We start from the raw sequence: 68,379 nt of genomic DNA, 5'->3' as shown, positions 1-68,379 counted from the left end.
GAATGAGTTTCCCAGGCTCCTCTTCTCCCAGGGGTGAAGCAACTGAGATGTTCAGAGGACCCTGGAGGGCCAGGAAGCAGTGAGCCAGAATTCCCGCTCCTCCCAGGCTTCCTGTGAGGGTGTCAAGCCTTCCGCAAATTATTTTACTCCCCGCCCCCGACACCCCCCCACCCCAAAGTCCAGGTTGCTGGACAGTCGCTCCTTCCAGCAACTTTTCCCTCTTTCACTGCAACCTGCCCCCACTCCACCCAGGACCACTGAGATGGCACCTGTGCCTGTGTCAGCTGCACACCTGCCTACCACAGGGAAGGAGACAAGTACTCAGGCCTCTGCAGATGGCATTCTGCTGCCCTGCTGTGTGGGTCTAAAGATAGAAAAAGAGAGGCCTAGGAAACCAGCCCAGGCCCTGTGCCTGTCCGTGCTCAGCACAGCTGGAAGCCACATAGAGGGGACCTCTCAGCCTGCCGCTGGGAGACATCCTCTCTCTGTGTCCACAAACTTGGGCCTCGTGCCATCTGATGTGCTATCTATAAACAGGATGGGATGGGACTTCCCTGGCGGTCCAGTGGTAAAGAATCCGCCTTGCAATGCAGGGGACGCAGGTTTGATCCCTGGGCAGGGAAATAAGATCCCACATGCCACGGGGCAACTAAGCCCACACATCACAACTACTGAGCTCGCGCGCCTCAACGAGAGAGCCTGCATGCTGCAAACTACAGAGCCCACGAGCACTGGAGCCTACGCACCACAACTAGAGAAGAGAAAACCCGCACACCACAACTAGAGAGAAGCCCGCGCACCACAAGGAAGAGCCCGCGCACCACAACGAAAGATCCCGCATGCCTCAACGAAGATCCTGCGTGCTGCAGCTAAGACCTGACGCAGCCAAAAATAAATTAAATTAATAAATAAATAATAAATCTTTTAAAAAAAAAAAAGACTCCGCGCTCCCAATGCAGGGGGCCCCGGGTTCTATCCCTGGTCAGGAAACTAGATCCCACGTGCCGCAACTAAGAGTTCACACACCGCAACGAAGATCCCATGTGCCGCAACTAAGACCCGGTGCAGCCAAATAAATAAATATTTTCTTAAAAACATATTTAGAAAATAAATACATAAACAGGATGGGCAGATCTGCAGGGAGCAGGACAGAGCCTGAGGGCCACAGCACGGTCCCTGCAAACCAGTGGTCTCCAAAGCGGAGATTTGGGGGCAGGGGGAGAGGGGTACTGACAAAAAGTATCGTGAGAAGCTGGGATGGAGGAAAGAGTAGGAACTAGGTATGTTCCCTAGAAAAAGAGGAGCAGGGGCTGGGAACAGGACAGAAATGGAGGGACACTACGAGGAACTTGGATCTGGCATTCACTGACCTCACAAAAGAGAAAACACTATTTGACCTACTCGCCCTGAACCCAGCTTCTATCTACTCTTCCCGCCCTGAATCTGCCCACAGGGCTGGATTTGACGAGATGAATGAAAAGCAGTGAATGGAAGCCCTTTCCTTTCCCTCCATCCCTGGAGATGCCGCCTGTTGGAGGTGGTACCCTGCTGCCTTGGCCTGGTGGACAGACATTTCGAATCCTGAGATCTTTATGTCTTGAAATTTCACCCTTCTTCCTCCAGCTGAGACCACCTGGAGTCTGACCTCTTCTCAAAGAATTACCCTCTTTCTGGCCTCTCTGTCATGTCATTCATGGTCTCTGCCCTCTGTGAAAATGGAATCCGCTGGGCTCCTTCTCCCTTAAATCTTCATTCCATTCCTCAGAAAGTTTTTCTTCTAAATTCCACCCCTTCATGCTGTCAGGTCAATAATTTTCATTCTATCCTTCAAAGAGATGAGGTTTAGCAAGGTTTCCTCAACCCCCTCCCAGAGATAGTCCCTCCGCCTCTTTCTGAAATTCAAGCTGGAGCCCCTGTGGTTGTGTTCCTTTCCTTGCCCCTCCTTCCATCAGTTCTCTCCCAGCCCCCTCCCATCTTTCACTAGGCTCCTGAGCTCAGGAAATGGTGCAAGGGAGCAACCAGGGCTGGGTCTCACACAATGGCTTTATTTAGCCCCAGAATGAGATCACATCGTGTCACATCACTGCTTCCGCTGAGCACAGATAGGAGATTCTGAAATAGGTCTGAGATCAGATGCTTGAGATGGGGGCAGGGGAGGAAAGCAAGAAGGGGCTCTAAGTCACTTTACTTTTCTTCCTGCCTCTGGACCAGATGGTTTTCCCATCGACACAGACCATCAGCGTCTCGTGATTCCTCCTCTGAGTGTGTGACCTCCACCAATTGCCCTAGTCATCAGTGATTCATTAGACACTCTACCGTGTGCTGAGATGGGAGCATACAATATTTTAACAGAGAGAAATCTCTCTCTCTCTCTCTTTTTTGGGTTGCACCACACGGCATGCGGGATCTTAGTTCCCCAACCAGGGATTGAACCCGTGCCCACTGCAGTGGAAGCTCAGAGTCTTAACTGCTGGACCGCCAGGGAAATACTGAGAGAAATCTCTCTTATTCAAAACTCTGAGACCATAATTTCTTCAGGGTGCTTTGAAGTTCATCAGATTTGCTAGCTCTGCCACCTTCATAAGCCGCATGACCTTGGGAACTTGCTTATTTAATGTTTTTGAGCTTCAGGATCATCTGTAAAATGGGAATGGTAATACTACCTTGTAAGGATATTGAAAGACTTGATAATGTATGTAATACAACTAACAATGTGCTTGGCACATATTGGGTACTTAGTAAATGCTACTATTATTTTTGTTGTTACTATTATTATTTAGAAGCAGAGAGAAGGCAGAGCATAGAGAAATGGAGAGCTGGAGAGAGGAATGCCCAAGACAGAAGCAGAAATAGGCATTATATGACGGTTAAAGAAGAGAGAGAGAGAATAGATAACCCACAGGCTGACACTAAAACAACTGTGATGGGGACTCATTAACATAAACAACTTCTGATAGAAAAGAGCACATAACAACCAGAGCAAGGAGGAGCCTGATGAACCCTGATGAACCTGCACTCTTCAAAGAGAAGGGATGGGGCTTCCCTGGTGGCGCAGTGGTTGAGAGTCCACCTGCCGATGCAGGGGACAGGGGTTTGTGCCCCGGTCCGGGAGGATCCCACATGCCGCGGAGCGGCTGGGCCCGTGAGCCATGGCCGCTGAGCCTGCGCTTCCGGAGCCTGTGCTCCGCAACGGGAGAGGCCACAACAGTGAGAGGCCCACGTCCCGCAAAAAAAAAAAAAAAAAAAAAAAAAAAAAGAGAGAGAAGGGATGGACCATGGCCTCTGGTAGTTTAGAGAAGAGGTTGGCAAACTATACCCTGTGGGCCAAATCTGTCCTATTTTCTTTTTTAAATGGTTGGAAAAAAATCAAAAGAAGAATACTACTTTGTGACACATAAAAATTATATGAAATTCAATTTTCAGTGCTCATAAATAAAGGGCTTTTTCTGGGGAACACAGCCATGCTCATTCATTTACATATGGTCTATGGCTGTTTTTGCATTATGACAGCAAAGTTGGTAGTTGCGACAGAGACCATATGGCCCATAAAGCCTAAAATATTTATTATCTGGGTCTCTACAGAAGAAGTTTGCAGACTCTTGATTTAGAGAAGCTGGGTCTCAAAATCTCAGGAAGGAGGAAAAAGAGATCAAAGAGAGACATTAAGGCTCACTGCCCACCAACCAGGTGTCTGCAACCAGCTTGGGGGAGGAGGGACATTGAAGACCCCAGCACACCCATTTCCTAAATAGCACCTGAGCCTACAGGGGGAAGAGGCTTAACCCATGAGTGCCTACAGCACCCTGTGGGATCCTCACAACCATTTCTTGAAATAGATATTATCCCTATTTTACATAGGAAGAAACAGGCAGCACAGAGAGGGAAAGTAACTTGCTCAAGGTCACAGGGCTGTAGGAGGTGGAGCTGAGTTTTCAAAGCAGATGCATCCCAGTGTACAGCCTGAGTTCTCTGAAACAAGAAGGCAACCAATGAGAGCAAGTGGCTAGCTTTGAAAGAAAGCTGGCAATATTGTTATTCACTTCCTCATTCCTGCCCCCTCCACCCCAGCCAAAGAAAGGAAGCAGTTTCCAGAAGAAATTAGATGGGGATTCCAAAAAATTAAATTTGTCCTTTCTACTCCCTCTGCATCTTAGAAATCTGAATGAGGTGATGGGGGGGGCAGGCAGGGCCCTGCTTCTGTTTGCTGCCAGCGAACACTGGGGATAGGAACTGCTGATAGCAACCACACAGCTAGGCACAGGGGACAGTGGGCAAGGCTAGTGGGCCCCTTCGCAGCCTAGGGGGCTCCCTGGGTCTGGCTCTGGGGTCCTAAATTTCCCAAAGGGGGCAATAATGTGGAAGACCCGAAAGAACCAGATAATAAAGAACAGGGAGGAAGGGAGAGGCCAGATGGCATGGTCTGCTGGCTTCTCTCCAGGTCTCCTAGCCCTGGGGGAACAGGGTCGTAGAAAACCCTTTGATGGTTCAAAATTTAACCTACCTGCTTCCTCTCCCATAGAAAGTAAACCATTAATCCAACAGTGTCCTGCAAAGAAGACTAAAGCAGGGCTTCAGATGAAGAAGGCCCTGGTAACCACAGTTCCTTCCCACCCCTCCCTGCTCACGAACACACCATTCTACAGCAAGTCATATAGCACCCAAGTCTCTAATTCCTCCTCACCTCACCCTGACCTGGCTACGTCATCGCTCTATTTCTCAGTGTGAGACATATGAGATTTTGCTTGCGTTCAACACTGTATCCTGGAACTCACCCTCCTTCCCTGGCTTTCCTGTCAACTGCCAGAGAGTGGTATCACAATTCCAAAAATCAAAGAAAAGGTAAAGGGTACATAGAGAGGATTCCTTCATTCAGCAAATATTTCTTTAGCACCTACCAGGTGTCAGGCACCAAGACGAGGACCCAGAAGGGTCTATGCACAAACACAGTGGTGAGGCAAGTGTACCACCCCTCTGTGGGACAGGGGCTAGTTCAGGCAAAAGCCATCTGCCCACGTCAGCTTTTGGGTTGACTCCTGCTTCCACCTGCTTCCAGGGCCCATAGGGCAGAGTTGTCGATTTTATTGTTAGTACTTAATTCTGGAAGTTCAAAGCTAGAGAGCCAGGCATCCTCAGTCCTCTAATCTAACCATGTCTCCTTATTTTTATTTTTTAAATTTTTACTTATTTATTTTTTTGGCCACACCACACAGCATGTGGGATCTTAGTTCCCTGACCAGGGATCGAACCCATGCCCCCTGCAGTGGAAGTGCAGACTCTAAACCACTGGGCCGCCAGGGAAGTCCCATCATATCTCCTTAAAAGTCAGCCATCGGGAGGGAGACGCAAGAGGGAAGAGATATGGGAACATATGTATATGTATAGCTGATTCACTTTGTTATAGAGCAGAAACTAACACACCATTGTAAAGCAATTATACTCCAATAAAGATGTAAAAAAAAAAAAAAAAGTCAGCCATCAAGCATCTCAAACACTCACCCTAAATCACCCCCACCTCTTTGATATATTAGGCTCACAAACCAGTCAGGATTTTTGCTGCTTTGGGCTTCCAAGTGTGAGCATCTTTTCTCTTTTTTTAAAAAAAATTTGTTTGCAAACTGAACCTAGGGATCCTATTCTCTTTCTTTCTGCTGGGCCTGTGTGCTTATTCTACCAGAGGCTTGTTGGGACCCAGACTAGCCCATGATGTGTTGGGGCTAGAGAATAAAAGGGGGAAGACCGATCAGTCCACTTCTACCTCCTGTCAGTTTCTTGGCATGCGTTCTGGGTGCCATGCCAGCAGGGTGGGGCAAGAGAGGGGCTGAGGTTCAGAGGGACACACCTGAGAAGACTTTGGCCACTGAGTCCCAAGGAGTTAACCCATCAGATCCCAGGGAACAGCTAAAGGTAGTGGGTGAACTAAGGAGCCCCTAATCTGAATGGGTGGGGTAATCTGGAATCTGGAAGCCCCTGGCTCTCAGGTATGAGTTTGTGGCCCTTTAAATCTCACAATTAACCACCAGGGATAAAGGGAATAATGTCAGGGCCTAGAGGAAGGGGACCCAGGGTGAATTAGGATTTAAAGTTTTAAAATTCTAGCCATCCTGTTTGTCCATACCTCCTGTCTTAATGGTGCCAGATAAACTTGAGTCTGAATCCCAGTCCTATAATCTACCTCTTAATCGATGAGTGTTAGTTATTTAACTCCTCTAAACCTCAACTTTAATATGGGGATTATGATATGCTAACTCCATAGGACTGTGAGGATTAAGAATGTATATAAAGGGGGCCTCCCTGGTGGCTCAGTAGTTAAGAATCTGCCTGCCAATGCAGGGGACATGGGCTCGAGCCCTGCTCCGGGAAGATCCCACATGCCACGGAGCAACTAAGCCTGTGCACCACAACTACTGAGCCTGTGCTCTAGAGCCCACGTGCCACAACTACCGAGCCCGCGCACCTACAGCCCGTGCCCCGCAACAAGAGAAGCCGCCACAATGAGAAGGCTGCACACGAAGAGTAGCCCCCGCTTGACACCACTAAAGAAAGCCCTCGCGCAGCAACAAAGACCCAACGCAGCCAAAAAAAAAAAGGAATGTATATCAGGGAATTCCCTGGCGGTTCAGTGGTTAGGACTCCGTGCTTTCACTGCTGAGGGCCCGGGCTCAATCCCTGGTCAGGGAACTAGTGACACGGCCAAAGAAAGAAAAAAAAGTATATATAAAATCTTTGGCATCACTTGTCCCACAAGTAGTGTTAATTAACTGTTGGCCATTATGGTGATTTCCTATTTGCACACTTGTGCGCACACACACAGAGACACACACACTCTCAATGCACCCTAGTTAAAAATGGGAGCTGAGGGCTTCCCTGGTGGCTCAGTGGTTGAGAATCCGCCTGCCAATGAAGGGGACACGGGTTCAAGCCCTGGTATGGAAAGATCCCACATGCCACGGAGCAACTAAGCCCGTGCGCCACAACTACTAAGCCTGCGCTCTACAGCCCACGTGCCACAACTACTGAGCCTGCGTGCCACAGCTACTGAAGCCCACGGGCCTAGAGCCCATGCTCTGCAACAAGAAGCCACCGCAATGAGAAGCCCGCACACCGCAGTGAAGAGTACCCCCGCTCGCAGCAACCAAAGAAAGCCCGCGCACAGCAACGAAGACCCAATGCAGCCCAAAATAAAAATTAATAAAATTTTTTTAAAAAAGGGAGCTGATGGGACTTCCGTGGTGGCGCAGTGGTTAAGAATCTGCCTGCCAATGCAGGGGACACGGGTTCAAGCCTTGGTCTGGGAAGATCCCACATGTCACAGAGCCACTAAGCCCGTGCGCCACAACTACTGAGCCTGCGCTCTAGAGCCTGCGAACCAAAACTACTGAGCCCGTGTGCCACAACTACTGAAGCCCAAGCACCTAGAACCTGTGCTTCGCAACAAGAGAAGCCACTGCAATGAGAAGCCTGCTCACTGTAATGAAGAGTAGCCCCCACTCGCTGCAACTAGAGAAAGCCCACGCGCATCAACGAAGGCCCAATGCAGCCAAAAATTAATTAATTTTTTTTTTTTTTTTAAAAAAGGCAGCTGAATGCAGGAGACTGGTGGAGAATTGTTCTGTCACTTCCTGGGGGTGCTGAGGGGTTCCTGAAGATCTCTGCTTCTGGGAAATGCCCATTGATGCGGTAAGGACTCAGGGAAAGGGAGAGGGAAACTCACCAGACTTGGGAGATATCCCAAAGATGGGAGACCTGTTCTTGCCTTCAGTTGGTGACTGCAGTATAGGAAGAAGTCCCACTTCAGACAGCCCCTCTAAGAATCCAGTCCAGGACCTTAATGGGGGTGCCTCTTTCTTGGTCCTTTTAAGGGAATTGCTCATGGTCCAGAAGTTTGCATAGGAGACAGGGGGGACTCATTCCAGTCCAGATCAGCTGCCTCTCCAACTACTCTAGCCCTTCCCTTCCCCGCCCTACTTCAAACACCCTAGACAGTGCTGTGCCCAGACCTTTAACCCCTTGGGTGCCGTTGCTGGTCCCGAGGATTCCTGGGTTCCCCATCTTCAGCATCCCCCATAGGGCAGCCCCCGGATTCAGGCACACGTAGGAACAGATACAGGAAACCAAGCTGGGGTCACCCTGAAGGGAGAGTATGTGGGAACCTGACATCCCAGGGAAACTTCACCCGCCCTCCAGCTGAGACAGGGTGGAACTGAGGGGAAAAAGAAGACAACTCAGGGAAAGGCCCACAGCTGGAACCCTACTTAACAGCGAGGTCCTACTAGGGTCAGGGAGGTCCTTTGCTCTCTCTCAAATTTGGTTTCAAAATGCTTGTCGTTCCCTTTAAGAGGCAGGTTACAGTAGGGGGAGGAGGACAGACTGTATTTTCTGTGATGAAAGTACAGGGAGGAGCGATGACAAGGGCAGCTACATCAGAGGAGGACCCTCCTTCAGCCAACAGGAACAGGGTGAGCAGGCAGCTTGGCACACACCCGGCTCCCAACTCCCGGCGTGTTGTGGATACCAGGCACAGGATATCTGACTGGCTCTCCACCCCCTTCCCTGATAACAGCTTCTAGGGGCACTGACTCACCCTCACCGCTTCCCTGGGGCAGAGGATGGAGTGGGCAGATGTTGGACTTCCTGCGGTACTGGGGAGCCTCCTCCCTGATGGGCCTCGTGGTCCAGGGGAAAGGACATGTTGGAATTGGAAGAGCTTGGCTGCCTCTGCCAACTCACAAGTTAAGGGGCCTTGGAGAAGTTCCCTAGTAGCCTCATTTCTTCCTCTGTAAAATGGGGATAGTAAATGAGATATGTACAAATAGTGGAACATAAACGCTGGGCCCATAACTGTTACTCAATAGATATGCTAGCTGCCACTTGCTGTGTCCTTGGATAAACCACTCCACTCCGCCTTTCCTGATCTATTAAATGAGATTAAATTAGGTGATCTACGGTCTAGCCTTGCTCTAAAACTCTCCCTCTGCGTGAGAGGAAGAGGGCAGTTGTTGCCAGATGTGGAAACTGTGTGCCCTTTCCTACCTGACTGGGCTCCAAATCACATGAGTGACAGTGGTTGTTTCTCACTTCACAAGAATACAGGGGAAACAGCTGCCTGTTTTACTGGTGTAGGGTCCTCAGAAATTCTCTAATTTAACAATCCTGGGATTGTCCAAATGAGGACACAGGCTCCGAGCGGGGGTGGGTGTGTGTGATTTACCTGAGGTCTGCCAGCCAGTGAGTGGCAGAACTGGGGCTGGGATCCAGCACTGCTGCCTCTGTGGTCAGTGCTGCTTAAACCACCCTGAGCCGCTCTCTCGAGGGATCCAGCCCAGATAACTTCCCACCCTGTCACCAAGCCTCTGCTTTATCCACAGCTTCTTGGGAATCCTTATACCCGTTTCCAATTAACTTTTGTCAGGTGAAGTCCCAAAGCCTAGTATGTGAAAGGGGTGGTAATCTGGGCCCTGGATCCTCCTGGTACCAGGGCTGGGTGTGGGTGAGCGGGTGCCAGCTAAAAGTTTGGACGACGTGGGAGGGATAGAGGGCTAGTTTCCAGCGGGAGGAGGGGATCTGGAACACGCTGAGAGCTGGGTTGCTATCTGTTTTGCCTTTTAGGGAGGAAGCCCTCAGTTTGGGTACTCAATCTCCAGGAAGGATGTAGGGCCAGTGCTTGCTTTCCCTCTCCCTTGCAGACCTGCATGAAATCTGGAGATCAGGGGTCACATGTCCCTAGGGCAGTTTCCATTAGAGTGAAGTACCGTCTGCTACTCATCCTCCATTAAGTTACCTCAAGAAGAGGGCTCAATCCTAAAGCAACTACTCCAGCTGAGTCTTGCCATCTATAGATTTGAGAGACTTATATTCTTCAATGCTACTACTTAAGGGAGGCTCAAATTCCATCCTGACTCCAAGGAATTTGATCTCTCGAGAGATGGAAGTATCTAGTTTTGGCCTTTTTTCAAGGTGCCGGTGACACTGCCTTCACAATGCTTCTCTTGTCATCTGGGTCAGACCTGGGTTCCCCCCTAGTCTCCTCTGTAACAAGGGCCAGGACACAAAATGCTGAGTCTGCAAGGAAAGGTAAAGACTGCCCCAGCTTTCAGAAAAGGAGTATCTCCCAGAGCTCAGACTGAGGGAGAAATCTCTTATGTTACCTTCCCAAGTTATGAAGTTTATCCTACCCTTTAAACCAGAGCCCCCCCTCCTATAGGTTAACTCCTCACTGTGTTTTCAGTGGACACTACACAGATGGCAAATAGTGTGTTGGTCCAAAGACCAACAGTTCATAGTCCTAGAGGAAGACGATACATTATCAAACTAGCTCCCTCTTCCTTCCCTATGCTTGCTCTCAACCCCAAGCTTCTGACCCACTGTCTTTCTCCCCATTCTCTTGAGCAAGTCCCAGGTCTCCACCAGGAACACAATGAACCAAAGCAAATATATCCTTCTTGCCCTCTGACCTGGCCAGTCCTGGGGTGTCCGAGCCGTAGGCCCTGAAAGAGGGATGTGAGCTGGTGGAGGGCTACTCCATTTGGAGCCTCCCGTTGTCTCCAGGTCCTTTTCATCCTTCTTGGGGCCCAGAGGCTCCGAAGGCTGGGCGAAGGAAAGGTTAAACTGGTTGGGCAGCACTCTCCCCCCGCCCCCCCACCAGAATCTAAGCTGGGAAACTTGGTGACAGGAACAAAGCGGGTGTTTGTTGGGTTTCTCTCCTGCCTGGGAGGCTGTTCTCGGACCACGGCATTCCTGGGTTGGACAGAGTCAGCTCAGCGTGGCTTCTCCCCACTGCTGTCGCCGCAATACCCACTGCCTTTCCAGAGGCCGTGCTTAGGTAACAACTCAGGGGATACAGGCGCTTCTGCCTGGCCTGAGCTCAAAGCAGAGGCATTAAAAATAAGTTCAAGATGGGACTTCCCTGGCAGTCCAGTAGTTAAGACTCCACGCTTCCACTGAAGGGGACACAGGTTCAATCCCTGGTCGGGGAACCGGGATCCTGCATACCCCGCAATGTGGCCAAAATAATAAGTTCAAGCTCGAGAAAAGCTAGCTCTTAAACGGAGGAAGGGCTAGAATCAGGCATAAGAGAGAGTTTCTCAAGAACAGTCAGTGAATAAATCACCCCTAGAAGGTATCCCGGGGCATGAGAACAACTACAGAACACTTTTCCCCATTCTCTCCTCTACTGTGGAGAGGGGCTCACAGGCAAGGAAGGTTTAGGGGAACATATGGTGACTGATGAGAACAGAGGGAAATAAGGGATGGAAGCAAAGGTGTTCAGAAGGGAGGGTGCAGGGGGTGGGATATCTCTGTGGGAACAGGACCTACAATCCCTAGAGCAAGGAGGCAGAAATTCAGCTCACTTGCCCAGGAGCCTGGGAAGTCAGGGCCTGAGTAGCAACAGCAACCTGAGCTCATCCAGGTGATGGGAAAACAGACAAGGCAGGGTGGCATTTGTTTTTATTAGAAAACCCCATTTGGTAAGAGCTTCCCTAAGCCAGCACAGAGACTGGGTAGCCTCCAAGAGTCCCATAGCTTTCATCTTATCTTCCACCCTCTTCTGAGAGGGGAGGGTGGGGGACGGGGTGGTGTCAGGCAGTCTCCGAAGTGCCCCCTCCTGGACCCGAGAGAGTTCACATCACCAGCAATGTACCCTGCGGCACCTCGGTGGTGCACCACAGGGCCCCTAGGCTCAAGGAGGTTGCCAAAGGCTTTCCTGTTTGTATGGCTTCACGATGGAACCAAGGAGGCTCTCAAAGACTCCAAGGTCTGGTCCTTCGCTCTGGTTGAGAGCAGGGCAGGATCAAGGAGGTGGCCAAGGGCTAAGGAAGAAGAGATTGCATTTGAGATACCCTTTGGAGTCTGGAAAGCACCTGTATTCCTTGGGAAGGGAGGACTGGAAGCCCCACTCAGTTCTTCTTGGTTTTGGGGGTGTCATATTTCCTCTTGCTGGAATACCACAACAGCAGGGGGATGCCGATGGAAGGGAGAGTCATGACCCCGAAGGCTGCCCAGTCCAGCTGTGGAAGACAAAGGCCTTGCTTAGAAGTCTGGATTAGGACACAGGAGGGGACCAGGAAGGAAGGGGTCCAATGAGAAAGGGAGCAGTCCAGCCCAAATTTTAAGCAGAACCTTCGCAGGAAGGTTCCTCTCTGGCTACTCTAGACACAGAATGGCTCGCTAAAGACTAATCTATATCTTTTGAGCTATGAAACCAAAGGTCTCACCTGACCCAACCCAATCTGGAAGAGAAGCTTCTCTCTTCCAAACAATCTTTGAGGAGGGAGATGCCCAGGTCTTGCCCTAACAGTCAAGCCTCCTGTGACCTAACCCCTGCCCCCACCTCCAGCTCTCTCTTCCATTCCTCTGTCTCACATTCTGCCTCTCTGGCCTCACTAAACTACCTGCCATTCCTGGATTGCACCATGCTTTTTCTCACTTCTGAGCTACTCCCTCTTCCTAGGGTGCCTCCCCTTCCTTACCTCCTCTTTAATAAGTTAAACCTCCCTCCTCCAGAAAATCCTCCCCGACTCTCAAAGACCAGGTTAGGTGTTCCTGTTGCATCTCCTCCAGAGCCTTGTATATGATCTCTACCACAGCACTCTTCCCCCACTGACTTGCGCTGAAGCCTCTATGAGCCCATAAGATCTTTAATGGAAGGGACTGTGTCTTGCGTTGCTTTCTCAAAGCAAAGCACAGAATTGAGCATGTAATTAGGAACCTCATAATTATTCCCTGAATGAATGAATAAATGAATCTCCTCATTCAGTACTTTAGGCAAATCTTCAAAGAATTCTCCCCTAGACTAGACTACACCAAAGTTCCCATTTAACCTTCCCGATGCTCTGCGACTCTTTTAATCTAAGCAGATATACTTTTAATCCTCGAATTAGACCCAGGACTCCAAGATGGAGCTCTACTCAAGGCTGAGCAGAGAAAAAGGGCAGCTTTTTTTGGTTCTGGCAATTGTGATCCCATTGCCAAAAATCTCTAACCGTGGTTAAATCAGGATATTTGATGGCTTTGTGTATCAGACATCAAAACACAGATATGACTAGAACCAACCAACTAAACATATCTTCTAAGGAAGCCACACGGTCCCAGAACTAAAAGCGTGTTCTACTCCCAGGGGAATGCCAAGAAGACTGTAAAGCTTACAAAATGGGGGGAGAATCTCCTATCAAACTCCCTCTGAGCCAGGATTCCTCCCTGTCCGGGTGCACTGGTAAAGCCAATCTGAAAAGCAGAAAAGGGAATTAAGGCAAGTCTCCAGCTCTTTCTCATCTGGGAAAGGGCAGTTCCAACCAACCCAGTTCTAAGCAATAGATTCTTAGCTCCCAAAGGCCCAAGAAAGCAACAAGATGAGGAAAAGTTTTTGAACTAGAGAGAGTTGGATTCTTAGTGTGTTGTAAAGATGAGTAAATTAGGAGCCAGGAGACACATGATGAGCATTTACTAAAAAAAGGTAGGACAGGTATGCAGCTGAAATTAAAGCCAAATCCTTCTATCTTAGCCTCAGACTCTGGAAAGCGTTGCTCACCACCACTGGCCCCTCTGCCCATGGCAATCATTTCCCCATTCCTCAAGTGGAAACACTCTTCTGTACCTCACAAGTTGACATGAAGCTCAAGCGAACTAATGAGAAGGATTCTGGAAAGTATAAAGCCCTACCCAAATGTACATTACTAGTGGAGGGGCTGAGTCTGCCCCACATTCCTTTGTCTTGGAGAGGAGGCCAAGAGTTTGAAGCGCATTGCAAACAACTTTGTTCTACAGTGGCTGCTGAGCCTTTAATTTTATGTCTTTTAACCCATCAAGGACCAGGTGGAGCCAGAGTCTTAGAGGTGGTTCTAAAAGCACACATGATAGAAGATATGAAAACATAACCAAGATTATAAGAATATGGTTCCACATGGTTTATAAAAAAAAGATAACTCAGAGAGTGCACTGAATGTTTGAGACTCTTGGATTTCTTTTAGCTCTATGGTTGACTCTGTTAAGTCCCTTCCTTACTGTGCACTCACTAAGTAGCCTAAAGCCCATCTGTACTTATAAATTCATGACCCAAGCTTTTTGAGGGCTAGGACAGTTTCTTAATCTGCTTGGTATTTCCTAGAGTCTAGCACCTTGCAGGGGGCTCAATAAATGTCTGTTGACCTTTACATCAATCAGTCAAGAGACTGGTTATCGCTGGGTTTCTATTCTATATGGAAAACAGAAAGAAATCTAAGACAAAGTCCCTTGCTTCAAGGAGTTTATAATTAAACTGGGAGATGGGAGTGAGGGAAAGACCTAGATACAGGAAAGAGAACTAATAAAGATGGTCAATAATTAAATGTTCAAGTGGCATAGACTATAAGAGCTCTAGAAGTTTAGATGCAGTCAGTGACTGTTTAGCGAAAGAATGAGTAGGAAAGAGCGATATGAATTGTAAAAGCAGAAGACAGAATCAAGGAGATGCAGCTCAGAGCTAGGTCTTGAGGAGGCTTTGGATAATGAAGCAGAGGAGAGAGAGTACAGAGAGTACTTCAAGCAGAGACCAAAGGCAAAGTGGAAAGAAGGAGCACTGAGAGCGGGGGAGGTGCCACAGGAAGGAGCTTGGTCTAATTAGGACGGAGGGTCTTCGCGGGCAGAGAGAGGAAGGGAGAGGCAGAACACAGTGAGAATGCTGGAGGGTACGGCGAGAAGAGGCAGGAAACTCAGCCTTGCTGCAAGAAGCAGGGGCGTTCTAAGCAAGGGAAAGATACAGACACAGCGGAGACCAGGAATCATCTGATGGCAGCACAGAAGACAGATGGGAAAGACAATGATGGCAATAAACTGGGCAGCACATGACACTGTACAGATTAAAAGTGAAGCGGAAGGGAATGCTACAGTACTCCCCTCCCATTCATTTCAATTGCTTGATTCTGAGACTTTATAATTTGAAACATACTTCCTTCCTATTTGAAACATACTTCCTTCCTATGATGATATCTCAAGTTTTTGGTCCTTCTTATCTTCCTCAGAATTTAGCACCTGCTCTGGAGATTTTCTGCAAGAGTTTTCAAAGGAAGGCAGAGCTGAGCCCCATCCAGCTAAGGGTTTGGGTAACTCACCACAACGGGCCCATCCTCCTGGGCCAGATAAGTAATAGTTGCTGAGGTGAAGTTGAAATAACCAGCCTTGAGAGGGCGCAGGACCACGGTGTGGGAAACGTTGCTAGCACTGACCCAAAAGTTAAGGAGGGAAAAAGATGAAGCTACAGTTGTAACAAACTTTCAACTTAGGGACTAAACACACCATTCACAAAAAGAGTTGCCAACACATGTAATGATTTCACATCTGCAATATACTGCGAAAATAATAAACACAGGCTTTTTTTCTAAGCCTGAAGTATGTGGTATAATATGATGTCTTTCTAGCCAAGTCTGAAGGGATCTATGACATACTCAGTATTGAGGTGTTTAAATTAAACTTTTAAAGCAATATAGGTTATGGATGAAAAATTAGTCACTTAAGGTCACAGAAAACCTTTTGCTGCCTAAAACTGCAGGAAGTTCTTGAAAATATAAAACAAAACCCCCCAAAACCCAAAGAGCACACTTACCCTTGCCAGAAAATCTAAATATACTTTAAATCACAGGGAAAACAAATAATCTAATTCGAAACACTCAGGAGGGCTTCCCTGGTGGCGCAGTGGTTGAGAGTCCGCCTGCCGATGCAGGGGACACGGGTTCGTGCCCCAGTCTGGGAAGATCCCACATGCCGCGGAGCGGCTGGGCCCGTGAGCCATGGCCGCTGAGCCTGCGTGTCCAAAGCCTGTGCTCCGCAACAGGAGAGGCCACAACAGTGAGAGGCCCGCGTACCGCAAAAAAAAAAACAAAAACACTCAGGAAATAACCAGTAGATCCGAATAAGGGATTTATTGAAAAAGATTCTTTAAAAGGTCACCCAGGGGATTTCCCTGGTGGTCCAGTGGTAAAGAATCCACCTTACGATGCAGGGGACGCAAGTTCAATCCCTGGTCAGGGAACTAAGATCCCACGTGCCACAACTTCTGAACTCGTGCGCCTCAACTAGAGCCCACATGCCACTAACTACAGAGCCCAAGTGCCCTGGAGCCTGTGCGCTACAGCTAGAGAAGAGAAAACCCACACGCCACAACCAGAGAGAAGTCAACGCACCACAACAAAGATCCCTTGTGCCGCAACTAAGACCCAACGCGGCCAAAAAAAGAAAAAAGAGTCACCCAGGTCCTCCACCTAGCATCCCACTGAATTTCTTTTTTTAAAAAATAAATTTATTTATTTATTTTATTTTTGGCTGCGTTGGGTCTTTGTTGCTGTCCGCGGCTTTCTCTACTTGCGGCGAACGGGGGCTACTCTTCCTTGCGTTGCATGGGCTTCTAACTGTGGTGGCTTCTCTTGTTGCGGAGCACAGGCTCTAGGCGTGCAGGCTTCAGTAGCTGTGGCTTGCGGGCTCTAGAGCACAAGCTCAGTAGTTGCGGCGCATGGGCTTAGCTGCTCCATGGCATGTGGGATCTTCCCAGACCAGGGCTCGAACCCATGTCTCCTGCATTGGCAGGCGGATTCTTAACCACTGCGCCACCAGGGAAGCCCCCCCACTGAATTTCTTTTAAAAGCACCTTAAACATCCTCGCCCAGCCACAAACATCTGTCTACATTCTCCCGATACAGAATGTTTTAGAACTTTATGACCTGAACTTCAGGAACCTCCTTCCTCAGGCCCACCCTAAATCATGCTCACACAATTCTCACCAGTCTCTCTTGCCCCATCTTATCCAGAGTGGCGACAAGAATGACCCTGCTGATTTGCTTCAACATTACCGCCCTCCCACCCACCACCACCAGCCTTCATCACCCAGTGTCAAGAGGATACGGAGCAATTCGGTCCCATTTGACGTTGAGCATTCCAGAGACAATGCCAAAGTCTTCTGGAGGGAAGGAATCATCAGATAATTCCACATCTAATGCAGCACTAGAAAAGGGAGGAAACGAAGAAAGGTTAGCAATGGGTATAAAATTAAAGGAATCAGCAATCAAATCTGCCTGCCTGTCCTAAAAAATCAGAACTTTAAAAGACAGATGTGAGTCACAGTTATCTGGGTTTGTTGCACTGAAGAATCCCAGCCAAGGCCTGGATTCTGGGCACCAAAATACTCAAATATCTAGGAAAGAATGGGCCTGAATCCGTTTTTGCCCCAATTTCTTCTCACGTGTGTGTGTGTGTGTGTGTGTGTGTGTGTGTGTGTGTGTGTAAGGAGGGGAAGAGGAGCAAGATGCATGTGGAAAAGAACATTAAAGGGAAAAAAGTGAAAAAAAGACAACAAAAATGCTAATGAAAGAAAGGAAGCTGAAACTAAACCCCTGAGGTAACGAAGGATCATACATTTTCTGCCTTCTCATCTTCCTCTCCCTGTTTCACCACAATTTTTGCTTCTTCCCCACTCTGAAACTCTTCCAGCTCAAAAAGTGGAAGATGGTTTCCTGTAGCTTAGGTAAGAATGTCCTCCTCTTCCAGAAATAGATCCAGCAGTATATTCATTCACTCATGATATCTGTTGCTGGAAATCTCCCAAAGATAAATCACTGTTGGTCCCTGTTCCCAGCTGGGAAATCTAAGAAACCTGAAAAGGGCCCAACCTATAGCTCCAGGGCCTCCTTACCTTGAGCCAACATTGTAGATGTTGTACTGTAAGGTCAGGTCTCGCCCCTCCACGGCATATCTGTTCAGCAGTGATTTGGAGGCCAAAAGCCTGGCTCCTTCCTCTGCTTGAGTGACAGCAAATAGAGCCAACGCCAGGAATGCCAGCAGCCTCATCTTTGGAGAAAAAAGCAAAGTGAGCAGTCAACCCAAGCCTGTAAAACCAGCAAGAGCTTCCTGACAGCTCTTTCTTACAAAGTCTATCAAAACTCTTTTGAGCTTATCAAAGCAGCAGCCCCTTCTACAGAGCAGTCTCTAAGGCACCAGCGCCCTGGGTGCTCCCCAACTGGTGCGATCTTCTGAGAGGACTGCATGTGGCCAGACTCCTTAGGCCGCCGGATTTCGGCCGATCTCGGACCTGCAACAGCCTCTAGCTTTCCTTCACGCAGGAGTCCCCCACGGCTGCTGCCTTCCCGCTGCTCCTCCTTCTCCACCAGCTTCCCTGTGATCCCACGCCGCGCTCGCAGGGTCCTCCCCCACGCCCCTGTATCCCATCCTCCATCCTTCCCCCGGGATCCTATTCGTCCTGGCCCTCCACATCCCTTTCTGGGGCCCTCCGAGAGCTCAGTCCGCTCTGCCCCTCCCCTCCTCTTGCCAAGACTACACGTCCTCCCGCCGGCATGCCCTCTCTCCTCCCCGCCCTCCCCGAGCTAACACTCAGCCGCTGAGCGTTGTGCGGACGTGAGACTCCCAGGCTCCCGCTGGCACCCCCAGTGCCTCGGAACTCACCGCGCGCACCCTCAAAGCCTTTTGGGCGGGGGGGGGGGGGGGGGGGGCCGGCCGCACCGGGGGGGGGGCGGGGGGCGGGGGAGCGGGGCGGCCACCAGAACCGGAAGAGAGCGTCAGCATCGGAAAGACCGGAAGTAAGCTCTGGCCGGAAACTTTGGTGATCTGCCCGATGCCTTCTGGGAGTTGTAGTTCATAGACAAGCCCCACCTTTCCCTTTGTAGTACCCGCCCGCCTCTGGGATGCGACAGCTCCTGGAACAGGCTTGTGTGTGTATCCTCCACGCTCTTCTTTCTTTCTTTCCTGTTCTTTCTTTCACGCTTTTATTATTCTGCAGTCTAGAGTGACTTTTCAAGCTGGCTTGCCGTTGCTGTAGATGACCAGCACCTGATTAAGTGCTTTGCGGAACTGGCAGACCCAGAGATTAGGGTCATCTATCTAAAGTGTACTGTCGAACTAGGAATTAGAGAAAAGCTATTTCTCTCGAGGCTACTCTTCGTATTCCCAGGCGAGAAATTTAGTCATCCCCTATATCCAATAAGTCACCAAGCCCTGAACTTTCTTTAGAAGCCCTTTAAGGCCCCGCAAAAGTAGATCCTTTCTTCTCCATTCCCACTGTAACCGCTTTAGTTCATACACGTTGCGGTTGCTGTTTTTCATTGCGATGGTCTCGCTTTCTTGGGCCTTTCCCGGCGCATTTCAATCAGCTACCAGAAAAACTTCCCTAAACAGCATTTTGAACAGTAGACTCTATGTTCAGAGGATGGACTGTGAAGTTAGGCAGTCATGAATTCAAATCTCCCTTCGGTCACTTGCTGTTTAGGTAACCTTAAGGCAAGTGTTACTTCTTTAAATATATATATATATATACACACATATATATTTATTTATTTATTTGACTGCGCTAGGTCTTAGATGCAGCAGGTGGGATCTTCATTTCGGCCTGAGGGATCTAGTTCCCTGACAGGGATGGAACCCGGGCCCCCTGCGTTGGGAGTGCAGAGTCTTAACCACTGGACCACGAGGGAAGTCCAAGTGTTACTTCTATAAACTTTGGTTCCCAAATCTGTGAAATGAGATAATTATAGTACTCTCAAAATGCTGGATGATCAAATAGGATAAAGTATGTAAAACTCTTACATATTGTCTGGCACATTTGTGTGATCAATAAATGCTAACTATCAATATTGCTATTATCCTATCTCTGCATTGTAGCATTCCATCATTCAGTATGCACTTATTGGGCACCTAATTTGTGCCTAGTACTGTTCTAGGTACTAAGGATACAGTGATGAACAGGACAGATAAGGTTTCTACTTTCTGGGGGCTTAACGTTCTTGTGGACTAATACACATCACCTGTATTTGTTTTAGTATCTCCCCCCATTCACCACCTCCCAGGTTAGAGCTCTTTGAGGACAGGTGGTCTGTTTTCTATTGCTTAGTGTCATGCCTGAGCACACAGGACATACTCCAGGAATGAATCATAACAAATTCTCTACACACAACCTTCAGTCTGCTCCTACTTCCTTTGTGTGTGGCTTCCTTCAAATGCCCTGTTGCCTCTCTTTCCTATCCAAATCCAAGCCCTCCTTCAGGGCTCCGCTCTAGTCTCATCCCCGCTGGGAAGCCTTCCTTGGCTTTGCCAGACTGCATTGCTCTTTTACAGCACCACAGATTAGGAATTTTTTTTTTTCTGATTGTTTCTGATCTGGAAACTCTACTTTCATGATTAGATGCTATTTCTCTAGTATATACTTATCCAAAGTTCCTGCAGCGATGCTGAACACACAGAGGTGCTCAAGAAACACCTGCTGATTGGAAGAATTTTCATCATCTCCGTTTACAATCTCCCTAATGGAATCTATTCTGACTAGAGGAGAGATTTTGAGAGTCAACTGCTGGGAATTCCCTGGTGGTCCAGTGGTTAGGACTCCACGCTTCCACTGCCAAAGAGAGAGAGAGAGAGAGTCAATTGCTAAGGGAAATGTTTCCGTTGAAAGACTTCCAAAAGAATACAACTTCTTCCTGCCATCCTCAAGAGGACCCCAAACCAAGAGATTGAGTAGAACTTTGTTAGATGTGCAGAGAACTGTGTGCCAGGAACAGAGGCATGCAGAGCTAGGGTGCTTACTGTGCCCCCAGGATGGTGTCACTGGTTTTAGGCCCTGTTTCCTGGTGTTTAGGACAGAGCCCAAGCTGCCCACTGACCTCTCTTTTGGGATCTGCAACAAGAGGGCCACCAAGAGAGTATGTGACCAAGCTGAGAAGGAAGTGGCAAGCTGTTTTCTTGCAAGAAAGGCAAGCACCCAGAAATAGGGCCTTGCTGACAAATCTAGGGGCCTCAGATGGGCCTACGTTAGCTAGAAGTGGTAAAGGAGTGAATGTGAACCATGCCAGTTTTCAGGAAACATCCAGAATCAAAGCTGTTACAGTAACTTTGCAACAATAATTTTTTCTCTTTTACATTCATTTTTTTTTACTGTGGTAAATATACATAACATGAAATTTACTATTTTAACCATTTAAAATGTACATTCACATTGCTGTGCAGCCATCACTACCATCCATCGCCAGAACTTTTCATCTTCCCAAACTGAAACTGCACACCCATTAAACACTAACTCCCCTTCCTCCTGTCCCCAGCCCCTGGCAATTACCATTCTACTTTCTGTCTCTGTGAATTTGACTACTCTATATACCCCATGTAAGTGGAATCATACAAAAAATCATTTTTAATTTATATAAATAATACATGCTTATATTCTCATTGTTAAAAAAATCAAACAATCCTGAAATAGTATAAATGTCAGGATGCAAACTTAGATGTCCAAGAAATGTTAACTTCCTTACTTTTCTACAATCAAACCCAATTTCTGCTTCCAGCCCCTTTTCCATCAGGTAGTAAGGACTTAAATCCCTGTTAATGTAGGGACTACCCAGCCATTTTCCTCCAATGGTGCCTCTAGTTTTCTAGAGGGCTCCCGATGTGCCAGAGTCATTGGGGGGGAGGGGATCAGGGACTTCCGGTGCTTGGTCATCAATACTTTTCCTCTCTGGTGTCCACTGAGACATCTGGATCCTGTCTGCTCTTGGGCTGTGAGTTCACACAGAGTGCAGGTGCATCCCCCTCAGCCTTATCCCAGGCCTTCCCAGACACAGTGTTCCTCTCTCTCCCTCTTCCTTTCCCTCCCTCTACTTCCCATGCCTCTCTGGAGCCATAGGGAACTCAGTTGGGCTCTCTCAGGCCCTTCAACTCTCCCTTGCTATTCAGTCACTTCTCAGTTCCACAAACCAGGCTGGGACCTGGGATGAGCAGAAATCCTGAAAAGTGTCCCAGACCTCCTACCTGGGCACAATGTGCATTTTTTGGAGCAGGCACAAGACTCCTCTTGCTCTTGGATTCACCAACCCATTTGGGTTTTTCCTTTGCCACCCCCTCCAAATCCCAACTATGTCAAGTCGGAGCCAGCGGAGCCTCAGAGCTCTTCTGAGGGATTTATACAAAGACAACTAAGATCCCCTCTCTCCTGTTCTCTCCTCTTTCTTTTCTTTCTCCCCAGTTTGGTTGAACTCTATCTAGATGAAATCAGTTGGGTGAGGGGATAGGAGTGATGGAAAACCGGCTCTAATGTCTCTAGTATTCCTTCAACAAAAATTTACTGATCATTCTCCAAAGTGCCAGGCAATGTTCTGGGCCGTAGGGCAAGAGCAGTGGACAAAACAGACAAAATCTCTGCCTGTCTCTCAGAACAGACAGAATGCCATGCCTTTCTTTCTAATGAGGCACTGTCCCATAGAACTTTCGGTGAAACTGGAAATGTTCTATAATAGCTCCACTGTCCAATATGTTAGTCACCAGCCACATGTGGTTATTGAGCACTTGAAATGTGACTGGTCAGACTTGAAGAACTAAAATTTTTAGCTTTATTTCATTTTAACTAATTTCAAGTTAAGTTTGAATAGCCGCACATGGTTAGTGGATTGGATAGCACAGCTCTTATATATCCTGACACCTCTCTGGCCTTTGGCTTTGAATTCCAAAAGGCCAGGGTTTTGATACTCAGCAAACCTTTTCTCTGCTTTCTTCTGAAACAACACTTCTCCCCATCACTGGGAGAACTCATGGTCTGAGGTACAGCATATTGGACAGCTCCCAGCGAGTCCCCAGGAAATGGCCAGATCTTGACTGATTCCACTGACTTCCTGAACCCAGGGAAGACACCTTCCCTGTGGTAGATGCTTCTGGGTGTACAAAGCACAGAGTGCTCCCCTTCCTGCCCTCCCCCTCACTCCCAGTCTTCCAACTCATTAAGGCGGAAGGAAGCTGCACCTCCTTTGGAGGGCTAAAGAGAGCCAATAGGAGAGTGTGGTACGAAGGACTCCTGTGTCTGCCTTAGCCCCTTCACCTTTTTGTCCTGCCAACCACACCCTCATCTCTAGGAATGAGGAGCTATTTTAGCATAAGAGCTCATCATCCCTGTGCTCTGAGAGACGGTCTCTATGAGCAAGAGAGTGGCTTGTTGGATGGTTGGTTGGTTTGCAGATGCCACACTCTGAAGAAGACATGGCTTGATTCACTGTGAGGCCCCCAAGAAGCAGTCAGAAATAGCAATCCCCCCACGTTACCACAGAAAGAAGCAATGGAAAGAAGTAGGGCCTGGGACTTCCCTGGTGGAGCAGTGGTTAAGAATTCACCTGCCAATGCAGGGGGCACGGGTTCGATCCCTGGTCTGGGAAGATCCCACATGCCGTGGAACAACTAAGCCTGTGCGCCACAACTACTGAGCCCGTGAGCCACAACTACTGAAGCCTGCACGCCTAGAGCCTGTGCTCCGCAGAAAGAGAAGCCACCGCAATGAGAAGCCCACGCACCTCAAGGAAGAATGGCCCCCACTCACCGCAACTAGAGAAAGCCCGTGCGCAGCAACGAAGACCCAATGCAGCCAAAATAAATTCATTAATTAATTTTTAAAAAACTTAGGGCTTTCCTGGTGGCGCAGTGGTTGAGAGTCCACCTGCCGATGCAGGGCACATGGGTTCGTGCCCCAGTCCGGGAAGATCCCACATGCCGCGGAGCGGCTGGGCCCGTGAGCCATGGCCGCTGAGCCTGCACTTCCAGAGCCTGTGCTCCGCAACGGGAGGGGCCACAACAGTGAGAGGCCCACACACCGCAAAAAAAAAAAAAAAAAAAAGACAAAAATAAAATGTCACTTAAAAAAAAAAAAAGACGTAGGGCCTCAGTGGAAGAACTGAAAGTAAATAAAGAAAGGAAAAAAGGGACTTCCAAGTATCTGCTCCAGGCTGACTTTAGAAGGCAACATTGGGGGAAAAGTGAATCAATACATGTCCCACCTCTCAGGCCAGGAGTCTATGTGTGTTAATGACCAACTACTAATGGGTCTGTTTTCTTTCAGATGATAAACTGTGCCCACCCATTCATCCTTCCAGACACCAGGGCATGACTGGCAGTGTTGGTGAGCTCCTGCTCTCTGCTCCCACTCAGCTACTGCACCCACCATGCTTTCGTAAGGTGAGTTGTCACCAAGTCTGTTCCCTCGCTGGATGGTGAGCATCCAGAGGGCAGGGACACACCTTGAGTTTGTTGAGTGGCTACGCTGTAGATAGTTATTGAACAGAACTGAGTGATGGTGGGAAAAGAAAAGCAGTGCAGCTGACCACGCAATAGTTAGGTTTGGCTGGAAATAGAGGAGAGGTGGGAAAAGAAGGCCAGGTTACAGACCCGAGAACATTGTCTAGCATATGCCCCACGCGCAATTTTTTATTCTGAAAAACTTGAAACCTATAGAAACTTGATAGATTGGCTCAATTAACACCTGTATGCCTTTCACTTAGATTTACCAGCTGCTAACCTTTTGTTCATTTACTTTATCTCTCTCTATATAAACTAATATATGTGTGTACACAGACACACACACACACACTACACATTCACTTATACATTTTTTGGAACCATTCAAGCGTCAGTTGCACATCATGATACTCCATCCCTGTGTACGTCAGCATGTATCTCCCAAGAACAGGAACATTCTCTTCTGTAACCCCAATAACATTGTCACACCCAGGAAGTTTGACACATAAATTACTATTTTCAGATAGAATCCATATGCAATTTTTGCCAAAATGCCCTTTAAGACTTAAAAAAAAAAAATCTAGGATCCTAGGGCTTCCCTGGTGGCGCAGTGGTTGAGAGTCCGCCTGCCGATGCAGGGGACACGGGTTCGTGCCCCGGTCCGGGAAGATCCCACATGCCGCAGAGCGGCTGGGCCCGTGAGCCATGGCCGCTGAGCCTGTGCGTCCGGAGCCTGTGCTCCGCAACGGGAGAGGCCACAGCAGTGAGAGGCCCGCGTACCGCAGTAAAAAAAAAAAAAAAAAAAAAAAAAACTAGGATCCTATCAATGATCATACATTGCAGCATTGCCTTTGATGAGTGCCACCGATTCAACGAAATGAGTTTCTCCCAGAGAGGGTGTGGAGAGAAAAAAAAATGCGTGGAGGATATAGCCTTGGTTACTACCTCCCCAGACTGAGAGGACGGGAGGAGAAAGGGAAGACAAGGCTCAGACAGAGCTCAGTCTCTTGAAACAGACACTGAAGTGTCCCTTCTAAGTCTTTGGATCCCTTGAATATCTCAGACAGACCTGGCTACCCAAAGTTGGTTATGGACTTTTGTCTGCTTCATGCCAAATTTCTCTCCAGCACATGTGGATTCCTAGGTGGATTCTGGAATCTGTATCTGCCATGTCTAGGTGCCCTTTGGGGTTTTGTCCCATTTTTTAGAATTTGGTCACAGTGTCTCTTTTTAAGACCAGTCTTCTTATTCTGATCACTGGTGGGGGCCAGGGGAGGGAGATGAGCAGATCCAGCCTCCTCTTGCTGAAAAGTGAAGGAGAAGGAGTTACTCCTTCCAGAAAAAAATGCCCACAGTAATAGTAGTCACAGCTTACATCTACTGAGTACTTACTACATGCCACTTGTAAGAATTTATATCTCATTTAAACCTCATTAGAACCCGGTAAGCTCAATACTATTATTGTCCCCATTTTTCAGATGAAGAAACAGAGACATGAGCAAGTTAAGTAACTCTCCCAGGATCACATAAGTGGGAAGCAGAGATGCTAGAGTTTGAGCTCAGTTTGTCTGACTCAAGATCTCACACACAGAACTGCCTCCCAGTTAGCTACCCCATTTTTATGAGTCCTCCAAGGTATCCTTTCAACATTCACATGCTGTTAAACACACATGATATGTGAACTTATTTGCTTGTTTACACACAATAAACTGTACATATTTAAAGTGTACAATTTGATGTTTTGACATATATTTATACTCATGAAACCATCACCCACAATCAAGATAATAAACATATCCATCACCCCCAAATATGAACAGCCAGGATTTCTAGAATAGATAAATTGGAGGGTTATTACTTGACTTCTAATATGAGTCTTTATTTAATCAAAGTATTTGCATTAGGATCCTTTTAAAATAATGAGCTCTCTTCTAACACATTCAGAATACACCTGCATATCCCTGGCTGACACTGATTTGTAACTTCTCTTTGGTAATTTTTTTAAAAATAAATTTATTTATTTATTTTTGGCTGTGTTGGGTCTTCGTTGCTGCGCATGGGCTTTCTCTAGTTGTGGCGAGCAGGGGCTACTCTTCGTCGTGGTGCCCGGGCTTCTCGTTGCGGTGGCTTCTCTTGTTGTGGAGCACGGGCTCTAGGCATGCAGGCTTCAGTAGTTGTGGCACGTGGGCTTCAGTAGTTGTGGCACATGGGCTCAGTAGTTGTGGCTCGCGGGCTCTAGAGCACAGGCTCAGTAGTTGCGCACGGGCTTAGTTGCTCTGCGGCATATGGGATCTTCCCAGACCAGGGCTCGAACCCGTGTCCCCTGCATTGGCAGGCGGATTCTTAACCACTGCGCCACCAGGGAAGCCTGAGAAAGAGTCTTGATGTAACTCATGAGGGAGGCTTCAAGGCCTAATCTTCCAGGTTTCGACTCCAGGTTTGTCTCATTTCCTTCTTCATAACCCTTAGCTCTGTACAGCAAAGCTTTTGAGCTTGTAGCAAACAAAAAGACTGGAACAAAAACTGCCCAGAGGGAACTTAGAAGTCATTTTTAAGATCGTGATCGTTCCCGGCAACAAAGTTTAAGGCTAGCTCCCTAATTTATATTGCTATCTCACTTTTCCTTCCTCAGCTTGAGCAAAGGAGAAGAGGAACCCCTACCCTCCAGAGCCTCCCCAAGCCCACCCCCTTGCCCACATACACACTAATCATTCAGAAGGAATCTTAGAAATCAGGAAACCTGTCTTAGGGCAGGTTCCCTAGAAGCTGAGCCTGAGATGGAGGTTCTTGTGTGAGGATTTTATTGAGAGAATGCTCTCAGGAGAAGGAAGGGGAGTGAGGGAAGCAGGATAGGGCAGGGGAAGAAAGCTAAGCAGGGTTGTTAACAGTTAAGTCTGCCTCTGCTGATCCCAAGGAACTCTGAAGCCTGAGTTACATCACAAAATTGGTTGCACTTCTGAGGCAAGAGGTTGGCCTTTTGTAAGCCCATATCAGTCAATCACTGCGGGCTGCCCTAGGTTCTCCAGTGAAGCAGCCTCCCTATTGAATGAGGGCAATTCTCCGGTGAAGGGGCTGTTTAGCTGTTAGCAATCAACCCCACCGTAGCCGGGAATGGGTGTGTGGCCCCATAAAGGGAATCTGGGCAGGGCAACTCTATAATTCATTGAGATTCATGTATTTCCTAGTATATATTTAATTTTTGTAAATGTCTCAGATGTGCTTGAAAAGTGTATTCCAGTAAAGTGCATAAAAGTTAACATAAAAATGGGGGAGAAAGGACGGCTCTTCCTTGCAGAAGAACTGCAACAAACACATGTAGAAGAAATGCAGGAGATAGAAAACCACTATTAAAACACCAGAGTTTTAATTGTTGGGGCAAGACCCGACCATGGAGGGTGAAATTAGTGGGTGAAAATCTGAGGAGAAACAGGATACTTGCACAGTCTCAAAGTATCTCCTTCAAGATATTTATTAATTACATAGGTAAAAATAATAACTTTACAGGGGGAAACCCAGCAGACCCCATACCCTTTTAACTAAGTTATCAAGGTTAACGTTACCATTAATAAGACACAGTGATATTGTGTATCCCTGATATGTTGTGCTGAGAAGGCACTCATGTCAAAATGCATAACCTCCCTTTAAGTATAAGAAATATCAGACAAACCCAAATTGAGGGATATTGTACAAAATGATTGACCAGTACTCTTCAAAATTGCCAAGGCTTGAACAGACTTGTGGTTGCCGTGGGTGGGGGGGCATGGTGGTGAGGGAGGGATGGAGTGGGAGTTTGGGGTTAGCAGATGCAAACTATTATATATAGAATGGATAAACAACAAGATCCTACTGTATAGCACAGGGAACTCTATTCAATATCCTGTGATAAATCATAATGGAAAAGAGTATGAAAAAGAATATATATATGTATGTATAACTGAATCACTCTGCTGTACAGCAGAAACTAACGCAACACTGTAAATCAACCGTACTTCAATCAAATAAATTTTAATTAATTAATTAAAAATAAAAACATTCACCAAGGGGGACTTCCCTGGTGGTGCAGTGGTTAAGAATCCGCTTGCCAATGCAGGAGACACAGGTTCAATCCCTGGTCCGGGAAGATCCCACATGCCGTGGAGCAACTAAGCCCATGCACCACAACTACTGAGACTGCGTGCCACAACTACTGAGCCCGCGCGCCACAACTACTGAAGCCCAGGCGCCTAGAGCCTGTGCTCCACAACAAGAGAAGCCACCACAATGAGAAGTGGTGGAAGGGTAGCCCTCGCTCTCTGCAACTAGAGAAAGCCTGTGCACAACAAGGAAGACCCAACGCAGCCAAAAAATAAATAAAATTTAAAAATATATATTTACCAACAAAAAAGGCTGTAAAAGACTTTGGAAAGATTGAGGAACTGTCACATATTAAAGGAGACTAAGGAGACATGACAATTAAATGCAATGTGGGATTCTGGATTGGATCCTGGAACAGAAAAAAGGCCATTAATAGACAAAGTGGTAAAATTCAAATAAAGTCTGTAGTATAGCTCATGTTATCGTACCAATGTTAATTCGTTTTGATAATTGTACTGTGGTTATGCAAGATACTAACAATAGGATAAACTGGGTGCAGAACACATGGGAACTGTTTGTTCTATTTTTGCAACTTTTCTGTAAGTGCAAAATTATTTCAAAACAAAACATTAAATAAATAAATGCTCACTCTAAGAAATAATAGTAGCCACTGCTCAGGTCAAGAAATTAACATTATCAGTACCCCTGAATTATCCCACATGTCCTTCTTCCGAATCACAACTTCTTTCTTCCCATATAGGTAACTGCTATGGTGACTGTTACGGTAATTACTTCCTTGCTTTGCATTACAGATTTTCCTTCCAGGCAACCATCCTTAAAAAGTAAAGTTTAATGTTGCCTGTTTTGGAGTTTTATATACATGAAATCATAGACCATATATTCGTTTGTGTTTCCCTGTTTGCTTTGTTGTATTTATTTTTTATTTCATTAATTAAATTTATTGCGGTAAAATATACAACATAAAATTCACCATCTTAACCTTTACGCGGGCCTCTCACTGTTGTGGCCTCTCCCGTTGTGGAGCACAGGCTCCGGACGCACAGGCTCAGCGGCCATGGCTCATGGGCCCAGCCGCTCCGCAGCATGTGGGATCTTCCCGGACCGGGGCACAAACCCGTGTCCCCTGCATCGGCAGGCGGACTCTCAACCACTGCACCACCAGGGAAGCCCATCTTAACTAATTTTAAGTGCACAGTTTAGCAGTATTGAATACATTCACATTGTTGTACAACCATCACTACCCCCATTTCCAGAACTCTTTTCATCTTGTAAAACTGAAACTCTATACTCATTAAACAATAACTCTCCATTTTCCTCTCCCTTCAGCCCCTGGCAACCACCATTATACTTTAGGTCTTTATGAGTTTGACTGCTCTAAGTACCTCATACAATCATACAGTATTTGTCTTTTCTTTTGACTGGTTTATTTCACAGCATATCTTCAAGTTTCATCCATGCTGTAGCATATTACAGAATTTCCTTCCTTTTTAAGGCTGAATAATATTCCATTGTATGTATATACAACATTTTGCATATCCATTCATCCATCAGTGGACATTTGGGTTACTTCCGCGTTTTAGCTATTATGAATAATGCTGCTATGAACATAGGTGTACGAGTATCTCTTTATGACCCTGCTTTCAATTCTTTTGGGTATATACCCAGAAGTAGAACTGCTGGATCATAGTGGTAGTTCTATTTTTAATTTTTTGACAAACCACCACCATACTCTTTTCCATAGCAGCTGTACCAGTTCAAATTCCCACCAACAGTGCACAGGGTTCCAATTTCTCCACATCTTTGCCAACACTTGTTGTTTTCTGTTTTTTTTTGTTTTTGTTTTATAGTAGCCATCCTAATGGGTGTGAGGTGGTATCTCACTGTAGCTCTACTTTGCATTTCCCTAATAATTAGTCATCTTATCACGTGTTTATTAGCCATCTGTATTATCCTCTTTTGAGAAATGTCAATTCAAGTCCTTTGCCCATTTTTGAATTGGGTTGTATGTTTCATTGTTGTTGAGTTTTAGGAGTTTTCTATATATTCTATATATATTTCTATATATTCTATATCCCTCATCAGATATATGATTTGTTGTGGTTTTTATTTCATTAATTTTTTAATAATAGTATACAACTTCATGAGTTAGTGGTGAGATTTTTTTTAATATTTATTATTTATTAATTTTTTCTGTACCGGGTTTTAGTTGTGGCACACAGGATCTTTAGTTGCAGCATGTGGACTCTTAGTTGTGGCATGCACAAGGGATCTAGTTCTCCGACCAGGGATCGATCCTGAGCCCCCTGCATTGGGAGCGTGGAGCCTTACCCACTGGACCACCTATTTCATTGATCTTTGCTCTTCTCTTTATTTTTCCATCCTTCTACATTCTTTGGGTTTATTTTGCTATTTTTTTAACTTTCTGAGCTGGTTGCTTAACCCATTACTTTTCAAACTTTCTTCTTTTCCAATATATGCATTTAAGGCTACAAAATTTTCTCCACATACTGGTTTAACTGCCTCCCATCAGTTTTTACAGGTAATTCTTTATTATTTAGTTTTTAAATATTTTATAATTTACATTGTTATTTCTTTTTTGACCCATGGTTTACTTATTAGTATATATCCTTATTTCCAAAAATCTTGGGGTCTAGAAAACTGCATTATGATTAGAGGTCATACTTTGTGTTATTTCTGTCCTTTAAAATTCATTGAAAATTGCTCTCTTTTTTCCAGCATATATTTAATGTTTGTAGATGTTCCATGTATGCTTGAAAAAATATATATATATATTCTATACTTTATTGGATGCAGCATTATATGTATTGTTTTTCACTGAAACTAAGATGCACCCAATATTTTTTTGCTACGGTTGCCTTTAAAAAGTACCACGAACCAGGTGGCTTAAACAATAGGAATTTATTGTCTCACAGTTCTGGAGGTTAGAAGTATGAGACCAAGGTGTTGGCAGGGTTGGTGCCTTCCGAGGGCTGGAGGAAGAATATGTTCCATGCTTCTTCCCTAGCATCTGGTGGTTTGCTGGTAATTTTTGGTGTTCCTTTGCTTCTACAAACATCACCCTGCCTTCATCTTCAAACGATGTTCTTCCTGTTTGCCTGTCTCTGTCCAAAAGTCCCCTTTTTTAAAAGGAACAAGTCTAATTGGGTTAGGGGCCCACCCTACTCCAGTATAACCTCATCTTAATTAATTTCATCTGCAATGACCCTCTTTCCACATAAGGTTACATTCTAAGGTACTGAGGGTTAGGACTTTAACATATGAATTTTTGAGGGACACAATCCAACCTATAACACACTGTTACTTTACTTACTATCAAAAAGTTTTAACATGCTGCCAATTAAACTATGACTCAATACCAGGAAACCAACAGATTAAAAAACAAAACAAAACTTCCTTTCAGAGTTGTTAAAATGTGAAAAAAATCTGTATCTTAGAATGAATTAACATCGATATATTTTCCCTGCCTATTCTATCAATTACAGAGAGAGGTATATTCAAATCTACAATTGAGGGTTTTTCTAATTCTCTTCAAAGTGCTCTCAATTTTTTTCTTTTTATATATTGAGGCCATGTTATTAGATGCATAAATATTTAGGATTATTATATTTTCTGGTGAATTTTACCTTTTATCATTATGAATTAACTCTTTTTCTCTTTTTTAAAAATTTTATTTATTTTTTATTTTTATTTATGGCTGTGTTGGGTCTTTGTTGCTGCGCGCGGGCTTTCTCTAGTTGCGGTGAGTGGGGGATACTGTTCGTTGTGGTGCGCGGGCTTCTCACTGCAGTGGCTTCTCTTGTTGCGGAGCACGGGCTCTAGGTGCGCAGGCTTCAGTAGTTGTGGCACGCAGCCTCAGTAGTTGTGGCACGCAAGCTCTAGAGTGCAGGCTCAGTAGTTGTGGCGCATAGGCTTCCTTGCTCTGCGGTATGTGGGATCTTCCTGGACCAGGGCTCGAACCCGTGTCCCCTGCATTGGCAGGCAGATTCTTAACCACTGCGCCACCAGGGAAGCCCAACTCTTTATCTCTTAGTGTTAATTTCTGCCTGAAATTCTAGCTGGTCTATTATTAATATAGCTATCCTAGTTTTCTTCTGGTTTGTGTTTGTACAGTTTATCTTTTTCCAAACTTTTACTTTCAATCTTTCTGTTTTCTTATGTTCTGTAAATGTCTTATTGTCAGCATACTGTTAGGCTGTTGCCTTCACCCCCAGCTCCACCCACTGGGGAATTCAGAATGTTTCACTTAAAAGGGAGTGATTAAAACTAACCCCTTGCCATGCTTCTCTGGGACACCAGCTTCTCTTTGAGGCTGGGCCACAACCCTCCTCCCCCATCACTTTGCAGACAGGGCTATGACCCAGGAGGTGGCGAGGTCTCTGGGACCAAAAAGCACAAAGCAGCTGGCCTGTGACCCACCCACCATGGCCCCTGTGAGTGCCCCTGGGGTGTCTTGACCCCCTGCTCAGGCTCAGGGCAGGCTCAGTGCCTCACCTCCTTCCAGAGGTGGGCCACCAGTGGGCCCAGGGCCTCCTGGATTTGGCTTCTGGGTCCCCAGTAGATGTAGGGTGGGGTGTGGATTGGGCTGTCCTGCAGGCTCACATCAGAGCCTCCATTTGCAAGATCTTCAGAGCCTTGTAGTTAGATTTTTATTTTATTGATCCAGGCTGACAATCTTTGACTTTTTTTTTAAAATAAATTTTATTTATTTATTTTTTGGCTATGTTGCGTCTTCACTGCTGCGTACCCTGCTTATGTACAGTTTCTTTTGCCTTTAGTCTTATAGATTCCACTAATTTCCAAGTTACTTAGGTAATAACTTACCACCCATCCTTCAGTGAAATTATTCCGTGAATTTGTAGAATAGTTAGATTCTCTGGTTACATTCATTTCATCCTGGGATCCCCTGACTTCCCTTTTTTTTTTTGGCCTCACCATGCGGCATGTGGAACATCCCCAACCAGAGACGGAACCCAAGCCCCCTGCAGTGGAAGCTCGGAGTCTTAAGCCCTGGACCACCAGGGAAGTCCTATATGTTTTTTTTAGTTTGCGTATATTAATGTTTACTCTTTGTGTAGTAAAGTTCTATGGGTTTTGGCAAATGCATATTGTTGGGTATCCAACATTACAGGATCATACAGAATAGTCTCACCATCCTAGAAAATCTCTTGTACTTCTTGACATGTTTGGGGTTTTTTTTCCCCTTGTCTTGTTTTTGAAAGGTAATTTTTATCTTATTTTCCCCCGTATCAGTTTGGTAGTTATACATTGTTTTTCGGTTTAGTGGTTTAGCAAAACATTCATCCTTACCTTACCAACGCCTAACATTAACTGACACTTTACTTTCTACCAGCACAATGCAAAGACCTTAGTATACTCCAACTCCATTTACCCACTGCCTTTCTGACTCCTATGCTGGTGTGTGACACACTTTAATTCCTTGTCTATACATTTTAACACCATGAGACTTTATCATTTTTGTTTTACAGTCAATGTTTATTTAGATTTACATACATATTTACCACTTTCATTGTTCTTCCTTTTATTTATTTTTTCCTTTTTATTATGACTGAAGATTAATTACCCTTTGGAATTTCCCTTAATGTGAGACTGCTGGTGGTGGACTGTTTTTGTCTGAAAATATTTTTATTTTACTTTCATTTTTGAAAGATATTTTCACTGGGCAGCTACCTTCTTTAAGCATAGGGAAGATAGCATTCCCTCCTCTGTCTTCCAGTTTTGTTGTTGAGATGTAAGTAGTAGTCTGTTGCTCCTTTGAGGATAAACCATCTTTATTCCTTAGGTGCTTTAAAATATTTTCTTTTTGCTTTTGCCTTTTTGCAGAGTGCACGTTTAATTCATTGGGCTTCCTGAATCTGTGACTTGATGGTTTTCATCAGTTATAGATAATTCTGACACTATTTCTTCAGATTGCTTTTTCCTCTTTCTCTCTTCTCCTTGGACTCCAATTAGGCATAATTTAGCCCAACTTACTCTCTTCTGTATTTTCCATCCTCTTATTTTTCCAAGGTTCATTCTGTTTCTATAATTGACCAATTCTCTCCTTAGCTATGTCTAATCTGCTATTAAACCCATCTATTGAGACCTTAATTTCATTTATTTTATTTTTCTAGCTAAAATTTCTATTTGGTCCTTTTCCAATTGTGCTATGTCTGTTTGTGTTGTTTCGGGTCTCTGCTGAAATTTCCAAGCCTCGCTTTTATCTTCTTGAAATACTAAGCAGTTGTTTTCATTTCTGTATAACTTCAATATATGGACTTGTCTATTTATTGTCTCTCATTTCCTTTTTTTTGGTCTGTCATTTGCTTGCTTTCGTTTTCATTGCCTTATTTCTTCAAGAGCTCGACTAATTGACTAATTCTTATTGTGGCTGATGTTATATTTGAAAAATTATTAATTATAATACTTTTGAGGTCTAGGTTGTTGTTAAGTTCCTTGAGATTTCTGCTTGCTTCTACCAAGTATCTGGAGATGCTAGCAATCTGGGATCATCTTATTCCAAGTTTGAGACTTGAGAATTTCTGGACCACCCAGAATGTTGGGACACTAGGCTGCAGAATATGAGGACTGGTTTACTTCTGATTCATCCTTAGGGGTTCCTAGTCCAAGTGGATCTTTACCAGCATCGCTATCTTTAGCTGTCCCCAGATTCCAATTTTTTGTTCCTCTAGCTCCTAATCCTTCAAGGCCCTCAAAACCACAGCTTAGCCTCTCAGCAGCCTTTTCCCAACTGGAAAAGCCCCCTGGGCAAAGGCAGCCTTTAGGGCCTTCTTTTCTCTCTGGATTCCCAGCCAATCTTGTTAACCCTTTGATTTTTTGATAGTTTTCATATTTAAAATTTCTGAGAGTGCTGGTCTGAAACATCCAGCCTACCACTATCAGAAGTGGAACCTCCCACTCGCTTTATTCTGATATCACAGAGCTCTAATCCATAACCTCACTACACAAAAGATAAAACCGAATACATATGAAAAGACTTCCTTAAATTCACATATTTAGTGGTAGAGCTAGGTTTAGCCTCAGAGCTCAAGACTAATAACTGTTAAACTCCACTTGCATTAGGTCTGGATACAAGGGTTTCTCTTGTTTTGACCTTTTTCCCTGGGGTAAGGAGAGGGCAGTCTTGCCAAAAGATCAGAGGATGGAAGTAAGGACTTAGCCATATTCCCGGCACCTTTCATACATTCTTCTCCCAGCCCTGACCTATGGGGGAGCAGGGGTGGGATCTGATAACTTATGGTCTGGCGATGGGGAGTAGAAGCAAGCAATCCTTCCCATTCCTAAATTACAGATTATAGATATCCCCACGATCAGTTATCCCTTTATCTTCGATCTTTCTGAACACCTGTGGTAACCGAACCCAACTTCAAATTCCTCTAGATCCCACTTTACAAAAGTCCTCTAAAACCAAGAAGTTGCCTTCAGCCAGCCTCCTCTCCCCCAGAAAACAAACACCAAGACACCCTCACAACAAAGACCACACCATTTATTTACAAAGGCCAGTGTGGGAGTTGGGGGAGGTAGGGAGGGAAAGCCACACAGACATCCTCTCTGGACTGCTTGAGACCCTTTCCCACTTGGAGAAAATTCTGTTCCTCTTGCCTCCATATTCCCAGCAATGGGTCCTCCAAGCAGCTGGGCTAAGTAGCAGATAGAGGAGGTGATACGAGCCTCCTCTGTGCTCCAATAGAGCAATGTCCAATTCCAGATCAAAGGCATCATTGCTGCCCTCTCCTTTCCTTCCTCAAATAGAACTTTCTGGCCTGGAGGGAAACAGTGAAAACTCAAAGGGCAGGAGCTAAGACGCCAAAGGCCAGGGGTTCTAGAGGGAAAGACTCCTCCCCTACTATTTCCCGAAGCAATGAAGGGAGGGGTAATAAGGGTGCTGGTCACAGCCCTGACAGCTTCAGAAGAGGTACCCACACTACCCTTGGCTTACCCAGTATCCAGAAGCCCAGAGGATCTAGCTCTCCAGGCTGTATTTATTCCTGACCTAGACTGGCCCTTTTGCCTACTTCTCTCTGGTGGGAGAAAACTCTAAACCAGAAATCGACAAGGGATCCACCCTCCCACTCAACTCACATGCACATGTGTGCGTGCATGCATGCATGCACCCACCCACCCCCACACACACCCACTGCTAAGACAGACCCCAATCCTCTTCATGTCTTTTGAGGGGAGCTTAAATTACTGGTACCTGGAGACACAGACAGGTCCTGGGTTCATGGAAATGTGTGTGTATATATATAAGCGTGTGTGTTTGCGGAAACTGAACCAACATAACCCCTTGTGAGCCGTATTGTTTAGCTTCATTGAGCCCTTTCCTTCCACTCAAATTCCGTTAACATCTCTTAAGTCTCCTTTGCCAGGCCTGAGCCTGGACTCTCCGGCCTAAAAGAACTATTAGTTCTTCCATTCCCTAACTGTCAGTTCCAACTTCCAAGTCCTCTACTCAGGCTCTTTCCCTGATTGCCTTCCTCCAGAAAATCTCATTCCCTCCTCCCCTCATTGGGCTGGTCCAGGGCCTGTTAATTCGTGCTCCAAAGGGCTGTGTCTCACTTCTCCCTTCAGACGGGGAGAACAGGCATCTTCCTTCCTCTGGAAGTCCCAACAGACCCCATGAAAAAGTGCTGGGTGAAGTGAACAGAACAGGGGGTGAAGAGGAAAATCACAGCCTGTTTCACCTGCCCCTCCTTCAGAGCATGGAAGTCTAGCATTGGTTAGGCTAGAGGTGGGAGGGGATGGGGGAGAGAAAGAAGGAAGAGTTACCAAAAGTAAACATAAGACAAGCAAAACCCTAGTGGTACAGACGGAAGACCCTGTTCCAGTAAAGCAGAGTCGGTTCCTCCTTCAGCTCTGCACTGCCACTGAGAAGTCTGAAGCTTGCAAAGGTGAAGGCGGGGAGGGCCAAGGAGGAGGGGCCAATCAACAAAACTGTGAGAACTGTTTAAATAGCTCTGCTAGAGCAGGACCAGGAGAGAAGGTTCTACAAGAGGTGCAGAAGTAAAACTGGAATTCTCAGAGCTACGGGGCTGGGGCCCACGCCTCTAAAGTCACCCTGCCGTCTGGAGAGGACAAGGGAGAAGACAGAAGGGATGACAAGCTGCAGAGGGTCGGAACCAAACGCTGGCATCGAGGGACGGGACAGGCAGGAGGCACGGGCCGAGGGATTAGGACAGCTGGGAGCCCAGGAGTCTCTCGATAGCTGCGTTGATGTCCCCTCCTGTGGCGATCAGGGCCTGCAGGTTGGCCTCACGATTGATGAAGCCCATGGAGTTGAGCTGCTCCAGCTGCTGCTGAAATCTCACTTCTGGCGTCTGCACCTGGAGGGGACAGGCCTTTTGAAGCGGGCACAGGACCAACGCCAGGGGGCCTATCTGATTCTGAGCATTTATAATGGTGAGAAGAAGACATCCTCAGAGTCAACCAATGGGGCAGGGGTCGGTGAGCTGCAAACAGAGGCCAAGGAGCCGGCGTCCCAAGTCACTAAACAACTGTGTCATCATAAGATGGGGGGCATCTTTCTTAAGATTTCGAAGTAATGGATAGGCCTAGATCAGCCGATATTCCCAACTGCTTTCCATCAACACTCTGGAGATGTTAACAGGCAATCCAAAAGCCAAATGTTCTGTGGTTGATAAATACCACCTCCAAGCCCCCTCCTTCCTGGCAGTCAACACACACACGGCCATAGTAAAGGTCAGAGAAGGGCCCCAGGAAAGCAAGAACCTGCTAATTGTGTTTCACCAATCAACAAACACGGTTATTTACGAAAGAGAAGGCTTTTCCTTTTTGACACTCCTATAAACATCTCCTGGAAATGTTTTCCCCAAGGCATGTTTAGGAGGCACTAGCCTAGATCATGAACAGAAAACTCAGAGCTGAAAGGAGCACAGCAATCACAGAGGCCCCCAACACGCAGTACAAGAGCCGTTTCCAATGCTCCGTGCTGTTTTCCATCACGGTCCACACAATTTAAGCTGGACTGGGCCTTGGGGATCCCTTCATCCAGCCCCCTCAGTGCCTTGCACAGAGCTGGGCACACTTATATTCCTGTTGAAAGGTTTTTCCCAGATGAGTCACAGAGGCCATAGAAGGGTTAAGGGGCTCATCCCTGCTCCTCCCCCAAACCCCAGGCCTTGACTATGTGGCCCACGGCTCTGGTCACCTCACCTCCCAGAATCCTCCTCTCTTGTCTCAGAGAGGGAGGCTACTTTAATTATCAGAAGGGTCCTCTGATATAAGCAGAAATGGTGTAACAGTAGTTACAGTGTAAATTCTGGAGCCAGCATGCCTCAGTTTGAATTGTAGCTCCATTACTTACTAGATATGCGACTCTGAGCAAGCCACTTAACTTCTCTGGGCTTTAGTTTTCCCCTTTTGTAACACAGAAATAATAATAATAGCTTCCTGGCAAGGCTGTTGTGGAGAGTAAAGTAAATGAGCTCTTATACATAAGGCACACAGACCAGTACCCAGCTGACCCAGTAAGTGCCATTACTAGTCTCATCTCCATTTCACAGCTGTGGAAACTAAACTTACTAAGATCGGTAACTTGCCCAAGGCTAGAAAGCAGCAGACCAGGAACCAAAGCCAGGTCTGGCTGACTCCAAAGCCTGCTCTGCTGTCTCCATTCTACTGCCACCCTGAACACTGCAGGGTCCCAGCGCCAGCCCCGCTGCCCCATGTACCTGTGAGTTTCCGCTTCCAGCCAAAAGCTGGATCATCTGCTGCATGAGCTGCTGCTGAGCACTGGAGGCCCCTGTTGGAGAGGATGTGGCTGGCGGGGCTGGCAAGGAGGTGGGGGCCTCAGGCGCAGACCCAGCGTTGCTGCCTGTAGAGGAGGCTGGGGTCCGGGACATCCCAAAAGAGCCAAGGCTGCAGGCAGGAGAGACCGAGAGGTGGGAGATGGCCTCTGAGAAAGGGATGGCAATGTGAGATCCAGAAGGAAAAGCAGTTGGAAGGACCAGGAAAAAGACCCTCAGAGACACAAGGGCTGCTCAGAGAGTGGCAGAGAAAGGGGTTGAGGGGGAAGAGTAGCCAGAACCTTGCTGCCCACCTGCCACCGACCCTCACCTGGGTACCAGTCCGGGGGCCTCGGTCTGCAAGGTCTGCAGTCCCTGCTGGATCTGCAGCAGCGCCTGCATGGCTCGGGGATTGGTAAGAATGGAGAGCGACTCCGGGTTCTGCATCTGGTGGGAAACAGCGGAGAAAGGCAACAGGAGGTACCAGGAGACAGGAGGCAGCCTAGACTCTGAGTCCGGAGCCCAGCGCGGCCCCTCCTTTAAGTTCCACCCACTGGGCCTCGGGGTCTACCCCGGCCCTCAACCTCCGCCCGTCTAGGCTCCTCACTCACCTGCTGCAGGAAGACTGGGAGCTGCAGGCGGAGCTGCTCCTGCAGCTGGGGGTTCCCCGCGAAGAGCGGCACGTTCACCATCATCTGCCAGGGTGAAGGCAGTAGGGGAGGCCTGGGCCTACCCACCCCCAGAATGCCCCCACGGCCTCATCTCCCTTGGCACCCCCTCCACTGCAGGAAATCTGGCCAGCTTTTCCAAGGCTCTCAAAGTATCCTGAAGGCCTAAGTGGGACAGTGAGAGGAAATGGAACTATACTCTGGACGAGGACGAGAGTCAGGAGCCAGTCTGACGAGGATGATGACAGCTAACAGTTCCGAGTACGCAGGGCTTACTACGTGCCATGCCATGTTCTAAACACTTTATGGTATTAACTCAACGCTCACAACTCTCTGAGGCAGGAACTGTTGTTATTACCATTTTACAGAGGAGGAAACTGGGGTTAAATAACTTGCTTGGCTCACGCAGCTAGGGAGTGGCAGAGCTCAATACAGAAACCCGGGCGGTCTGGCTCCAGAGCGTTTTGATCATCGCAAGCAACAGCCCCCAACACACTCCCCTCGTGCCAGTTCCATACCTGAGCAGCAAAGTCGGGGTTCTGGGCAAGCGTTTGCATCATGCTGCGCATGTAGGGGGCTGAGATCACATTTTGCATCAGCTGGGGGTTCTCAGAGATCTGCTGGAGGAGGGCCTGCATTTCCGGGCTGTTGAACATCCCTAGGACAAGAAGGAAAAAACAAGAGAAAAGGGGTCCAGATGGAAACCAGATGCCTCACTTCCATCTACATTACTTCAGGCACTGAGTGGTTACAAAACTCAGAGAGGCAACGGTCAAATGGGCACCCAAGTACTGGGGCGTGGGTCCAAGTCTCTCTTGACTCCGAGGTCATCTCGCCCGGCTTTGTCCTGGCCCCTTCCCCAACTACTCTGCTAAGGACAAGCCAGTTGCAAACTGGATCTGATTCATGCCCCTCTGGACTGTTCCTGCCACAGGTCAGATGTCAGAGTTGGAAAGGATTTGACTAGAGATCATCCAGTTCAACGGTTTTCAAACTTGTCTTAGCAGCAGAGACCCTTTCCTCAAACCAAATCTCACTTGGAAACCAAGTATGTCAGTGGTCTGGCTGGAGCCGGGGCAGGAGGCCTGGAGCCTTTCGCTTTTGGTCTTCCCTCATCCTGGAGATGGGCCAGAGCCCTCAAGACTCAGAAGTACAATTTTAAAACCATGGATCAGGTTCAAGTACCTTATTTATGAAATAAGCACATAGAGGGGAAGGGACTTTCCCAATCAAGATGCTCCCCAGGGTACAGAGAAATCAGAGCATCTACCACACATCCCTAGAGCCATATGTATAGTCATAGTCCAGACAAATGGGGCATCTCCCAGGGTTGTGCAGTGCATAACCTGCACCTCTGTACAAGGCAGCTCTGCACATCCCTCTCCCCCAGCCCACATCTACCTGCCCCCTGATTCCTCTCCCACACCCCATTCCCAGTCTGACCCATTTACTCTGGATAGTACCAGCAGTGTTGAAAGAGCTTAGGAAGTGGGGCCTGGTTTACTCATAAGCCTTTACTTAGGTCACTCCTAGGGACATCAGGACAGGGCCAGAACCAACCCTTACCCTGAGGGGTCGAGCCACTACTCCAGGCTACAGAGCCCCCTCTGTGGCTTCAATACAGTCTCACCTCTGTCTTCAATATTCTGGAGCAGTGTGAACCCCATTCAGTCCTGGGGCAGAGGGACTGCCCTGGTGACCCCACTAAGCTCCTTCCACCCTAGGACATACCTGACCCCAGGCTAGCCGCATTGATCCCAAAGGGGTTCGAGACTGTCGGGTGCACCTGGCTGGTCCCCGATCCTCCGGTGCCCTCCCCACCGGACCCGGGGGCCTGGGAGGTGGGGGGCGAGGGGCTCCAGGGGTTAGGGAGGGGCTCTCGATTCTCAGTCCGCAGAGGCTGGGAGGATGAGCTGTCGGAGTTCCCGGCCAGGGAAGAGAAGGGATTGTTGCCAAACTGGGAGGAGGGAAAGGTTTTGGGTTAAGGACTGAAACAAATCCTTAAGGGCTAGGCCCTTTCTTTCTTCTCACCTAATAGCCTCCCCTTCCCCGGGAAAGGGAGAGAGATCTAAAACCTTGGAGGTCCTCAGGTCAATTTCTAGCCCCACAATGGGCAACTTCACCCTCATCCTGCAGGGTGGGAGCTGCCTGCTGATGACTGGATAACTGAACCCCTCAGATAACTGGAAACGTCACTTCACCCCTGGTGGCTCTAAATATTTGGTATCTAATCTCCTCTGTGCTCTATAGTATCAATACTTTACACACACCTTTCCCACTGTGTAGTGAGATATTTGTTTTCCTTAGCTCTTAAGGGGCAGAGACAATGTCAGATTCACCTTTGCACCCCAGGCCCCTGACACTAGTAGGTGCTCAATAGGTAATTATTGGCTTGATGGGAGCTGGCTCTCTACTTCGACCCCGATCTGCCTCTAGCTCTCCCTTTTCCAGCCACCTTGGTCTAAGACTAACTCCACTGAACCCTCTCCCTCACCCCCAGGTCCCCCACGTGGCATTCTGTCCATCCAGGCACACCACAATGGAGCCCCTTAGTGGGCACACCTCTGGCTGAGCACACCTCTGGCTAAGCACACCTCCCTAGGTCTTCTCCTTCTGTTGCTTCCTCCATGTAATCTCCTCCTTCCCCTCCCTCCCCACAGCCTATCTCCTCAGACTGGCTGCTTCAGCTAAACAGTCCCCCTCAGCACCAGGCCCCCAACTATGTTATCCAGGATCGTCTCAGGGTCTGCACCCCACCATATGGTGGGCTGCCCACGGCAGCACCCACATGTCCTCCCTCTGGACCCGCCAACACCCACGCAGGAGGTACCTGAGCAGCCTCAGCCCCTCCCCACCATGGAGTTTCGTATCCAGTCACTTTTCCTGTTTATTCCAAGTGTGTCGTGGGGACCAGGGTTGACCAAGGACCCTCCTGCTCTGAGCTGTGGTTCCTTCACCCTACCAGATACTTGTTCAGATAACAGGGATTGCAGGCCAGGGTTCATGCACCAGTTTCAGTCTTTGTCAACGTTTCAGGTTTCCTGTTCAGGTAACTTGCCTAGCACCCAAACCCACCTAGTTCTGGGTCCTGCTTTGCTCTTCCCCATACACCCTAAGGCCTGAATTTCTTTCCCTGAACTCCCAAAAGTTATAATAGCTGCCATTTATTGAGCACCTACTATGTGCCTGACCCATTTATTCTAATGTTTACAATATCCCTCTAATACACCAGTTCTCAAAGTGTGGTCCTAGGACCCCTGCAAGGTTTACAAACCATTTTTATAATCCTAAGATGTTATTTGCCTTTTTCACTCTCATTCTCTCATAAGTATTCAGTGGAGTTTTCCAAAGGCTATGTAACATGTGACATTGCAACGGACTGAATGCAGAAGCAGATCTGAGAATACAGATGTCTTGTAGTAAGCCAGACATTCAAGAGATCTGCAAAAAAGTCAAACAAGGCCATTCTTTCCTCTAAAGTTTTGTTTTGGAAAATAAAGTTATTTTTCAAAAGAATATGCTATTTATGTTAATGTATAATGGATTGTTATTTTTAAATGAGTTAATAAATAAATTTTTTTTTACTTCTCAGTTTTAATTTCAGATACAGTGAATATCAATAGGCCTAACCCACAAAAACAAAAGCTTCTGGAGTCCTCAATAATTTTTAAGTGTATAAAGGGGTTCAGAGGGGAATTCCCTAGCGGTCTAGTGGTTAGGACTCTGAGCTTCCACTGCAGGGGGCTCGGGTTCAATCCCTGGTTGGGGAACTAAGACTCCCGCATTCCACACGGTGTGGCCAAAAAAAAAAAAATTTTTTTTAAAAAATTAAACAAAAAATAAATAAAGGGGTCCAGAGACCAAAATGATTGAGAATACTGCTATAACACATTGTCTCCATTTTGCAAATGAGGAAGTGAAGACTCAGGGAGGTTAAGCAACTCACTTAAGATCACACCACTGAAGTATGATGGAGCAGGTATTTGAATCCAGGTTTGTTGATGCCAAACGTTATGTTCTTTTAGTTGAACCAGTGGTTCACACATCTTAGAGTACATCAGAATTAGCTGGGTGCTTGTCATAAAGCCTTGCTCAACTACCTGAATTTTTTTTTAACCAGGTACATACATTACTTTGATATACATTTTTAATTAAATACTTATATAAAATTAAACTTAAAATAAATTAATTTCTTTAAAAACTCACAGTTGATCCCTATAGCACTTTCTAAAATTTGAAAGAGCAATGGCAAGAATAACCAAGAGGATGGTGAAGTACAAGCTGGAAGCGGGGAGGGGAGGTTCACCCTACCTGATGCCCAGACTTAATTAAGACAATGTGGCATCATCGTAGGGACAGGGTCAACAAGGCACACTCATCTGTGGAGACTTGGTGTAGGGCAGAGACGGCATGAACAAGGAATCTGCTGGGATAGCACGGGCCACTCAGGATATGGTGCTTTTTCCTTTCCACGAGGAAGAAGGAACGTGAGGCCCCACTCTCCCACTTGCGTGCTGGTTGGGGATGGTGGGGCGTTCAGTCTGTGAAAGTCCATCAAGCTGTACACTTATGATATGTGCACCTTTCTGCAACTATATTATTCTTCAATAAAACATTTTTAGATTTTTTAAAAAAAACAAGTTTAAAATTATATGAACAGCATGATACCACTTCTATAAGGTTGAAAATATGCAAAACAAGGCCAGAGATTGTTTATGGATTCGTACATAGGTAATTAAAAGAATCGAAATGACAAACACCAACTTCAGGGTGGTAGTTAGCTCCGGAGAGGGAAAGAGAGGTATAAGATGGGGGAGGGGTATGTGAAGGCTGCAATTCTATGTGTAATATCTTATTTGCTAATGTTTAATACGTCTAGGAAAACATACAAAATACTAACAACATTTGTTAACTCTGGGGTGGAAAAGAGGTGGCTGGGAGATGGAAACAGCAGGATCCCTTGTGTATACTTTTGTTGAGCCTGTATACCTTTCTATACTTTTTAAATACCCTTTTGTTTACTTTGTGTAACTTTTGAGTTTTGAAACAGGTAAATGTATACTGTATTTAGTGTAAGCTAAACTTTAAAAAAAGAACCCAAAAAGGCACTGAAACTATATATGGCAACATTTTAGGGCCACAAGGATACAAGAGAATGCTATACTTTTTGTATATTTGGAAAGAATTCTTAAAGCCTTTTTTAAAGTGTGTATTCCCAGGACTTGATTCCAGAGATTGACTCAATAAGTAGCTCAAAGGTGGGGACCAGGAATCTCATGGTTAACAAGCTCCCCAGGTGATTCTGATACAGGTGATCTGTGGACCACACTTGAGACACACTGTGCTAGGGCTGGCTGTTTGACCCCAGGCCTGCCCCACAACCTCTGAGCCCTTGGTGCAAGAAGTTTGTCAAATCCCTTGGATACTACCCACTGCCCACTCCCCTAGGGAACTCTGCTATCTTCTGCCCTAGTGCCTCAGTCCCATGCAAGTTGGACCATCCCTGGCTATGCAGCGTGAGAACCACTTTTAGGCCAAGGCCACCCTCAGGGGGCTAGGGAAGGAAAGAGGAGCAGACAGCACCTCAGTCTTGCCTGGGTCTGGGGTAGGTAATCCTGAGTCCAGACTGCCCTCCCACAGCCCAGCCCCTGGCCCCACCTGTTCCCGGGCAGCACTAAACATGGGCTCCTGGATGTCCGTGTACATGCGGCGGAGGGCATTATACCCTCCAGGGATGCTCTCCAGGTTGCTTAGGGCCCGGTCCTGGTTCCGCATCATCTCCTGCATCATGGCTGGATTCCGAGCAAGCTCCATCGTCTGGTGGAAAAGGGAAAGAGAGAGAATGGCCCTGGAACCAGGGGATCACCAAGCTTGGAAAAGAGTGGGCCCTGATGAGGAGGTCTGCATCAGGACCAGGGTCCAGGGCCTAGGAACTGACCCATAGTGGCAGGGAGTAGGGTGAACTGGACTTCCTTCCTCTACTGTCACCTTGGCTCTAACCCTGTCTCCCTATGGGTATTCTGGTTGACTTTTGGGGGTACAATGATCCCAGATGGGGTGAGGGCAGCAGCTTCCCTCCCTCAGGTTCAGAGGATCCTCAGAAGTGTCAGGGAGCACAAGGAAGTTGAATAAGAAAGGACATGAGAAAAAAGAAGAAGCAAAAGAGAAAATTAACATCTACTGAGCAGTTACGACATACAGGCACTGGGCTAAGTACTTTACAGAGTTCAAATCATTTAATACCCACAATAACCATCCCATGTAGGTATTTCTGTCCCTATTTAGCAGATGAGAAAATAGGCTCAGAGACTCATTGCCTGGGACACACAGCCAGTTAGTGGTGGAGACAGGGTTCAAGGCCAGATTGGTCTGTCTGACCGAGACCAGACTATGGCTTCTGGTAAATGACAAGTTGGGGAGGGAAAGGATTCAAGCTGGGACAATGCTACCAACACCTTCCAGATCTCACCCCAGGTCTTTGGCCTCACTGAATCTTGAGAAACAGGATGGGGGCTTTCTCTTGGGAACCAATGGCTCACTTTCAATAAGGAGGGGGTGACCTATGTCAGCTCTAGGGGACAGCAGTACATAACAGATAAAATGAGCATAGCTGCTTCTTGTTCCCATCCAACTTGGAATGCCTTCCCTGTCCTTCTTCCCAAATTTGCTCCACACTTGCCTCTTCTAAGACACTTTTATGTCTATGATAAGATTCTGATCTCTTATCCCACAATTCGTTCATTTAATAAGTACTTATTGAGTGACTACTATATACCAGGCACTGTTCTAGGCAGTGAACAAAACACTTGCAAATCCTTGCCCTCTGGAACTTATCTTCTGGTGAGTCTAGCACTAGTGTCCACAGCTCTGCTGAGATCGTCTACCCTCGTCCCATCCCCTGGTGGATGGCCACGAGATGGAGCTCCCAAAGACCAACACCAAATCACCCCCCCTGGGTCTCCCTTACCCACCAGGCCCTGTCCAGACACAATGCTCCCCAATCCTCCTATTATCTTTCATTCCCAGGCCTTTGTACTTGCTGTCCCTCAGCCCTGAATACTCTTCTCTTTTTCTTCCTCTGGTACATTCTTCCTCTTTTGGGTCTCTGCTTGGGTGACACTTCCTTTAGGGCCTCCTCTGAGCCCCTGGTAGGATCAGGAGCCCTTCTGTGTGCTTCTAGGGGATACTGTGACTATCTCTATAATAGCACCGACCACACTTTATTATAACAGCCTGCTTACTTGTCCCACTTCCCTTTGAGACCAGAAGTTCCTAGAAAGCTAGGCCTATGTCTTTTCATCACTGTACCCCCAGGGCTCAAAACATGGCTGCTGAATGAATGAATGAATGAACAAGTCAAGGTAGGACAAGGTGGGAAAAGGCCAGGCGGGGCACAGCCGGGCACCAGGTGCCCTCCACAATCCCAACCTCCTCTCAGACCCACCTGCCTCATGAGCTCAGGGTTGTTGAGCATGTGGCTGATCTCGGGGTTCCGCTCCATCAGCTGCTGCATCTGGGGGTTGGCCATGATCATGTGGCGCATCAGGTCGGGGTTAGACATCATGTCCTGGACCAGGGGGTTCTCCATGATCTGCGACAGCATCTCAGGATTGGACATCAGCTGCCTCTGCATCTGCTGCTGCAGCTCCATGAAGTTGGCAGAGCCCAGGCCCAGGCTGCCCAGGCCCAGGATGCCCCCAAAGCCAGCTGGGGGGAGGGGGCAGGGTCACAGTCCGCCACAAGGCTCTTCCCCTACCTGGCCAGAGCCACTGAAGTCAAGTCTCCAGGATGGGCCCCTTCTGCTTCTCACATCTCCCTTTTCCAATCATTTCCACAGCCCCAGCCCTGATCCACTGCTGGCAAAGAGACGTGAGCCTACTAGACTGAGACCTCTTTGATGGCCGAGGCTGACAGGCAGGCACAATACTGAGCACAGAGAGGGTAACCAGTGATGGCCTACTGCATGAGCAAATAAATATTCCCCAACGGGCTACTGTTGGACCCACCTTTTTCCCAAACTCCAATATCTTTACCCAGGGTTCCCCACATGCCCAGCCCCATTTCTCCCCTCACTCTTTTTTTTGTTTGTTTGTTTTTTGCGGTACGCGGGCCTCTCACTGCCGTGGCCTCTCCCGCCGCGGAGCACAGGCTCCGGACACGCAGGCCCAGCGGCCACGGCTCACGGGCCCAGCCGCTCCACGGCACGTGGGATCCTCCAGGACCGGGGCACGAACCCACGCCCCCTGCATCGGCAGGCGGACTCCCAACCACCGCGCCACCAGGGAAGCCCCTCTCCCCCTCACTCTTAACATTTTGCCATGCTCTCCTCTTCTGGGAAGCCCTCACAAACTGGTTTCTTCCCCCTCTTGGCTCAAGTACCAATGTCTGGACCCCTATGTCCAGGGGTCCCCAATCCCCATCAGATCAGGAGCAGGGACCATATTTTCTCCTCTTGGCTCTCCCACAATCCACAGCCCAAAACAGGACAGTGCCTTCCACCCTAAAGGCTTACAGAGTATGGATGCAGTGGCACTGGGAGGTCCCTCCCCAGTCCCTGGGGAGGTACCCCCGCCACTGCTCCTTCGGCTTCCACTGCCAGTATCCGAAGTGGCACTGCCAGAAGTGGAGGGCTGGGCAGAAGTGGCGGGTGAAGCAGGCGTGGTGGAGGGCGCTGAGGCTGGGTCTGGAGTGGACGGGGAAGAAGCAGTGGCAGTAGCCGGATCTTGAACCCTGAGGACAGAAAGAAAAATCCCAGTTGAAGTGAACACAAAAGGGAAGACAATGATTTCTATGCTTGCTGTGCAGGTACAGCCCTAACCCAAGCCACCTCCTAAGCAACCTTGAGGCTGGGGCAGGGTGATGCTGGGGGCAGTCAGTAAATCAGACAGAGGAAGAGAGGAGCGAGTATCCTCTATCTTCAGGATATTCAGGGAGAGGTAAATCGGGTTCCCTTCCCCTGCAGATGAGATCACAGGGCTTCCTGGCAATCCATCCAAGAGCCACCTTCCTGGGCCTTGGCATAGGCCTTAGATGTACAGTTGAACAACGGGTGAGAAAGTATCAGATGGGGAAAAAAATGCCCAATCCCAAACTGGACCTGCTCCTCTCCTGAACTTACTTCTGAGGGGTCTTGATGACCAGATGGACAGTGAGCCCATCCTTGATCCCATGCTGGTTCAGTGTGTCCCCATCCTTGAGGATCTTGCCTGCGAAGATCAGGACCAGCTGATCCTGCTGAGCCTTAAATCTCCGGGAGATTTCCTCTTTGAACTGTGATCAAGAGGCAAAGGTCACTGTGGAGGCTGCCTGGGCTCGTCCAACCAGGGACCCTGCCTCTTCTTCAAAGCCTCTGCATTCCCTTGTCCCCATCTCTAGTCGTGGGAAGTCCTTTCAGCAGTCCTGACTGCATCCCTCCAGCTGCAATAAGCAGCTCCTTTCTTAACCAAGGGGTGGACCAGCGAGAAGCTCCTCTCAGCTCTACCCCAGGGTCTCCCACCCTAGAAAGCCCTTGCTTCTATCTGCCACTCCTTCTTCAGTCCATCCACCCAGTTCCCTGTGAGCATACTACCTGGGCAGTTCTCTCCATCCCAACTCTTTCAACAGCCTTGGGCCCAGGCCCTATCTCCCTTCAGCCTTCTCTTTCCTCTCTTTATTTCCAGTGTTCCTGTAACAACTACAACAAATAGATCCCATTTATAACGGCACTAACTATTCACTAGTTAAGAGTCTAAGTCCCATGAGATACATGTTAATTATTATCTCCATTTTAAAGATGAGAAAACTGAGGATCAGAACAGTTAGGTAACTTGCTCTGGGCAGACTGGAACTCAGGTCTTGACATCAAAGCCCAGGCTCTTAACCAAACACATGGGGCCACCCAATTAGGGCTGATTTCAAATTCAGCTTTGCAGGCAAAAATTATTTAAATTCTGGAATGTAGTCATTTTATAAGGTGGGGGGAGGGGCAATGACAGCACTAAAGGCTGGCTTGGGGAGAGTTAGACTCCCCAAATCTATCAGCAACACCCCTATCAACCCAACCAAATCAAACCCACACTCTTAAGTAAAAAGAGTGCACTTGTTAAGCAAAGGCAGCTTCCAGATCCCTCCCTTCCAACCAGACGCCTATCTTAAGCCCCGCCTCTGTGAAATTCTGGAGCAGCCACAGGGGGGTGGTGAACACAGGCAATATTCCCTCATTCACTCATTCAACACATTTTTATTGAGCACCTACTGCACACTGTGTAAATCCCAGAGGGGCTGAGAATCAAATGTAACCACCTTGATTGGAAAGAGTAGGAAACATCCGGGCAGAGGGAAATCCTGCCCCCTGGCCGGGCGTGAGAATGCTGGGCGTTCTCTGAGGCGCACAGTAGCAGCCCGGAGCTCTCCCCCAACCTGCGCCTCCCGCCCGCTCAGCTCCTTGCCCGGCCCCCACTCTGACTCGGCGCCTCGAACCCCGACCAGTAACTGGGGCGAATACTCCCCTCAAACCCAGGGTCCTTCCCCCTTCCCTGTGCAAGGTGTCCTCTTCGCACTCTCCACCACGCCCCCAGCCCAGGCCACAAGGCAAATCCCCGGCCTCCCTTCCCCAACACGCGCCACGCTCCCCCAGACCACCCCCGCAGGACGCCCCCTACCCTCCTGCCCTTCCCTTCCGCTCCTCCGAGTGCGTGCTGGGCCCCCGCCCTCCTCTCCCCGGCCCTCCCGTACGCCCCACCGTCTCAGAGCCACCCCCCTCTTCGCAGACCCCTCCTCCGCGCTCACCCCCACCCCCGCCACCCGTACTACCTCTTTGACCGAGGCTCGATCGCAGATCACAATTTCCTCCTTGTCCTTGGGGGTCTTGACGGTGACCCGAATGGGGGGCCTCGTCTCGGCCCCGCTCGGCTCCGCCATGCCGCCGCCGCCACCCGGCCGCCCGCCAGCCCGCCCCGGCTCCTCCTTCTCCCCGCCCGGCCGGCCGTCCGGGCTCGGCTCCGGCGCCTCCAACACTCCCCTCTCCCCTCCCCTTCCCAAGGTTTCACCGCCCCCTCCGGACCAGCCTCAGCCACAGCGCCCCGGGCGGACTGGGGGGGCCACTGCAGCGGGGTCCGCCCAGGACTGAGCCCGGAGTCCGGCAGCTTGGACAGGGCCTTGCTGGGCTGCGGCCCCCGAGGGGTTCGGGGCGGAGGCGGGGCGTGTCCGTCACTGCGGGACGGGGGCCGAACTAGCCCGCCCGAGCCGAGTTGAAGTCCACCCGGGCCCAAAGCTGCCCCCGCCCCTCCGCGGGTTAAGTCCCGTTCCGGGACAAAGGACTTTCTGTGTCGCCACTTTATCTCCGTTCCCTGTGATAACTGGTCTTTCTCGGGAAGCCCAAATTCTTTCTAGGCCTGAGACCTCTCCCGACTTTGAGGTTGAATTTTCCCACTTCTGGATGTCCACCTAAAACCTTGTCTCTAGGATTGACTTTATTCCCCTGAGAGTAGTGGCCTGCCCGAAGTCTATTAAGTACAGCTCTAGAGACCTGAATTTTGCCTGCGTGGCCCTTCTGAGCCTTGGTTTCCTCAATAGTATCTATCGCCTCATCTCACAGAACTGTGCATAATGTAGAAATTTACTTTGAAAAGTAACCAAAGGTGTGCCCGACAAATATAGGGATTTTATTTTCTTTTAACTACTGAATCGTGAATTGTCAGGCGGATATGACTTTTCTCTGCCCGAGGGGGTTAAATGTCCTTCCAGTACTGCCTCTGTCCTTTTTCTCCCGCTCTTTTCCCCCATAACCGCGTGGTCGCACTGGAAAAGCGAACTGTAATTCCCAGGGTGCCTCGCGAAATCGCAAAGAACTACAATTCCCAGGGTACTCCGCGGTGGGGCGGGGTTGAGTCAGAACCACAAAGCCAGGCCAGAAAACTACAACTCCCAGGGCGTTCCGGAGCAGGGCAGCTGGACTACGGGAAGCGGCAGGCGGAGGGCAGCAGTAGGAAACTCGGGGATCTGGGTGCAAAAGCCAAGGGATAGGAGCCGCAGGCATGCTGCGTCCCAAGGCTTTGACTCAGGTGCTAAGCCAGGCCAATACTGGAGGCGTCCAGAGCACCCTGTGAGTGCGGACCGAGAACCCGAGTGGCGAGCACTGGCGTGGGGCAGCGCGCGACTCTCCGAGGGAGGGGTGGGGAAGGGAGGAGGTGGCAGAGGGAGCAGCAGCTAGGTGAACCGGCCGGAGGGCCCCTCTCGAAAAGAGAAACCGACGTACTGGGTGCTCGGGGCATGTTGTAGCACACACTCAGCCCAGACGCTTGCTTTCTAGAAGGGCCAGTGGCGGGAGTTAGGATGGGAGCCCAGGCGTTTGACTCCCCGTCCTGAGCACGTTGATATCCCTCCTACTCCTTCGCCAGGCTGCTGAATAACGAGGGATCTCTGTTGGCCTACTCCGGTTACGGGGATACGGACGCCCGGGTCACCGCTGCCATCGCCAGTAACATCTGGGCGGCCTACGACCGGAACGGGAACCAAGCGTTTAATGAAGACAATCTCAAATTCATCCTCATGGACTGCATGGTATGGAGAAGGGAGCCACTTCCTCTTTCTCTAAGGGCATCCCCAAGGGGCGACCTGGACCCCATCCTGGATGGTTGGAGGGGCAGGGACAGGATCTCTGGAAGATTACTAAGAGTCGGTCTGCAGCAGCATTTATAATAGGCAGGACCCTATGCATCAAGTGGTGATGAGAAAGGAGTCCTGGACCTGAGGTCTGGCTGGGGTTCTGGTCTCAGCCAGCCACTTATCATTTGTGGAACCTTGGGTAAGTCACTTAACCTCTCTGGGCTTTCTTACCACACCTCCAAGGTGAAAACAATAATCCCCATCACCACACCATGCACACAGGGTTGTTGTGATCAAATGAAAGGGTGGATATAAACTGTAGAGTGATATGCAGACACAAAGTGTTGTCATCTGAGATTCACAGACTCAGAAGCATGGCAGAATCTCCAGACCCTAGTCCAATCCCTTCAGTTTACAGAGGAACTCGATGCAGTCCAGAAAGGGGAAGTGGCCATTAGACTGTGAACTTCTTGGAAACAGAAGCTGTCTCATTCACCTTTCTATCTGTTCAGTCAACAAATTTTTAGATCCCTGCAGTGTTCTCAGGACTGGGGAAAAAGTAGCAAACAAGACAGACAAAAACTACAGCCCTAATGCAGCTTACAGTCTTACATATGCCTTAAATTAAGTAAAATATGTATGTTCATAAAAAAAGTTCGTAAATATGTTTTGTAACATATGTATGTAAGTGTAGAAAGTAGTATGTTAGGTATTGAAAATGCTGTGGAGAAAAAGCAAAAAGGAAGTGAGATAGGATGTTTGTGTCAAGGACTGTCTCACTGAAAAGGTGACATCTCATCAAAGATCTAAAAGATCTAAAGGAAGTTGGCAAGCCATGTGGCTCTCTGGGTTAAGAACATTTCTTTCTTTTTTTTAAAATTAATTTATTTATTTTTGGCTGCATCGGATCTTCGTTGCTGCGCATGGGCTTTCTCTAGTTGCAGTGAGAGGGGGCTACTCTTTGTTGAAGTGCACGGGCTCCTCATTGCGGTGGCTTCTCTTGTTGCGGAGCACAGGCTCTAGGCACTCAGGCTTCAGTAGTTGTGGCTCGCGGGCTTTAGAGCGCAGGCTCAGTAGTTGCGGCTCGTGGGCTTAGTTGCTCCGCAGCATGTGGGATCTTCCTGGACCAGGGCTCAAACCTGTGTCCCCTGCATTGGCAGGTGGATCCTTAACAACTGCGCCACCATGGAAGTCCAAGAACATTTCTGATAGAACAGTAAGTGCAAACGCCCTGAGGCAGAATGATGCCTGGTCAGAGATCAACAAAGTTGAAGTGGCTGGAGTAGCATGAGAATGGGAGAGGTTAGTAGATGAGGTACCCAGAGAGGCAGGGGGTGCAGCACCTGGTTCCAGGCACACAGTGGATGCTTAGTGAAAGTTTGCTGAACCAAATTGAAAAAGCCCCAAGACTGAACTCTCCAGGAAGGATTTCCACTGTAACTCAGCCACCTACCTCTTCCTCACTCCCTCCTTAACCAAGGATACTAGTTCCACTGATGATTCCTAGGGTGCCTACCCTAGAGCTGGTGCTATAAGGGCAATAGCTTTCAAATGTTCTGACCACAACCCAGCCATAAGAAATATATTTTAAGTCAGAGTCCAGTAAAACGAAAGTTTCATGAAACAGTACTTCCCTTACTATATGCAATATACTTCATTTCTCTTCTTTTTTTTGGCCGCGCCGCACAGCTTGCGGGATCTTAGTTCCCCGACCAAGAATTGAACCTGGGCTCCAGCAGTGATGGCGCCGAGTCCTAACCACTGGACCATGGAATTCCCCTTCTTTTTCTTTTAATGCTGATCAACTTCTTAATTGATCTGGGGTCAGTTAACCCTGAGGCCAAACCTACAGTTTGAAAAACATTACGTTGGGTAGTGAGGAGAAGTATAAGTTGGGTTACTGCTCTCCCCTTACCATAATGATAATAACTGTATAATAAGCCATAATAATAACATCACCCATCTGGACAGCCCTTTGCAGATACAAAACTCCTTCCTGTGTATTAGCATCTTCACCAGCTGGAGTGAGGTACGGGTTACAGAAAGAGTAACTGAGCTTCTGGGAGATTGAGTTTCCCAGGGCAACTTGGTTAGTAGGTGGCTGTGCTGAGGCTGGAATGGCCTCAGAACTTCACGTCCAGGTCTGTGGCCAAAGTCCCCCAGCAGAAGCTCCTGCTGTGCCCAGGACATGGAAGGAAGATACAGTCTCTCTCAAGAAGAGCCCATGGGGGAAGCGGGGCACAGGGTGCAAGCAGAGCGTCACATCCCCTGATATCACCCCCACCAGGAGGGCCGTGTAGCCATCACTCGAGTGGCCAACCTTCTACTGTGCATGTATGCCAAGGAGACTGTTGGCTTCGGAATGCTCAAGGCCAAGGTGTGTATGTGCCCATCCCTGTAAAACCCTGGGCCCAGTCTTCATGCTGCGTCATTGTGTCCACTCCCATCCCCACCACCTTCCTGAAGTCGTTCTCGTGTCACCCAATTCAAGTCTGGTGCGGGCTAACACTGGAGGCTGGGGGCTGGGGGCTCGGCATTAGGAGTAGACCTGAATTTAAGATCCCTCCAATGGCAGGCCTTGTGTGGGACTGGTTTCTCCTCCTTCTCTCGCAGGCCCAGGCCTTGGTGCAGTACCTGGAGGAGCCTCTCACCCAAGTAGCAGCATCGTAATGGGTGTTGGTGGAAGCAGGGGTTCAGTAAAGACAGATGACCTTTTGGAGGGGCAGGGCGCCCTGGGGAAGCCTTCCTGGATGTGGAGGGTTGGGGGGACTTTGTTCTTCCCAAGAATAAACTTCAACTCCTGTCTTGTGTCTTGGCTGCTTTCTTGGATGGGGGGGAATCAGAGGAGATAGGAAGGAGCAGGGATTGCTTATAAGGTTCTTCATGTTTTGCAAGTGGGGGGCTTCCCACTCACTCCTTCTCCACGACCTCCAACACCAAAAGGTTATTGGCAGTGATGCCTCAGGTCCCTTGGCCTCTCCAGCGGTGTGACCTCACCAGGCCGCCGCCACTCAGAGAAGAATCTTACCCACCTGTTGGCAAAACCTAGGGAGTGGGCTTCCCTGGTGGCGCAGTGGTTGAGAGTCCGCCTGCCAATGCAGGGGACGCGGGTTCGCGCCCTGGTCCGGGAAGATCCCACATGCCGCGGAGCGGCTGGGCCCGTGAACCATGGCCGCTGAGCCTGCGTGTCCGGAGCCTGTGCTCCGCAACGGGAGAGGCCACAACAGTGAGAGGCCTGCATACCGGAGGAAAAAAAAAAAAAAAAAAACCTTGGGAGTGAGCTGAGAGGAACAAGGGGCTGGTGGGGGTCATGTTGGACAGAGAGAAAACAGGGCGTGGGAGTTCAGTGTCCTTCAGTCCTGAAGTCCCTTGGGGGACACCTTTTCTACTCTTGGTTGGGAGAGTGCCCCCTAGCGGCCTACAAGGGCCCCTTCCCTCTTCTCCAGGCATTGACAAGCTCACACAGACCTTCTCCAGATCAGGAAGCCCTTTGCAGACAGGAGGGCTTCGCTCTGAAGCCTCAGGTCCTGGGGAAGGAGTAGAAAAAATCCAGAAGTCCTGTCCCTGCACTCAGACCCCTCACCTCATCTGCTGTTTCTGCCCCAGGTCTCCCCCTATCCAGTGTCCTTAGAACAAGGCTGGACGGGGAGCTACCAGCCCCTTTCCTAGTGCTGTAGGAAGGGACTCATCCCAGGCAAGCAGGTAGGTTCCAAGTTCCAGCTCCACCCAGGATGAGAAACTGCTCATCCCAGGCCCTGGGCTGTCGGGGAGCGGCAGAAGTTGCTATATCTAAGATGCACCTCCCAGAGCTCTGCGCTGCAGCAGGGTGACCCCAGCCCCTCCTCACGACAGCCCTTCCTCTTGTGCCCCCAGTTACCCCTCACCACAGGCTCTGCGGAAAAGCGGGAAGCCGAGTAGCTTCCTGCTCCCCAAGGGACTATTTCTCACTCACTGGTGGCTGGGACCCCCATGGCCACAGGTCCCAGGAACCTAGCAACGCGAATTCTGTCCTCTGGTTCTGTGAAGGTCCTGTCCCTGTCCCAGCTGCCCCCATTGTCACTCCCTTGAGCCTGCCTGCTGCCTGCTTGCAGGAGCCCAGGCTGAGAGCAGACACCCAACCTGTCTAACCTGTCTGACGTCATTGTCTCTCCACCCACCTGGGCCCCAGGTCTCCAGCCGCTCACCGTTCCTGTTCTCAGCTTCCGTCCTCTCAGCTTCCTTACAGCACCGCCACCTGCTAGAGCTGAGCCCCCCTAGGCCCTGGCTAGCCTGAAGTCGGCCCTCGGTCCCTCTGGCTGCAGAAGTCTCTTTACTCCCGATGAGAGAAAGGCCGGATCCAGGTCTCTTGAGAGCTGAGGGTTGAGGGCATTGAACCAACGCACAGACCCGTCACCTCTGCCCTCGAAGACACTTGTGCCCTCCATGTGGAGCCAAGATGGGGAACAGAAACGAGGAAGATTATAACTTTGTCTTCAAGGGTGAGTCGGGGTCCGTAGAGAAAGAGGAACGCCTGAGAGAGACCCAGGAAGAGCACGACAGAGCCAGAGGCCCCTTCCTGCTTTTTAATCACTTAGCAGGACCTGCCTCCTAGGGCTCATCATTCCTTTGGATAAGAAAGAAAGCCTAAGGAGTGGGGGAGGGTCTGTTTACTGGCGCTGCCAGAATGCTCTAGTAAATAATGCTGATCACCCCTTAATGGTACCAAGTTAGGCTCCTCTGCCCTGTTCCTAATGGAAGCCCAAACCCCTAGGAATAGTCAGCCACTGCAGCACCAGAGATGGAGGATTCCCTCCTGAGAAGAAGGGGAAACAAGCTGACTTAAGAGGAAGAAAGTCACCTTTCTAGGCAACTGTACAGGAAAGGAGAGATAGGATAGATCTATCCCGTCGTAGCGCTGGAGAAAGCCATAGGGAAGATGTAATGACTGGGAGAAGGGTCTAATAGAACCTGGAGGACCCCCAGCACCATGGCTTTGTCTGTCTGCCCCTTGGGCTCGAATACCAGGAACTGGGTTCAACTTGGCTGTCCCTGGAAGCCCGCATGTATCTTTCCTGCTCCTTTATCTCGCCCCTGTGTTTGGTCAGTCTAGTGTTCCCCACCCCCACCTGCACACCTCCTTCAGGGCAGGGTGGACTGGCTGCCCTATGGTTCCCTCTCCAGCCACCCCACCCCACTGCCTCTCCCAGCCGCTGCCCCGCCCTCACTTGAGCTGGGACTCTCAGTCGACCAGGGGTTGGGGAACCTGTACTCCCAGCATCTTTCCCAGGAAGGGAGACAGAGTAAGGGTTAGCAGTAGACTGGGGCAATACTACTCCTATCGTTTATTGAACCCTTGCTATGTGCCAGCCAGTGGCTCATTAATCACCATAACAACCCCAAAATTATCTTTCATTTTGAAAGCATGAGTTCAGATCTCAGCCCTGCCGTTTACGAGTTATTACAGGTTGGGGTCACTAGAAGCAGACACTGAGAAGTTTGGGGCGTAAGATGTTTATTGTGGCTCAACAGCAGTGAAAGGAAGAGGCAGGACGCAGGATTGGGCAGAGGGAAAAGTCACACTACAAGGCAAGATCACAAAGCCTTGGCCGAGGGCAGGCAGCTCTGGGTTCCCCTCGCCTTGCTCGGGCACTGCGTGCGGACTGCCCAGGAAAGGTATGACCTCCGGTGAGGCTGCCCTCTGCGTCAGAAGCAGATGCCGAAGGAGCCAACAGCTGAAGGCTGCGTGCTGACTGCACTGCCTGCGGCTGGGGGCAAGTCCTTCCTAGAAGGCTCATCTGAGCAGCACAGCTCGTGTTTACCACACTAGCTGTGCCATCTTGTGCAAATCATTTAACCCCCCTGTAAAAATGGGGTGATACTAATAATGGTACTTGCCTTATGGCATTGTTGTGAGGATTAAATGAGTTAATATGTGTAAAGCCTTCAGGATGGTGCCTGGCACACAGTAGGCGCTCAATAAATGTTAACCATTAGCATCTCCATTTTACAGATGAGGATGAGACACAGAGCAAATAGCTTACAAAAGGTCACTAAGTCAGTACTCAAACCCAAGTCTGTCTGACTCCAAAGCCCTTGCCCTGAGCCCCTTTGGGGCCTGAGGATAGGGCTCAGAGCACACCCACTGGGAGGGATGAGATGGGGATGAGGTTCCCAGTAGGGGAGAGGCAGGAACACACACACACACACACACACACGTCCATACAACCTCTTATCCACACACACCCATATAGCTCCCAGCTCTTTCCTGCACTAAACAAATAGGGAATTTTTAAAGTTGGAGGGGGCCTTTATAGGTTTTATAAACAGGGAAACTGAGACCCAGAAAAGGAGAGCCACTTGTTCAGGGTCACACAGCTAGTCAGAGGCTGAGTGGGGACCAGCACCCAGAATATGTGGTGTCCAGTGCTGGGGTGCCTGCCTGCCTTTCCAGAACCATCCTGGGTAGCTCAGGGCCAGTGCGATTATGAGCTGTACTTACAGCAGCCCCACATTCTAACCCCAGTCCCAACTCACCCATGGTGGGTAAGGCTGGGCCCTGGATGCTGCCCTCCAGCCTAAAGGCTCTTCACGGCCCCGCTGGTGGCTCCTTGTCCCTGAAAACCTAAAGGTAAAAGCACTGTTCTACCAAAAACAATAACGACAGTAACAGTTTTGCACACTCACTATATCCTGGGCAATATTTCATTTACTTCTTGCAACAATCCAGAAGATAGATGCTATTGATATTACCACTTTTTCATAAGAAAAAGGTCAGAGAGGATAATAGCTTGCTGAAGGACACACATAGCTGGTCCCACACCCAGTCCCATGGTCTTAACCATACAAGACTGCCCCTTCTTGGGGACAACTGGATCCTAACTTCTTGTACACATACGTCCATACCTTTCCCCCACCTACAGATGTGTCACCTGCCAAACTTTCTCCTCACCCACACTTCTGTTCACACCTCTGCTCCCCACGCAGAGACACACAAACCTCCCACTTGTCCTTCCAGCTCGTATACATAGAAACACGCACAATGTTCTCATACTCCCCCACCCAGAAATGTGCAACCTCCCCCCAGGCCCCTACCCTCCCTCCTTCCTCACAACCCTGAATGCCAATACCCACAAACAGCCCATAGACGTCACTCCATCACCATATTCGCAGGTTGACTCTGCAGCCACGTCACAACACACCAGGCCTAGAACTCTTAAACAGCCTGTTTCAAACTCTCAGCCCTTCTGCCCCACGATGGATGCATTCATGTAGAGTTGCAGACCCTAGCCTCTGCCAGGAGACCTGGCTCCCTCCTCAGTTTTCTGAGCTCAGCTCCCCTTTTCGGATGGGCAGACCCTCCAAGCTCAGCCCTTATCTCTCCACTCCTTCAGTGGTGCTGATCGGCGAGTCAGGCGTGGGGAAGACCAATCTGCTATCCCGATTCACTCGCAATGAGTTCAGCCACGACAGCCGTACCACCATCGGGGTTGAGTTCTCCACCCGCACTGTCATGCTGGGCACCGCCGCTGTCAAGGCTCAGATCTGGGACACGGCTGGCCTGGAGCGGTACCGAGCCATCACCTCGGCGTGAGCTGGGGTTGGGGGTCTCCTGGGGCGCGGGGGTGCTGGGGAAGTCAGGGCACACCTCTGGAGGAGAGGTGGAGGAGGAGAAGGAGGCAAGGACACTCAGCAGCAAGTTCCCTGAATGGGACCACAGGCCACTGCGCCCGAGTCAGGAGACGTGAGTACTGTGAGCTACGAACAGTCTGAGACAGGCTGCAGTGATACTGACTGCTGGAACTAAACACAAGGGTCATCGCCACCACTTACTTAAGTCTTTGCTATGTGCCCAGGAAAGTACAAGGCACTTGGGCACATTGGGCACATTGGGCATTTTATGTAATCCTCAAAGTACCACAGGAGTAGGGTGCTATCATTAATTCCTCTTTAAATACGAGAAGTTTGAGTCTCAAGCAGATGAAATCAGGGTGCAGCTGGGATGGGGGCAGGTTCCGCGATCAAGAGCACCCTCTCACTTCTGCACAGTGCTTTGCACTTGGCAGCCTTCACTGTCTAACCACAAGGTGAAGGGCTGGACCCCTCAGCTGCATTTTACAAAGACTCAGAGGACATAGAGGAACGTAGGTCTCCTGACACCAGACACAGAGTGTCTCCCAGTCAGTGTTAGGCCAGAGGTGGTGTGTGTGCGTGTGTGTGTGTGTGTGTGTGTGTGTGTGTGTGTGTGTAGTGGGGGACAGCACAGGAGTCAGGGGCTTTGTTTATACATACCCATTACTCTTGGACTGGTCACCTGACTCTTTTTTTAAAACGTTTATTTTATTTTTTTATTTTTGGCTGTGTTGGGTCTTCGTTGCTGCACACAGGCTTTCTCTAGTTGCAGTGAGTGGGGTCTACACTTCATTGCGGTGCGCGGGCTTCTCATTGCGGTGGCTTCTCTTGTTGAGGAGCATGGGCTCTAGGCGTGAGGGCTTCAGTAGTTGCGGCTCACGGGCTCTAGAGCGCAGGCTCAGTAGCTGTGGCGCACGGGCTTAGTTGATCCGCAGCATGTGGGATCTTCCCAGACCAGGGCTCAAACCCGTGTCCCCTGCATTGGCAGGCGGATTCTTAACCACTGCGCCACCAGGGAAGTCCTGGTCACCTGACTCTCACGAGCCTCAGTTGACTCTTCAATAAAATGGGAGTAATTAGATACCACCAGTCTGAAGAAGCTCCATCTAACTCCAAGAGTGAGACTGGATGCTTGCAAGCATGCCTCAGATGATAGGGGAGATTTAGCTAGTCCTAGAAAGATGGCCATGAGAGAGAAGACACTGTGGGTCAAGATCTTAGAGGTGGGACATCTAGGAGGCTGTCTTGACCAGAGCCCTGGTATACATTGGTGAATAGCAGGGGCTAAAATCAGAAAAAAAGACCTGGAGAAGCAGAAGGGCTAGGAAGGAGGAGGGAGCCAGTGGTTTTGGAGAAGGGAGGTGAGTCTTCGGAGGCTCCAAGACCAGTATCCCTGGAGGGTGCTCAGCTTCAGACATGGGAGCTTTGGGCTGCCCTGTGCGGTTTGGGTCTCTGGACTCTAGTTTTCATATTTCCCCATCTCTGGTACTCATCTCTGGCTTTTGGCTTGAGGGCTCTGCTCTGAGGCTGGGCCTGATGGCCCTGACCTTGCCTCTGTCCACCCCACTACCCCCCACCCAGGTACTATCGTGGTGCAGTGGGGGCCCTACTGGTGTTTGACCTAACCAAGCACCAGACCTATGCCGTGGTGGAGCGCTGGCTGAAGGAGCTCTACGACCACGCCGAGGCCACGATCGTCGTCATGCTCGTTGGTAACAAGAGTGACCTCAGCCAGGCCCGAGAGGTGCCTACTGACGAGGCCCGCATGTTCGCTGGTGAGAGGCCACCGTGACCCAGCCTGACCCCTCCAGCCCTGCCGATGCAATCCCAGATCCCACCTCCCCAGCCCCTGTTCCCACCGTAGGGCTCCAGCCTGGACGTCCTCCGCAGGATCCCCTACCTCTATCCCATCTTCCTCAGAATCTCCTAGACCCTCCCCTCTGTGACCCTGTGTCCCTCTTTATGTCCCACCACTTGCCCTGAGATTGTCTTTATGGGCAATTATTCATAGTAGGTTTTAGGACAGCCCACCCTGCGATGCTCAGAGATCTTAAGTGTAGCAGGTGGGCTCCCCTTGACCACCTGCAGTCACACTTTCCCCAGGCTTTCTGGGGTTTAGAGGCAACAAGATACAGTGGTTAAGGGTGTAGGCTGTGGAGTCCCATGGCCCAGCTTCACATCTCTTGGCCAATGACTAGCTGTGGGACACCAAGCAAGTTCTTTATTCATTCTCTCTGTTTCTGGGCTTCAGTTTCCTCTTCTATAAGAAAGGGTTAGTATTCAAACCTACCTCACAGGTTGTTTTAAGTTTTATATGAGCTACACATGCCAAGGGTTTAGTGCATAGCAAATGTACATGGTAAACATGAAGTAAATATTATTATTATCGCGTTGGCCCTCCACAGCTAATGGTGTGCTTCCTTTCCTGTCAGAAAACAATGGGCTGCTATTCTTGGAGACCTCGGCCCTGGATTCCACCAACGTTGAGCTGGCCTTTGAGACTGTCCTCAAAGGTAGAGCCTCTGCCATTCGGCAGGCACCCCATCCCATCCGTGAGCCTCTGTGGACAGTATGAGGAATGCAGACACCCAGCCCTCGCCCGCCCCAGCTGATTCCTCAGCCCCTCTGTCGACCCCCAGCCTTCTTAGAGCCTCCCTAGTATGCCCCCCACCCCCTCAGCTGGAGCTTAGGGAAATAAGCAGAAGGCCACACTTACCAGGGAGCTGAGTCTTAGCCCTTCTCCACCCACGTAAGTAGAAGGGACCCAGGTGCCCAAACTCCTCTTCCTTCTAGCGGAACCCTCGGTGTTCAGAAAGGGGCACGTACAGTGTGTATGCGGAGGGCGGGCTCTAAATCTTCATCTGACCTGACCACTGCCCTCTGCCCTCACAGAGATCTTCGCCAAGGTGTCCAAGCAGAGGCAGAACAGCACCCGGACCAATGCCCTCACCCTGGGCAGTGAGCCGGGCCCTGGTGAGAAGAGGGCCTGTTGCATCAGCCTCTGACCTGCCCCTGCTGGCGCTCTGGTGTCCCCCATTCCCACCCCAGATCCAGGAGCTTTCCCTGCCCTGTGGTTCCAGATGTCAGAGTGGCTGGTCCTTGTTCGCAGCCCCGCAGAGCTCTAAGGTCTTCATGCGCTGCCCCTCCTCCCCACATATCTCTATTATCGGTCACCCCCTCACAGACTAGGGCCCCCCAATAAAGCTGTGTTTTGTATCAAGACCTGGACATCCTGCTGCTTCCTTGTGCCTCCCCTTCATCTCTGGCCCAGTTCCCCTCCCCCTCCCCCTCCCTCCATCCTCCCCACCATACACTGCCCCCCAGGGCCAGCTGCCTCTGGAGTCCTGGAGTCTGGGGACAGTGCCAAGGGGGTGGGAGGGGCCCGCCCTTCCCCCTGCCAACCCCCAGGGCAGGTAGGGGAGGGAGGACAGCATGGCAGAGAGGGGGTATCTGGAAGGCAAGACAAAAGGAAACCATCGGCGGGTACCATCTGGTGCCCAGGGCCCTGGTGCCAAGAACTGAGGGCACTCCAATGCCAGGGGTGAGGGGAGGAGGCGGGAGTCAGGGCTAGCCCTGTCTGTGTGTGCTGGGGAAGGGGTTTTAAGCCTGGGAGGTGGCGGGTCTAAGTGTTCCTTCCAGGTTTCTGCCTGACCCCGAAGAGGGGGTGTGGTGTGTAGGGATGGATTGAACCTGGTGGGGATGAGTGGGGAGTGTCGGGCTCTCAGCTCTCTGCCCCTTCTCCATCGAGTCCACGAGCTGGCTGTCCGGGGAGCGTCGAGGTCACCCAGCCTCGCCTTCCCCTGTTCTGCAGGGCAGAGTGGAAGGAGGTCTGCTGGCACCCCCAAGGAATAGAAGGCGGTAAATGGGGAGAAAAAAGAGAGGTTGAGCACTTGGAGACGCAAGTAGGAAACTGTGGAGAGCAGACAGGAGCCGTCCACTTCCTGCAAGGTGAGCAAGGTCACCCAGAATCACACCAGAGAAAACCCCACTCACCCCAAGGTGGTTCAGACTCGCATGCAGAGAAAAGAGGCCAGAGCCTTAAGTAATAATACTTTTAATAAAATTAAGTTCTTAATAGCACATTTAATACATTAACCCTCCCCCTTCTTGGTTTCTCTGTGTTTTGTGCAACATCACTTTGACTCGATTATTCATGGGTCCGTTTTTTTCCCGCCTTTATTTTGCTTTTGAAACGTTTTTCCTTGGTGGATTTGTAACGTGTCTTCACTAGATGCCTCAAATTAAGTCTGACCACAATCCTACTCTACTTTCTACAGTGGAGAGACCACTCCCCCTGCCCCAGGGCTGTCTCCCCCCCCCCCCCCCCCCCCCCCCCGTACCCTCGCGCGGGGGAAGGGGAAGCCCTCCCCACCCCAGACGCTACCTTCCCAAACTAGCGGGGTTTCTAGGACAAAAAGAGCAGGGGGGATATCTGTCCCTAGGTGGGGTGAGAAGAGTAAACTGGGGAGAGGGAGATGTGTGTTTGGGGTCTAGGGCCAGGGAGGGGCATGACAGTCATTGGTGTCATGGAGCAGGCTCTTCTTGCCAAGAACCAAGGGGCCTCCACATCCCCTTGGATAGGAGGGAGGGGCCAGACCTGATTGCAAGCTGGGGTTGGTAGAAGGCAAGTGCTTAAAAAACAAGTTGATTTCTCACAAGCGAAAGCCAAGCTCCCCAGTTTTCTGTGGGGAGGGCGATGTGCCCTGGGGCCAGGGCACAGTGGATGACCCCTACCTGAACACTTACAGATGGAGGTGGACTAGAACACAGCATTAGGGTCAGGGTCACCCAAAGTCGCTGCTGCCCTCCCCCTGCCTTTGTACCCTTGGGGACCAGTTTTCCCAGGCCTTTAAGGGCAGCATCTCTGCTCTACCCCAGTGGGTGGGAAGTCCTTCTTGGAATCTAACTTCTATGAAATAATAAGCACTTTTGCAAACCTGTAAAGCACAGTGCAGCTTTAAAGGAGAATGATTATCGAGTTGGTTCCTCCACCTGCTGCCATGGAGGTCAGAAGCTAAGTAGATTATTGGGTGGGAACAAGGAAGGGGGACAGACCACCCCCTCAGTCCCCTTGAAGCTCTGAGAAGGAAGCATGTGCATGTGTGTCTGTTGGTGAAATGACCTACCAGGCTCTTGAATCAACCTGAGGTTGAGTGGGTTGAGGTTATACTTCAAGAAGGACTTCCTCAGTTAGGCCCGGGAGAAGTTGCCTCAGGAGGGCTGGAGCTGGGCAGTCTCCATCCTCCCAGAGAACCCCAAGAGGACATATTCGGAGTAAGGGCTGCCCAACAGACAGGGAAGGCCAGGATGGCCAGGCCCTCAGGTACTGGGGTGCAGAACAGGGGTGCAGGTGAATGTGCTCTCCCTCCTCTGCTGTCCCTAGCCCAGCCCTCCTCTGGTTGAAATGACCACTGTTCATCCTTTCAAAGACCCTGGGAACTGAGCCCCTTATCTATTTGTCCTATAATTTAAAAATCCAAGGATTCTCAGAATCAACCCCAGCAGACTGGAAGGAAGCTCCTAACCTTACCTAGCAACCTGCTCCCACCCTGATACCTGAAGATGGAGCGGCTCAGGGTGGACTCAGCCACTTCCCTCCTCTATTTTCCTTTTCGTTATGACTTTTATACATTCTACTGGACCCAGGGGCCCTCAATGCTACTAAACTTTAAGCTATCTGAATATCATCTACTAAGTAACTAGTAACTCTTTCTCTTTTTCTCTAGGATTATATGAAATAAATTTGAATTATTATTATTATTATAATTATTATTTTGTAGTATTCTTTTCTTTTAAACCCCTCGGTTTCTTTCTTTTTCTTCTCTCTCATTTTTGGTTAAAAAAACAAACAAAAAAAACGATTTCTCTTAAATCTCACACCTCTCTGAGGGTTCCCATAGGCCTGCTAGGCCTCAGTTCTGGACTTCCCCTTCTCACTCGCCCCTGGGACAGGGCAGGGGAAGGGGGGCACACCCCAGGATCCTCAGTCCTCAGTCCTCCAGCTTCTTCCTTTCTCCTTAATCCCTTTCTTTGTTTGGCTCTGCCGGCTCCCCCGAGGGGGAGGGGTAGAGGGGAGAGGGAGCCCCGGGAGTGAAATCCAATCTACTTGCAGGGCCCCAGAGGGACCAAGTTCCCCTAGCCCCTGTCTCCACGATCCATCCCAGGATGCTCCCCCAGAAAAGCAAATGACATTCCTCCCCAAAAAAAAAGTGGGGGGAAAAAGGAACGTAAACCCGAACATATATTAAAAACACTTTTTTAAGATTTAACTCTGAATACAAATGTATTTTTTTTCTTTTCTCCCTACATATATTCTAAACCTTCTAAAGTTTTTTTATTTTTTTTAAGGATCACTTTATCATAAAATAAAATATCCTTTTCATATAATAAATTACCTAATAAAAAGTCTTTTTTTTTCATATTAGCCCAGGTTCTTTGCTACATTTATACGGTAATAAACGCCTTTATTAAAATAGAATATTAAATTATAAAGAACTGCTTTTTTTTTTTTTTTTTTTTTTTTTTTGCTATTTTTGTTTTCTCTCCTCTGTGTTGGTCACCTATCTCGCTCCCTCTCACGCTCTCTTTCTCTCCTCTATCTTGTCTCTCACTATGTGTTTTGCGTTTGTTTCTAGGTTTGGCTCAATTAGTAAGAGTGGGATTGAATTTTCCGAGCCCCCTAGTGTAACAGTCTTCTGCCTTTGTGGGTAGAGTGGAGAGGGGGAGGGGGATCGACAGACAGACATCCCATCTTCCCACCCCCCTCCCCACCCCCCCTCGGCGACCGAGGGGTGCCCATTTGGTTTGGTTTCTATTGTACAGACATCTCAGGATGGCTCACATTGGCGGGAAGGAGGGAAGTTGTCACAGGCCAGTGTTCCTGGCTGTGACCTCCTTCCGCTCCCCTCCCTGGCTGGTGGTCTGGAGGGGAAGGCTGAGGAGAGGTGAGTTAATTCACAACAGGAGGAAGGAGAGGAGGAAATCCCCTCTGTACCCCCATCCCTGCACCCCCTCTCCATCCAGGAAGAATGGGACTCCGGAGCTTAAGTGCTCAGAGATCACTTAGAAGAGTCCCACCCTACTATATACAAGAATCTCCTAGGACCCCCCTGGGACTCCCATCCCCCATCCTCTCCTGGCCCGGCCAGCGGAACCCAGGAGGGTGGGAGGCTGGTGGCTGCCCCAGATGAGCAGTAGGGAAGCAGCAAAGGGGGTACAAGGCCTAAAATCATACATGATTCTCAGAACAGGCCCTGCTATACCCCAATCCTGCTTGGCTCTGGACTGACCCCTGTCTGAAGACCTGGTCTCTCTCCTCAACCACAATGAGTGAGACACAGACTTCATGATTAGCGTGCTAATAAGGGTTCAGGTCAGGTCCAGAGAGGGGCGCACGGAGTGGGGCACTGCAGGGGAGGAGGAGCAGCCCCTCCCCCCAGCAGCCTCTCCTATGGCCTCAGGCCCTTTCCTGCTCAAAACTGCAGACACACTACCCTGGCTCTCCCCTCCCACCACCAGAAAATCCAGCCCAAGAACTGTTCCCTAAATGTAATGCCCCAAGATGATAAAGGTGGAGGTTTGACCCTTTATGTAACCCAGTATTGGTCCCCTCCTCAAATTTTCACTGAGAACGGGGATACATTCCATCAAGAATTTGAGGTGTTTCTTTGGAGGAGTAGGAGAGAGGGCCTCCGGATGCCAGAAGAGGAATTAGGGGGGACCATCAAATTGTTCTTCCCCCTACTTCTCCCCAGGGGGATGGTGTCCCCAAAGCTGGGCTGGAAGGAGCAGGAGGGAGGGGGAAGAAAGGAAGAAAGAGAAAGAGCAAGACAGGGCTGGTTGTGACAGCCAGCAAGGGGAAGCAAAGAGGAGAGTTGGGGGAGAGAACAAAGGAGTGAGGAAAACCCAAAGGGAAGAAAGATGGGGAGGAGAGAGTGGAGGGAAAAGCTGCAAGGGGCAGAGAGGGGCACCCCCTCTCCAGATTCCTCTAGCCCAGCTTTGTGGGGATAGATGAGTTCTGAGCCCTTTATTGGTTGACATACTTCCTCCCCTTCCCCCTTAGAAAATCTATCCCGACTTCCGAAAGGGCCCCAACCCCCTTATACTGCTGGAAACCCAGGAACAGATTCCCAAACAGGATATGGCGGTGGAGGGTCTAAAGGGTCGTGGTTGGAGGTCAGAGGTCAGGACCAGAGGGCTTGGGGATTGTTAGAGCACCTCTAGATACAGATGGTAATTCTCCCTCTCCCTCTCCCCATCCCCTCCACAGAGGAAAGGGTAGTGTGACACACATAAGGGTAGGTGGAGAGGGGGTCAGGATACCTTAGCGGCCACCTCTGGCAAAACAAAAGTTTCTCTTAGCTGCTTCCAGACTGAAGGGTGTGTTGAGGTATCAGAGTTGTAACTCTAGTAAAATTTCCGGCCTGGCCCCCTCCCAACCTTTCCAGGACAGGGTGACCAGAGGCTCTGAAAGTGGTCCACCCTCCAACCACCATCGCCTCCCCTCCCCCCTCCCCAGAGAGCGAGTATCTCTAAGCACCTTGCCCCTCAAATCACTGATTTCCAAAAGGCCCTAGTGGAACACAGCTCCAAGAAGGGCCCCTGGGAGGTGGCCCCAGGAGGCAAGGGGC

At 49.1% G+C, this 68,379-nt stretch overlaps 6 protein-coding genes across 9 annotated transcripts in view; 2 read left to right on the top strand and 4 right to left on the bottom strand.

The window, feature by feature from the left end:
* ARHGEF2 (Rho/Rac guanine nucleotide exchange factor 2) overlaps positions 1–7,942 on the bottom strand; it is a 50,397-nt gene extending 42,455 nt beyond the window's left edge. The window contains exon 1 of the mRNA XM_029227651.1: positions 7,712–7,942. The gene's annotated coding sequence lies outside the window, so the exon portion shown is untranslated. The remainder of the gene's footprint in view (positions 1–7,711) is intronic.
* A 3,486-nt stretch (positions 7,943–11,428) lies between these two features.
* SSR2 (signal sequence receptor subunit 2) lies at positions 11,429–18,459 on the bottom strand. Of its 2 annotated transcripts, none has more exons than XM_029231236.1 (6): positions 18,421–18,459; positions 17,654–17,808; positions 16,867–16,965; positions 15,084–15,192; positions 13,144–13,221; positions 11,429–12,005 (listed from the first exon to the last, which is right to left on the bottom strand). In XM_029231236.1, exons 2-6 carry the CDS (start codon positions 17,806–17,808, stop codon positions 11,895–11,897), a joined length of 552 nt encoding a protein of 183 aa, XP_029087069.1. In that variant the 5' UTR covers positions 18,421–18,459; the 3' UTR covers positions 11,429–11,894. The 2 variants fall into 2 exon arrangements, with proteins under 2 accessions (XP_029087069.1, XP_029087071.1); XM_029231238.1 differs by lacking the exon at positions 18,421–18,459 and adding an exon at positions 18,347–18,381.
* Positions 18,460–35,608: 17,149 nt separating this feature from the next.
* On the bottom strand, positions 35,609–50,547 carry UBQLN4 (ubiquilin 4). 2 transcript variants are annotated; one of them, XM_029229550.1, is made up of 11 exons: positions 50,348–50,547; positions 48,675–48,826; positions 48,069–48,286; positions 47,001–47,263; positions 45,215–45,373; positions 41,288–41,513; positions 40,075–40,214; positions 39,500–39,583; positions 39,220–39,335; positions 38,835–39,021; positions 35,609–37,466 (listed from the first exon to the last, which is right to left on the bottom strand). In XM_029229550.1, the coding sequence occupies exons 1-11, from the start codon at positions 50,453–50,455 to the stop codon at positions 37,314–37,316; spliced, it is 1,806 nt and encodes a 601-aa protein (XP_029085383.1). In that variant the 5' UTR covers positions 50,456–50,547; the 3' UTR covers positions 35,609–37,313. The 2 variants fall into 2 exon arrangements, with proteins under 2 accessions (XP_029085383.1, XP_029085385.1); XM_029229552.1 differs by lacking the exon at positions 50,348–50,547 and adding an exon at positions 49,125–49,193.
* An 814-nt stretch (positions 50,548–51,361) lies between these two features.
* Positions 51,362–54,948, top strand: LAMTOR2 (late endosomal/lysosomal adaptor, MAPK and MTOR activator 2). Its single transcript, XM_029227216.1, has 4 exons — positions 51,362–51,638; positions 51,934–52,096; positions 54,429–54,518; positions 54,755–54,948. Exons 1-4 carry the CDS (start codon positions 51,571–51,573, stop codon positions 54,809–54,811), a joined length of 378 nt encoding a protein of 125 aa, XP_029083049.1. The 5' UTR covers positions 51,362–51,570; the 3' UTR covers positions 54,812–54,948.
* Positions 54,949–56,335: 1,387 nt separating this feature from the next.
* RAB25 (RAB25, member RAS oncogene family) lies at positions 56,336–62,969 on the top strand. Of its 2 annotated transcripts, XM_029229252.1 has the most exons (5): positions 56,336–56,619; positions 59,512–59,707; positions 61,331–61,524; positions 62,182–62,262; positions 62,642–62,969. In XM_029229252.1, exons 1-5 carry the CDS (start codon positions 56,577–56,579, stop codon positions 62,752–62,754), a joined length of 627 nt encoding a protein of 208 aa, XP_029085085.1. In that variant the 5' UTR covers positions 56,336–56,576; the 3' UTR covers positions 62,755–62,969. The 2 variants fall into 2 exon arrangements, with proteins under 2 accessions (XP_029085085.1, XP_029085084.1); XM_029229251.1 differs by lacking the exon at positions 56,336–56,619 and having other exon boundaries at positions 59,379–59,707; positions 62,642–62,964.
* Positions 62,970–68,277: 5,308 nt separating this feature from the next.
* MEX3A (mex-3 RNA binding family member A) overlaps positions 68,278–68,379 on the bottom strand; it is a 5,650-nt gene continuing 5,548 nt past the window's right edge. The window contains exon 3 of the mRNA XM_029231172.1: positions 68,278–68,379. This exon is cut by the window's right edge and continues 1,116 nt beyond it. The gene's annotated coding sequence lies outside the window, so the exon portion shown is untranslated.

Source organism: Monodon monoceros, unplaced genomic scaffold (assembly GCF_005190385.1).
Source record: "Monodon monoceros isolate NGI ecotype Baffin Bay Population unplaced genomic scaffold, NGI_Narwhal_1 Super_Scaffold_18, whole genome shotgun sequence".
Classification (NCBI taxonomy): Eukaryota; Metazoa; Chordata; class Mammalia; order Artiodactyla; family Monodontidae; genus Monodon; species Monodon monoceros.
The sequence above is the reverse complement of the archived record's forward strand: the minus strand, read 5'-3'. Positions and strand labels throughout refer to the sequence as shown.

Bases quoted from the DNA above. Each gene is read 5' to 3' on its own strand.
- SSR2 (XM_029231236.1), bottom strand. From the start codon at position 17,808: ATGAGGCTGCTGGCATTCCTGGCGTTGGCTCTATTTGCTGTCACTCAA. The intron at 16,966-17,653 runs GTAAGGAGGCCC...TCCCTTTTCTAG, and splicing joins ATCTACAATGTTGGCTCAAG to TGCTGCATTAGATGTGGAAT. The intron at 13,222-15,083 runs GTGAGTTACCCA...TCTGCTTTTCAG, and splicing joins AGGAGGATGGGCCCGTTGTG to ATTGGCTTTACCAGTGCACC.
- UBQLN4 (XM_029229550.1), bottom strand. From the start codon at position 50,455: ATGGCGGAGCCGAGCGGGGCCGAGACGAGGCCCCCCATTCGGGTCACC. The intron at 41,514-45,214 runs GTGGGGCCAGGG...CCCTCCTCCCAG, and splicing joins TTAGTGCTGCCCGGGAACAG to TTTGGCAACAATCCCTTCTC. The intron at 39,584-40,074 runs GTATGGAACTGG...TCACCCTGGCAG, and splicing joins ACCCCGACTTTGCTGCTCAG to ATGATGGTGAACGTGCCGCT.
- LAMTOR2 (XM_029227216.1), top strand. From the start codon at position 51,571: ATGCTGCGTCCCAAGGCTTTGACTCAGGTGCTAAGCCAGGCCAATACT. The intron at 51,639-51,933 runs GTGAGTGCGGAC...CTCCTTCGCCAG, and splicing joins GGAGGCGTCCAGAGCACCCT to GCTGCTGAATAACGAGGGAT. The intron at 54,519-54,754 runs GTGTGTATGTGC...CTTCTCTCGCAG, and splicing joins TCGGAATGCTCAAGGCCAAG to GCCCAGGCCTTGGTGCAGTA.
- RAB25 (XM_029229251.1), top strand. From the start codon at position 59,379: ATGCATTCATGTAGAGTTGCAGACCCTAGCCTCTGCCAGGAGACCTGG. The intron at 59,708-61,330 runs GTGAGCTGGGGT...CCCCCCACCCAG, and splicing joins TACCGAGCCATCACCTCGGC to GTACTATCGTGGTGCAGTGG. The intron at 61,525-62,181 runs GTGAGAGGCCAC...CTTTCCTGTCAG, and splicing joins CGAGGCCCGCATGTTCGCTG to AAAACAATGGGCTGCTATTC.